The 72,089-nt window shown below is 38.5% G+C and overlaps 2 non-coding genes across 2 annotated transcripts; one reads left to right on the forward strand and one right to left on the reverse strand.

Annotated features, from left to right (window-relative positions):
* Window positions 1–26,453: 26,453 nt before the first annotated feature.
* On the reverse strand, window positions 26,454–26,527 carry Trnan-guu (transfer RNA asparagine (anticodon GUU)). The gene has a single exon. It is a non-coding gene; the product is annotated as a tRNA-Asn (tRNA).
* Window positions 26,528–35,152: 8,625 nt separating this feature from the next.
* On the forward strand, window positions 35,153–35,235 carry Trnal-cag (transfer RNA leucine (anticodon CAG)). Its single transcript has one exon. It is a non-coding gene; the product is annotated as a tRNA-Leu (tRNA).
* Window positions 35,236–72,089: the final 36,854 nt, after the last annotated feature.

Here is a 72,089-nt window from a genome sequence, read left to right on the forward strand (position 1 = left end):
AAAAAAATCGTTTTTGACAAAATAGTGGTCGTTTGAAAAACAAAATGCGGTTCAAAAAGTTTTTTTCTTTCGTTTCCCGATTTTTTTAAAATAGTATAATTTGAAAAATACTATTCTTTAGAAGTTCATGCGATAGAGAGCTGCCTGCAGATTGTATTCATATAAATTCGACATGAATCGGTTCAGTAGCACTTGAGATATCGTGTACGCCAGTTTGAAAAAATTGGTTTCGAAAAAAACGCGTTTGAAGTTGATTGTTATGGCAGTGCCAGGTTAGAAATCGCATCACTAAAATGGCTCGAACTCGGTAAATAATACGATTTTCGATAAGTTCTTTCTAGAATATATTCGTGACGGCCTAAACTACAGAAATATGAAGGAAAAAAAATTGATTTTTCCAAAATTTCTAGACTAGAATACTCCCTTAAATTTCTATTAATGTGATACAGCGCTACAGACAAAGCTACAAAGTTACAAAGTCACAAACATATAAATGGGATAAAACCGTTTAATAAATAAATGCAAATCATAATTATATTACGTTTGCCGAGAGAAAATTCGTTTTTTTTGTGACTCGATTATCCGGAGGATTCGATTATCCGGAGTCAAAAAAAAATTCTGTATATGTCAAACCACGTTAAATTCAAACATTGATACATGCACACATGATACATCAGAGAGAGAGAGAGAGAGAGAGAGAGAAAGAGAGAGAAAGAATCGAATTCATTTTGGGGAAAGTCATTTCAATATGCAATGAAGTTCATTTAAAATAGGAACTGAACGCTCGATTGACTGTTGAGTCATGTTGACGGAGAAACTGCGTGAAGAAGCCAAAACTCATTTCCAATTGAATACGAATGTGAATTTCTGCATAGGGCGCCGACTGTCCTCAGTTGCATATGACTTTGCCGACACACTTTTTCTTACGCGTGCTTCTACTTCTTCTTCGATGCTTAGCTACCATTGCACAATGGTCCAGGAGATGCATTTAAGTGGAAATTAGCATTTAGAGCTCGATAGTTATTCTCTAGACAAAAATGGTCTTCGACAAAGTTATATGTAACAACTATGTTTATCTCTATCTATAAAGATAAGAAAGTTAGATTTTTTATTTCATTGATAATTTTGGTCACCCTATTTTTGATAACATAAAACTAGTGCACTATCATATGTAACAACTTTGTCGAAGACATTTTTTGTCTAAAGAATTAATGTATCCCGCAAAGTTGTTTTTTAACTAAGTTTCATTAGGGTTACCATGAAAAACCGATTATTTCACTCTAAGTTTTATATTGAAAATGCTAATACAAATACAAAAAATAACATACCTTTGAAAATCACATATTATATAGAGTGGAATTTGTTCTTTCAAATTTCGTCATCAAACATTTTTTATGTTTGCCCCAGAAAGAATGGCAAGCAATTGAAGAGAGCATATTTTGGGAAGAAATAATAATAACATTGAGTGAAGTTGACATATTGACAAGTTCTGCATCGCAACATGTTTGTATCAGTATGTCCTAAGAGTCTTTTAAAGACTTTAAGAAAGTTTGTATTTAGAATTTGAAATATAAAAGTTAGAGCAAAAAATAGTTTTTTAAATGGTGACCCCAACGCAAATTATGAAAATAGCGCCTTTTCCATAATTTGCGTTATGCGGTTATGTCGAGAGATAGAAAAAAAACACTTTGTTCTGCAAAGATGTTTTAAATAACTGGAACTACAACATTGTCGAACTATGTTTACCTCTATCTATAGAGATAAGAAAGTTAGATTTTTTATTTCATCGAAAATGTTGGTCACCCTATTTTTGGCCACATGAAAATGAGCACTCTATCATATGTAACAACTTTGTCGAGGACAGTTTTTGGCTAGAGAATAACTGTCGAGCTCTAAATGCTAATTTCCACTTGAATGCATCTCCTGGACCATTGGCTACACAATCGTTCTGGTAGTGGAAATCAGGGTAAAACCAACACCCCCTGATTTTTCCAGTTGAAAGCATTTTTTTTTACAAATTTTCCGATGTCACCCGTACACACCTGTGTACAGGTGTGTACAGGTGACATCGCTTTGCTGTTGAAATAAACAACAAAACAGGCCCGGCCAGCAAACAGGATTTAGTCCGTTTAAAATTTCGGTATTGAAATTTAAGTGTTTTTGTCGGAAAATTTTAGAAAATTTGCTACTTCTGGGAGCCTCATTCATCTTAGAATATTGGTCAGCGTATTTTGTGAGACGGTAGGTGGTTTTGATGTTTATCGATGCTCAAAAATATGTGTCAGTACCTTCAACGCTCATCAGTCCAACTCCCGTGGATGCTCACCCAAGCTGGGACATAAACATAAGTGCTGGCTGAGATTTCTAGACCTAAATCCGAACATTCGTTCCGCAAACCTAAGACTGCATCAGCGGCGAGAGCTGTGGGGTTCATTTGCAGTTGAATTATATTGGGTTGGGGAAAAAGAAATGTCGTATATTGTCAATATATGGCAACACTTAAACATATCTTGTGTTGCTCTTATCGCATCGGGTCATACTATACGGCTATTTAAAGACGACAATCTGTGCTACAAGTGTCGTTTTGACAGTGTTATGATTGTCCTTTTCAGTCTCAAGTTATAGCGCATCAAAGATGGAGTCCACCAAGCAAGAAATTCGCCCTATTTTACGTGATAATGAAGTGATAATGAAGTTGTCAACCAGTTTGCGAACAAAACGGCGCATATTTGACTTAAATTGGATAATTTTAAGTATGTTAAATAAAGCGTCAAATTTCGATCAGAAATGCGACATTTCTTTTTCCCCAACTCAATATATGAATTTGTTTGATTTATTACTATTCAAAATCTGAGCAATCCAATTACTTACTTGACTGATTCATAACAAATTATGCTCTTATTCTTCTATTTGGGAAAATATTTCCAACCGATTGACAATGCATGTATGCAAAAAAAATCATCATCGAATGCCAAAAACCGTACATTGTCGGATTTCAGCTCAATTGGTCATGATTTTGGGGTGTCTCAAGGCACTCAAACTTTTGATTGGTGTCCCGGAAGGTTGATATTCGGTCAAAAATTTTACCAGATCTCGACGTTTCATACAATTTGAAGATATTTGGTACTAACAAAAAAAAAAGTCACAGGAGAGTTAAAAGTCACGCATAGTTGACGTAGGATTCCGTTAGGCTATCTGTTGATTTTGGATATGTTTCAAGAATTACATCGTTCAACTCTTTGATAATGATTTGGTGGCCCTGAAAAGGGCCGTTTTGTTTGGTTGTTGGGTATTGTTTGTTCACTCCACCAGTGTTTACCGAGTGATAATGACAGTGATGATGACAGAAAGATGGTAAACATTCGTTGGATGGTGCGTATCAGATAGAAGATGCCAAAGTGGAATGAGATATGATGAAAATCGAGATGCCTCTTGTGTTATGTATGGATGATATAGAGAAAAATAATATAAGATAATTATCGATACCAAACACAATTATAATTTATCACACCAGTTAAAACATGTTACTTTAACATAGAGAAAACATATTTGAAATGGAAAAGGTAATTTTATTTTATAATTTTTACTTTCTGAGTGTTCATTTAATCTTTTATTCAACCCAATGCGAATTTTAATTGGACTAACAACTCTTAATACTATATGTAGAGCATATGGGAAATCACTTTTTCGAATATTTCTTCACTTTTCCAATTTTTTCGCCGTATGAACGTATGGTGAAAATGAACACAACAAAACAGACAGCTTAAACGGAACGGTCCCTTCTCGAGCTGGAACACACTTTGTTTTTATTTATGAAAATTGAAATAAATCGTTTCATAATTCAAGTCATTTGTAACACAACTGCTACCATATACAATTTTACACTTACACTTATGCTAAATTTTTCACAAAACATAATCGGTCATTGATATGAAGTTTCACGAAGCAACCAACATTAAAGTTTCAAATTTAAATTTTATTTGCTAGAATTAATCATATCACTCACCTGACTTGCAATATAAAAATGCCCCCGACTTGCATATATTTACGATGCCAATTTCCCCGGGCACCTTGGTTTTGATGTCTCTGTTAGGGAACACATTTCGATGGGAACAAAAGCTCCCCCTTCTTTCATGTATTTGCAATGTCGATTTCCCCCTCGCAGCTTGGTTTTGATGTCTCTGTTAGGGAACCGCTGCATATGTCGTCAATCTCGACCAATCAGAAATGGATATTTCCGTTAGGATAGGGGCTGAGATTTTTCAATTGTTCGATAGTTAGTTTCATGACATATATTATTTTCATCAATATAAAAAATTGTTATCGAGTACCGAAATCGATTGACGCAAAAATTTCATCAATCCATCATGAAATGACTGAGCAATAAGCGTTTGAAATTGGACAATTTTCACGATGTACTTGATTTTTGATTTTCAATTTGTACCCCAATATGTTCCCGAAAGACGTAATCCTACGTCAAAAAAATTCTAAACCCCGCTTTCATTTACTTCCCTCTCGGGAGGTTTTCGAGGATCAAAGAATCAAAACTTTGAGCGCTAATTTATCCGTTTAGTTCAAAAGACGATTTCAACAAGTTACATAATCAAAATTTTTATTTATTTGTTTATTTCATCAAACCAGCGTAGACTAAATATGCTGCCCAAATATTACAGTGAAAAAAAACATGTTAGGGTTTCTCAGGGGCCTAATCGGTGCGTAAAAATTTAGGTTTCCTAATATTTCTTCTGAGTCCACTCGTTGTGATATGATGTCAATAATGAATAGAATCATGGCAGAGTTCCGACGTTCTTTTAAGCTTTTCATATTGATTAGCATGCAACGTACCTCATATGGAGGGAGATGGTATGAAGACCAGCCTAGTTTACGAAGTGCAAATAATAAAAATTGTTTTTGTACAGATTCAATTCTGTCTTCGTGTGAAGTTATGTAGGGGGACCATACAATACTACAGTATTCGAGAATTGATCTGACGTATGTAATATACAATGTTTTTAATGTGTACGGATCGTGGAAATGGTAACTAAAGCTTTTGATGGAGCTCAACATATCATTTGCTCTATGGATGATTGTATTATAATGATCAACGAAGGTTAGTTTTCAATCTAAGACCACGCCTAAGTCTCTTACTCGTTGACATCTACTGATGGATTGATTTCCCAGCTTAACACCATTGTTCAATGGTGTTCTTCTTCTTGTAAAAGTCATCAAAGTGCATTACTTCATTTTGGAATGTTTGAGAGTCTTCTTCATTCTTTATTTCCATATACAGCTTCATATCATCTGCGTAGATAAGTGCCTTAACACTGTTAAGAAAAACGCAAACGTCATTAACAAATAAAATGAACAAAAGTGGCCCCAAATAAGAACCTTGAGGGATGACGGATGTAACAAATATTGGTTTTGAAATTTTCCCGTTAAACCTTACCATCTGCGTGCGGTCAGTCAAATAGTAATGGTATATCAACACGATCGAAAGCCTTACTCAAGTCAGTGTAGAGAGCTTCAACTTGATTACCATTATCCATTGCATTCGAAGTGAATGTGACAAATTCCAGCAAATTTGTTGTTGTTGATCGTCCTTTGAAAAAAAAACCGTGTTGCTTATTCGTAATTCGTGTCTTTAGTTGTTGAATAAGTTTTTGGTTTATTATGGCTTCAAAGAGTTTTGGAATGCAAGAAATAATTCCTACTCCACGATAATTTCTTACATCGGATCTATTAAAAAACGCTGTAGAAATTTAATTTTTAGAAATTATATCTTCAGCTTTCGCTTATAATCAGATAAGAGTGTATAGATCACGTTGGCCATGCTTCACTGTCAATTTTTCGTAAATTTGGAAAAATGTCGTCGAACGAAAAAGAGCGTCGTGAATTAATCCTGTGCACTCATTTCGAGAATCCGGAGTTGTCACATCGGGACATCGGTAAGATGCTGGGAATCGTCCAATCCACGGTCAGCAGAGTACTAAAACGATACTTCGAGAACCTAACCATCGACCGGAAGGGGAAGAACGGCAAAAATGGATGCTCCGTTAGTGAAAAAGATCACAAGCGCGTAGTTAAGCAGTTTAGACGTGATCCGAGAAGTTCGGACCGGAATGTCGCCAATAAGCTGAATTTGTCAAGTTCATTCGTCCAACGGACCAAGCAGCGGGAGGGCCTGCGTACATACAAGGTTCAGAAGGCTCCTAACCGCGACGAAAGGCAAAACATGGTGGGGAAGACGCGAGCCCGGAAGCTGTACACCGAAATGCTGACGAAGCCGCATTGCCTGGTAATGGACGACGAAACCTACGTCAAAGCGGACTTTCGTCAGCTGCCGGGCCTGTTGTTCTTCTCCACAGAGGACAAATTCAGCGTTCCGGAGGAGATTCGATTCGCAAGCAGAAACTATCCAAGTTTGCCAAAAAGTACATAGTGTGGCAAGCGATCTGCTCTTGCGGAAAGCGGAGCGCCCCCTTCGTGATGACCGGCACGGTAAACGGGCAGGTTTACCTTAAGGAGTGCCTACAGAAGCGCTTACTACCACTATTGAAGCAGCACGAGGGCCCGACCATCTTCTGACCGGATCTCGCTTCGTGCCACTATTCAAAGGACGTGTTGGAGTGGTACGAAGCCAACGGGGTCACCTTCATGCCAAAGGAAATGAACCCGCCCAAAGCGCCGGAGCTTCGCCCAATAGAGAAATATTGGGCGATTATGAAGCAGGCCCTCCGGAAGAACCCAAAAGTTGTCAAATCGGAGGCGGACTTCAAGAAAAAATGGATTTCTGTTCAAAAAAAAACTACAACCTGACGTTGTACAGAACCTTATGGACGGGGTAAAGAGGTAGGTACGAGCTTGGGCTCAAAGTATGAATAAAAAGAAAATGCCAAAAGTTGTTTAATAGTTTTTATTTTACTGTCTAAAATTTTCAAAAGGATCGGTCTACTGGGCGAATTTCTACAGCGTTTTTTCTGTGATGCAATTTGATGTGACACACCCTTTAGGTACAAGAAAAGAGTTTTTCCATATTTTTGGGAACCTTTCTGATTCCAATGACTTATTGAAAAGCCATAAAAGTGGATAAGTTAATTCAGATGCCAATTTTTTTATAAAAATCGGTGGAATTCCGTCAGGACCTGGCCCTTTTGAGACATCAAGCTTATTTAATGCGTCAAAAATTTCAATGTAAGTTAGTTTTCTGGCTCCAACATCACATGGAAATTCTGAAAGAAATGCAAATAAGTCACGATCTCGGTCCTCCTCAGCTGTTTCAATAATAAATTCTTGAAAAAATGTTGCAAATTGTTTCTGGGTCATTCCCCACGGTATCGTCAAGGTGCATGCGTGATGGAAAACCATTGCTTTTTAATTTTGTTTTTATGTAATTAAAGAAACTTTTCGGGTAAGACTTTATGTCCGACTCTGTTTTTAAGTTGTAATCTTCAAAAGCGATTCTAACAGTTGAGTTGAGCTGTTCGCAAATGTTCAGATATTTTTCGAGATTAGCGTCAGATTTGTATTTCTTATAAATTTTATGTGCCTTCTGTTTTTTATTTTTTAGATTCTTTATGTTTTGATTAAACCAAATCGGATACTTTGTGTTTATATTTCTCCTTTTTCGTCTAGTTGGTATCTCCTCCTCTATAATTTCATTGATCATCGTGTAAAAAGTCGTCACTGCTACTTCAATGTTTTCCACACTTCTAAATAAATCCTGCCAATTGATATAGTTAAGCTTACACCTAATTGATCGGTAATTTACTTCAGTGTAATCAGAGACTTCCTCGAATTCATAATCAAATGGTTTTTGGGTGTTATCTATAAATATAGAATATTCGATAGCTGTGTAGAAGGCTTCATTTTTCCAAAGTGGAGTTAATGATTCAGTCACACAAAAATCTTCGGTCATATTTGTCAACAAGAAATCCAAAAAGCATTTCTGTCGATTATTAGCATTATTTATTTGATTCAACCCAAGACCGGCTATTTTATCAAAAATAAATTGCAGAGTCTTATTATCACCAACAACTGGAAACAAGATAAATTCATTGTTAAAAATCAGTGATAAAGTCCGCTATTCGTTGATTGAAATCTGCGTATGTATGGATTTTTGATTCTGGTGCAAAGGAAGATAAAATATTTTCAGCAACTTCAAAGAATTTCTCATAACAACTAATTCGAGCACGATCAGGGGAGAAGTAAACAGATGCAAATATATGTATCTCTCCCGCAATAAGTGCTTTGACCCACACTTACTCAAACTCGTCGAATTCTGTTGTTGGAATGTGTTCTGAATTTATTAATGAATTAATAGCAATAAGGACGCCGCCTCCCGATTTTTTATGGATTTGTCATCTCACGGTCATCTCTGAAGACATTAAAACGATTTCCGAATACTTCCTCGCTTCTAACACTGTCATCCCAACTTGTCTCTGTGGCCATCATTATCGAGAAAAAAAAAATGGGTGGGTTATATCTTAGACATAACCGCAAGGTTGACGTGGGACTATCTTAGTTTAGTTAGTTAGGGACTATCTTAGTTAGTTAGTTAGTTTAGTAATCAATTATTTGTATTGAATAAATTTTTGATTGAATAAAATAATTCCCGAATTGAATTTAATTCAATATATTTGCTTTGTGAGTAAAAATATTGAACAAATGCCTTGTAAGGTCAATTCATACATTGTGACAGATTATGTTCTTCATTACGAGTACATCAAATTACTGCCCTTTTACGTTTTGTATGATGCCTAATAATTATAAAATATGTCAACGGAAGAGTTATCAAACGATTATTGTATTTTACATTTCCCTCTGAAGTTTGTATCTCTCGTGTGTACGCACTTCTCGAATACTGAATTTACTTGATTTGATGAACTTCAGGCACTCATTTTCTATTTTGACATGTACTTCGAGCGCATATTGTTTAATCAATAGGCATTCTCGCAGCAAATGGTTATCAACATTTTGCCTAATCTTCCAATGATATGCCTAGAAATTCAGATAGCAGAAGACATGCAGGCATATCCTTCAATGCAATCTTGAATAGCTGAGCCAAAACGTTGTGTAATCCGTGTTAGGAAAACACTTTCCGGAAAGCAAAAAAAAACATGCGGGTGCAAATATATCATATTCATATACTATATTCCAGTCTGCACAAAGGCAAGCGAGTACAAAAGTATTCGCAATTTGCATTTATTTGCAAAGCCGACACCTTGGTTTTGAAGTCTGTGCTGGGGAAACACATCTCAGTCGGAACAAAAATACCTCCAACTTGCATGTGTTTGCAGTGCCGATTTCCCCCAGGCACCTTGCTTTTGAAATCTCTGTTAGGGAACACATTTCGGTGGGAACAAAAAATCCCCCTACTTTCAGGTATTTGCAATGCCGATTTCTCCAATGCTGCTTTGTTTTGAAGTCTATGTTAGGGAACACATCTCGGTGAGAACGAAAATCCCCCTACTTTCATGTATTTGCAATGCCGATTACTTCAAGGCTGCGTGGTTATGAAGTCTGTGTTGGGGAAACCGTAAATCGGACCAATCAAAACGAGGCAGTTAGGGCGTTTAGATAACGCTTAAAATTTCACAGTTATTCAACTATTTATCTAATGAAAAATAACATTTTATTAATTGCGATGGATGCGTAGAAATATTTCCTATCAATTGATGCAAGCATCTTGCCGATCCAGTAAAAAATGTTAGAGAAATAAGCATTCGAAATCTTTCATTTTTTCCTGCATGTTCTGTGTTTAGGTTTCCATTTTACCCCCCATATATTCCGGTTAGACGTAGTCCCACGTCAAAATTCAGAATATTAATTTGGATTTCTTTCATTTTAAGTGGACTTTTCATACGGTTGTAATTTTGACAGTATTTTATTCGCAGCTTCTTCGAAGTTGTATCCATCCCGGGGAGAGGAAATTTGAATTTTTTCGCCGGATTCATATGAAACTCTTCATCACCTCGTCCGAAGGGAGTTCCCCATTTTTGCAGCTCTCATACAAAATGTGTTTTTTTCTCGTCGTTCTGCTTGCTTTTTTATGGTTCACCGTTATCTCAAATTTCTCTCGAAGTCCCGTTCACTTATGGGATCTGGAGGAGTGGACATCTGAATCGGCTGGAGGTGATTCGTTTTCCTTCTCCCATACAAGACGGATCAAACAGTGGAAATCATACCGTTTTCCCGTTGCGGGATACGTTTTTTTTTCTGGCACTCCTTCGAGGGTGGGTTTTTCGTCGAAATCAATGATACAAATCAAATCACTTGCATATATCTTTTCCGAGGAATGGATTGGGGGAGGGACTTTTTTATTGCGTCGTCAGTTTAAATTGGAGGAAAGGGTTCTTTTTATACTTCGGTGTTAAAAAGGGACCAAGAAGTTTACTAGTGGTGAGGCGAATTTGTATCCGAGGCAATAAAACGCTGCGGGTAGTTTCAATTTATTCCGGGGGATTTGAGTGGAACACTAAAGCGGAACTCCAACGGTTGTCGACGATGTCGTTGGACACTGTGGCAAGCGCGAGGACCACAGAAACAGAAAACAATACATAATTATTTCAACGTTGGATACTTAAAAAATAAAACTATTTTGTCACCGCTTTCAACGACTCGCAAGTAGTATAATGACAAAACATGGCCTAATATCCCCTCCAACTAACATTTGTCCGCCTTTCTAATTGTTCAGGTCATTTACTCCGACGCCGCTCGCTGCGTCGTAAACCGCCTGGACCGCGAAGCGGGTTTCGTTTCGCGCAGTAGACGATGATAGATGATTTGCAGATTGAAGGTAGTTATTCTTGTTAATTGTCTATGGTCAACGTCTGTTCCGTACGGCATCTTGACGAGTGGTTCTGAGCATGTGCCTGTGCGAATCTCGTTCACGACATGTGACACGCACAGACCGCCGCCACATCACGACACCGGTGAAATTCTCCGCTATGATTAATCGTGAATTCTTTGTCTGCCGAGTATAACCTGCAAACGTGTACTCCTAACCAAGTGCCATGGGCAGACGCGGTACACTGATCGTGAATACGGTGGAATTGTGCAACATTGTCTTATCTACTGTTTTCAACGCCCGCCGGTATCTCTCGATCCGTCGCATGCCCCTCTCCGTTCGTAGCAGACAACATTTGGAAGTCGACAATCCGATTCGTAGAGGTGAGACATAGGGACGATGGTGCACAGATGAGTCCCACCACTCCTTTGGTGGCTCCAATAACAACAGCACTGCGACACAAAGAATGACAGCCGCCGCAAAACACACGAGCTCGAGATAAATTTCGATTGTTTTCAAATTAAAATTTAATGTCAGCTTAGAATGTGCACCTGTGGCTTCGGATTATTTCTACGGGGGCAATACGACCGCGGGGATGGGATATATCGTGAGTGATGAGACGGATATGTTCAAGGATTGGGTGGACGTTTCCTTAACAAAGTACAAAGTTTCTCATGTACTGTTTATCCCGAACAACTGAAAACTTTTGATACAAAAAGCCATTGTCACAATGATCAACCTGTTCAAGAGACGATTTTTCTCAACTACTTGCATCCGCACCATCCACACACATCCCAGCTATATTTACACCACTGGAGTTCTAATTTCAGGGGGACCAAACAAACAAAACATCTGCAGCCACATGTTTGATGCCGCTCCGTAAACATCAACAACAGCACAACTTCACATCTCTGCTGTCCTCTCGGCGATGACGACGTTGAAATAGTATACTTTGACGGCGAGCCAAAATTACGCCACCTATCGAGAATGTACCATACCATGGGAACAACCATGGGACCGAGAAGAGTGACGGCCAGATGTGGTCCGCTGATGATGATTCGCTGCTTCCCCCGAAATCAAACCTATCCAGAGACAAAGAACTCGAATTATGCGCGCCACGGGCGATTGAGTTTGCTCCACTTGTTCCGAATGTAAACATTGGGCCTGATCGAGGAGGGGTTTCAGCGCGTCCGATGGGTATTCCCCGGGCGCCGCGATCGAACCGATCGTGATGATGAAAGTGAGCGTGATAATTTAGTAACATGAGCGAAATTAGAATAAATAAGCAACGTCAGATATATATCCGGATACACTGATGATGATGATGATGATGAGTGGATGTGCCAAAGCGGGTCGCAATATTCGGGTGTCCATTATGAACACAACCAGATTTTTATATCTCGGTTGTAACATGGATCGTAGAGTTCCCGTATAAGAACTACTTCTAGCGCCCCGTGATGCATTTAGAAACTTTTAGATTGAAAATCATCAGTGCGACCATTTACCTTGTTATTACCTCTCATCTGTACCGAAAGGGCTAAATATCTTTTTCATCCGTACCTTTTCTTCCAAAAATCTGTACCGTCGAAAATATTTCTAGCAGAGAAAAATCTGTTTTATTAACATGAAAAAATGCTCATTTATTTTCTACAAAATACAAGTCGGACTCGATTATCCGGAGCATTGATTTTTGACGTAGGACTACGTCTAACCGGAAGATCTTCTTCTTCTTCTTCAATGGCACTAACGTTCCTAGAGGAACTTCGCCGTCTCAACGTAGTATTACTTGCGTCATTTTTTATTAGTACTAAGTTGAGATTTCTATGCCAAATAACACGCCTTGCAATGCATTCTGAGTGGCAAGCTCTAGAATACGCGTGATCACAGTGCAAGTCGGAGGAAATTTCTTTGACGAAAAATTCCCCCGACCAGAACGGGAATCGAACCCGAACACCCGGCATGTTAGTTATGACGCTAACCACTCGGCCACAGGAGCACAAACATAACCGGAAGATATAGGGGGTGAAATGGAAATCTAGGCACTGAACAAGTAGGAAAAAATGCAAGATTTGGAACGCTTATAATTCGAGCATTTCTCAATAGATCGCAAAGGTTTTTGCATCAATTGATAGGAAATATATCTACGCATCTATCATAACGAATAACATTTCATTTTTCTTGAGATAAATAATTGAATAATTGTGAAATATCAAGCATTGTCAAAATGCACTATGTGCCCATTTTTGATTGATCCATTTTGTGCTCCTCAAATCGTACCGGCCAAAACGGGCAACCAGAGCAGCAGCGAAATAGAATGAAGCACGATTGGAAAGGAAAAAGAAAAAATGAACGAAACATTGGTCGCAGTCTCACACATGCGTAATTCTCTACCAGCCAGTCAGCTTAAAAATCCCCGCTCCGCTGCCATAACGATCATTCTCATTCAAGCCGTACACCACATCGTTTCGCATCACAACACATCAACAAACCAACCCAAGCAGCCATGTCTGGACATGGTAAAGGAGGAAAATGAAGGGAAAGGCAAAATCCCGCTCGAACTGTGTTGATCTGGAGTTCCCCGCAAGGGTAGCTAGGCCGAGCGCGTTAGTACCAGTGCACCAGTCCACCTAGCCGGCGTTATATAGTTTCGGCCGCCGAAGTGATCGAGTTAGCTGGCAAAGCTGCTCGCGACGATAAGAAAACCCGCATTCGGAACAGAACACATTCGGTTCGGTGGACATCAAGACAACAGGCAGTTGCAGCGAGTGGCGAGTGGCGAACGCAATCGCAAAACGGCATCAGGTAGCAGAAGAAAAATGTTTGTTCTTTATACAAACTGCTTCGGTGGCCTATCCAGAACAAGGCGGCATCGAGGGCGCTCGAAATGGTTTTTTTCAAAACCACGAGTACTAAGTTTTCTAAATTGGAACCATTCAATAAAACAATGCGCTTTTCGGGGCCATTAAACCTTCCAAAAAAGAGTTTAGGAAATACAGTTCAATGCTTTCTAAAACATTATCCAAAATAATAATAAAACATAAATTGATTTTTTCATAATTTGTTTGCCAGGATCTGATGAGTATGTGAATTTGGCAGTTGTTCTGAGCTTATTAACTATCAATAAGCTCAGGGACTTTCCTGATTATTCAATTTTCACCAATTCTTAAATTGTTTCCAGGTTGAAAGTACAGTAATTTACAATTAGTTCGACATTTAGCTAATTGGACGGACATGTAATGCGACTTATTTAGTTGAACATTTTTGTAAACATAGAGATCCAAATTATGACCCCACATTGAAAATCGACACTGTACCACTGTCATCGCAAATGTTCAATTACAGGTTAAAATCGCCTCCAATGCGACACTGAGTGGTGGTAATGCGACGTGCCATTGAATGTAATTTACTGTACAACATGTCACAAAGCTGGATGGGAAGAAATTTTCCAACTGTGAAAGCTGTGGCGAGTGGCAACAAATCGCTAAACAGGAAGGTTTAGCCGAACAAGATGGGAATATCGAGTGATAACAAAACAATAAACTCTTTACATTGAAGATAATTTTGTGATCCTGAAAAGGACCCTTTTTAGCCTGCATGTGAATCCAACGAGCGAACGAATCGTAATGAATGTATTTTTTTGCCATCGCTCCCTTTTAACGCTCATTCATTCGTCTCGTTGGACTCGCCCCTCTGGCTGAGTCTGCCGATTTGTCTCTATCCTGTGAGTGTGTTCCGCTAGAGTATAAAACACGCGGACCCCAAAAAAATATCTTATTTTCTTTCAAACCGTAAACCCGTGTGGTTGTACGGCATCGGCATCATGGACGCAATAAAGGAGGACAAGTTAAGGGAAAGGCAAAGTCTCACTCGAACCGTGCAGGTCTCCAGTTCCCTGTTGGTCGCATTCACTGATTGCTCCGCAAGGGTAACTAGGCCGAACGGATTGGTGCCGGAGCACCAGTATACCTAACAGCGATTATAGAGTTTCGGCCGTCGGAGTGCTCGAGTTGGCTTGCAAAGCTGCTCACGACAATCAGAAAACCCGCATCAAGAACAGAGCAGCTTCGGTTCGGCGCTCATCAAGGCAACAATTAGTTTCAGTGAGTGGCAAAGTGTTTCTCCTGCACGTCGCATTAAATGTAATTTACTGAACAACATGTCACAAGCTGGATGGGAAGAAATTTTCCAACTGTGAAAGCTGTGGCGAGTGGCAAACGCAATAGCTAAACAGGAAGGTTTAACCGAACAAGATGGGAATATCGAGTGATAACAAAAACACAACACCAAAGGTTCTTTTCAGAACCATCAACATATTCATAAAGAGTAAACAGTGAACTAATCCATTTTTCAGGTAGATAGGTAGATATTCACGTAGGAGATGAAAATGAAACAATATATTTAAAATATATATTTAACAAAAGCTGTCCCCTTTGTATAGTCCTACGTCACTCCGGTTATGTCCCCGACATTACCCACCCGTCTTTTTTTTCACTCCGAATAATCGAATCCTCCGGATAATCTAGTCATAAAAACAAACAATTTTCTGTCGGTAAACGTATTATAATTATGATTTGCTCTTATTTTTTAAACGGTTTTATCTAGGTTGACCCGTTTATATGTTTGTGACTTTGTAACTTTGTAACTTTGTATGTAGCGCTGTACCACATTAATAGAAATTTAACCCCTTTCCTGTTGACCGTTTGATCTGAAATTCGGAACACATCTTTATCTCTGGTGTCATTATAAAACTGCGTATTCCATGGTCTTGAAAATCTAAGATGGCGGATTACATATGTTCTCAAAACCCCATCAATAGGGGAATCGAATGAAAGGGCTTGATCAGTAGAACACAGTTATTTATGAAAAAAGTAAATCCAAGATGGCGGCCGCTACAAAATGGCGGATTATACATTTTCTCAGAACCGCTTCAAAATGGGTATCAAATGAAAGGGTTTGACTAGTTTTTTTTTTCATACATACATTTATTGAATCTTCCATAATGTGGAAATAACAATATTTGGTTATACATTTAGTTCTAACATAATAAAGTATTACGTTTGTTGTCAATTCTTACAGTTAAAATTTCACATGTGTGCTGGAGCACAACACTAACGTTTGACTACGTTCAAATAATTAAGGTTTTTTTCTTCAGACGTGTTACCATTGGTTGACCGAGTCGCCTTGCTAGTGGATTTGGATGATTCTTCACCTTTTCCGCATATTTCCTCCTCGTTTTATGAAGTTCTTCTTTAACCGTCGCCATCCCTAAGTCTCGATGTATAACACTATTGCGGATGTACCAAGGGGCGCCAGTGATTTGTCTTAGCAGTTTATTTTGTACTCTTTCGATGATTTCGATATTACTGGCTGAAGCTGTTTGCCATAGTTGACAGCCGTAATGCCAAATAGGTTTCAGCATGGATTTGTATAGAAGTAGTTTGAACTCTAGTTTTAATTTCGACTTCCTCCCGATTAGCCAATGTATTTGTTTTGCTCGCATCTTCAATTGCGTTTTCTTCGCATCTATGTGTTTCTTCCAGGTTAGACGACGATCTAGATGTACACCAAGATATTTAATTTCATTCGATTGAGGTACTGCAGATCTATTGAACTTGATTTGTGGGCATGTGTTCTTATTAAGCGTGAACGTAACGTGGACACATTTTGTTTCATTTACTTTAATTCTCCATTTTTGAAGCCACTTTTCCACGACCGTTATGTGTTCCTGGAGATCCCGTGAAGCAATCGTTCTGTTTTTGTGACTGCTGAGAATAGCTGTGCCATCTGCGAATGTTGTAGTCATTAAGTTACGCGCGGTCGGGAGATCAGCTGTGTAGATAAGATAGAGAACTGGTCCAAGAACACTGCCCTGAGGAACGCCAGCATAAATTTCTTGCTCTGGTGATAGAGTTTGGTTATACCGAACATGAAACTTTCTTCCCAGTAGATAAGAACGCATAATTTCATATACTTGTGGTAGCATATTTTTAATTTTATAGAGCAGTCCTTCGTGCCAGACTTTATCGAAAGCTTGAGCTACATCAAGAAAAAGCGCTGAGCAGTATCCGCGGCCTTCATATACTTTACGAATTTCTTCTATCAATCGGTGCACTTGTTCAATAGTGCCATGTTTTGCTCGGAATCCGAATTGATGATTCGGGATTAATCTTTCAATCTCGGGCGCTGATTTTATCAGGATAATTTTTTCGAACACTTTTGAGAAGATTGGAAGGATGCTGATAGGTCTATAAGATTCCACTTTCTGTGCGACTTTCCCTGGCTTAGGAATCATAATGATGGTCGAAATTTTCCATGCTTGTGGGAAATATCCTTTATGGGTCATTGCGTTGAAAATTCTCGTGAGATGTTTAATTGCTAGGTCAGGTAGTTCCTTGATCATATATCCGTTGATGTGGTCGATACCGGGTGACTTTTTCACATTGATATGATTATTGATAACATGTCTCACCAGCCGATGTTTGATTTTCATTTTGTTTTGGTTTATAGCACCAGAAAATTCGAGCGTTTCTTGATTAGGTCCGGATGGATTCGGAGTGAAAACTTTTTGAAGATGGTTTGCAAAAGTTGCAGCTTTTTCATCGTCACTTCTGGCCCAATTACCAGAGGGCATTCTAAACGGCGGGACCTGTAACTGAGGTCGTTTTAGATTCTTAGTTGCCTTCCATAGTGAGTAATTATTATTTTGATTTGGCGATAATTCAGTTAAGTAATTATGGAATTTTGGATTAGTAGAATACAGTTATTTATGAAAAATGTAAATCCAGGATGGCGGACGCTACAAAATGGTACATTTTTTCAGAACCCGATCAATATGTATATCAAATGAAAGGGATGGACTAGTAGAATACAGTTATTTAGGAAAAATTCAAATCCAGAATGACCGCCACCACAAAATAACGCCATATATTTTTTTTCAAAACCTCTTCAATATGGGTATTAAAAGGAAGTTCTCGACCAGTAGAACATAGCAGATCAAAAAAGTCATAGGAGTGTTGTGTCCGAGACACGACCGCAAAGTTGACGTAGGAATCCGTTAGGCTATCTGTTGATTTTGGATATGTTTGAAGAATTACATCGTTCAACTCTTTGATAATGATTTGGTGGCCTTGAAAAGGGCCGTTTTGTTTGGTTGTTGGGTATTGTTTGTTCACTCCACCAGTGTTTACCGAGTAATAATGACAGTGATGATGACAGAAAGATGGTAAACATTCGTTGGACGGTGCGTATCAGATAGAAGATGCTGAAGTGGAATGAGATATGATGAAAATCGAGATGCCTCGTGTGTTATGTATGGATTATATAGAGAAAAATTATATAAGATAATTATCAATACCAAACACAATTATAAATTATCACACCAGTTGAAACATGTTACTTTAACATAGAGAAAACATATTTGAAATGGAAAAGATAATTTTCTTTTATAATTTTTACTTTCTGAGTGTTCATTTAATCTTTTATTCAACCCAATGCGAATTTTAATTGGACTAACAACTCTTAATACTATTTGTAGAGCATATGGGAAATCACTTTTTCGAATATTTCTTCACTTATCCAATTTTTTCGCCGTTTGAACGTATGGTGAAAATGAACACAACAAAACAGACAGCTTCAACGGAACGGTCCGTTCTCGAGCTGGAACACACTTTGTTTTTATTTATGAAAATTGAAATAAATTGTTTCATAATTCAAGTCATTTTTAACACAACTGCTACTATATACAATTTGACACTTACACTTGTGCTAAATTTTTCACAAAACATAATCGGTCATTGATATGAAATTTCACGAAGCAACCAACATTAAAGTTCAAAATTTGAATTTTATTTGCTAGAATTAATCATATCACTCGCCTGACTTGCAATATAAAAATGCCCCCGACTTGCATATATTTACAATGCCAATTTCCCCAGGGCACCTTGGTTTTGATGTTTCTGTTAGGGAACACATTTCGATGGGAACAAAAGCTCCCCCTTCTTTCATGTATTTGCAATGTCGATTTCCCCCTCGCAGCTTGGTTTTGATGTCTCTGTTAGGGAACCGCTGCATGTGTCGTCAATTTCGACCAATCAGAAATGGGTATTTCCGTTAGGATAGGGGTTGAGATTTTTCAATTGTTCGATAGTTAGTTTCATGACATATATTATTTTCATCAATATAAAAAATTGTTATCGAGTGCCGAAATCGATTGACGCAAAAATTTCATCAATCCATCGTGAAATGACTGAGCAATAAGCGTTTAAAATTGGACAATTTTCACGAAGTACTTGATTTTTGATTTTCAATTTGTACCCCAATATTTCCCGAAAGACGTAATCCTACGTCAAAAATTCAATTCCAAGATGGCCACAGTCCCCAAACAACTGATTAATATTTAAAGGGTTTCATTCAGCTTGACCTGTTTGTATGTATATTTGAACGTTTGTAGGGTTGTCCCACATTGATAGAAAATTGAACCCGTTCCTATTGACTGATTGATCTGAAATTTGAATGGCACCTTTAATTCTACTGTCATTATAAAACTGCGTATTCCATGATCTTGAAAAATTCAATTTGGCCGCCGCTAAAAAATGGCTGAATGACTTGGAGAACACACTACACTATGAACAACATAAATTCGAAAAGTCGCCGCCATAAAGATGTTCGACTATGTACTTTTTGCAATTCCCTCAATATCGGTATCAAATGAAATGATTTGACTAATAGAATACAGTACATCATGAAAATATTCCGAAGAAAATTAGGTAAGAAATGAACGTTGGATTTCCATTATCCACAGCTAGTTGTTTCATCAAATACCCAACGATTTTATTTTAGTCTCATCATTAGATCATCATTAGATCAATGAAAAAACGGATGTGATAACTACTAACTGCTATTTGCCAAATTATTTTCTAGCTCTTAGTACATTAAACCGTTTAACTTAAAAAGTTTGTTTTACTTATATTATTTTCTAGTTTTTAGTAAATTATCTGTATCATTAGTATACTTCTCTACATTGAAACTATTCAAAAAAAAATATTTTTTTTTATTCAAAATATATATTTTTATTAAGGCTCATATGGCGTCAACCTGACGGGGCCGGGAGTTCAATATTTCGACAATGTTTGCCTTATAACTATGTTAGTAATATGTAACCGATTACTCGCGGTTGGCTCGAGGTTAGTATTACAAGTGTTTTTTTGGGGGACTTCTCGGTTTCGGTTCGGGAGTAAATGAACGCGTGTATACTGTCCGATAGTCTATTGTACACTAAATTATAAAATAATATTTACAGCTTATGTGGTTCACAATTGTGTGGAGATCTGAGTGTCTATTGTTAATTCCATTGAAGGGTGTGTGTATGTGTGGACAATCGTTTATCTGATTCGTGATAATGATCGGGTGACCAGAGTGTTTCGCCACAGTACTCCCCCCTTAGGTTTATCAATACCTCTGAAGAATAATCACGCGGCGGCCAGATCGGGTTCGGTATGTCGGTGGTTCGGTGTTATCCGGTATCTTCGGTTGTTTCGATGGCTGTTCGTCGGCTTCGATGAAGGCTGCTTTCAGTCGATCTATGGAGATTGGTGATTTCTTTCCATTAATGTCTACGATGAATACTTTCTTCTTCCGACGAAGTACTCGGAACGGTCCGTTGTATGGTGGCACCAGAGGAGGTTTAACGGCGCCAATTTTCACAAAAACGTGGCTGCAGGTGCTCAGTTCTTTTTGCAGGAATGGAGATGCATTGGAATGGTTGCTTGTTGGAGTTGGGCGAAGTTTCGCCATCTGCTTTTTTAATTCAATGACGAAATCTGGTGTGGTGTTTTTGTTGGATGTTTCAGAGAAGAATTCTCCGGGTAAACGTAAGGTTTGTCCGTATGTTGTCTCTGCTACTGATGCTTGTAGGTCCTCCTTGATGGCGGTTCTCATTCCGAGGAGCACAATAGGCAACGCTTCAGTCCACTTTGGATTATTGTGACACATGATCGCGGCCTTAAGTTGTCGGTGACACCGTTCAATTTGCCCGTTGGCTTGGGGATGATACGGTGTTGTCTTCAGGTGGATGATACCCAGGTTTCTGACTAGCTCATGGAACAACTCAGACTCGAATTGTCTTCCAAGGTCAGTGGTGACGTTTGTCGGAACTCCAAACCGCGCAATCCATCCGTTGATAAAAGCTCGCGCTACGGTGACTGCTGTCATGTTTGGAATCGGAATCACTTCAGGCCAACGCGTGAACTTGTCGATCATTGTCAGACAATACGCATGTCCGTCGGATGGTGGTAATGGTCCGATCAGATCAATGTGGACGTGAGAAAACCTTTCATCTGGTGTTGCGATTTGGACGATAGGCGTTTTATTGTGCCGATGAATTTTCGATTTCTGGCAAGCGATGCAGTGAGTGACAAAACTTTTGCAATCGCGCCGCACTGAGGGCCAGACGTAGCGATCCGTCACGAGACGAGTGGTCGCACGAACGCCAGGATGAGATGTGCTGTGCAGCTTCTGGACAATTTGCTTCCGAAAATTCATAGGTACGAACGGTCGAATAGCAGAAGTAGAAATGTCACAATACATCGGGATTTTTGATAACGGAGATTGAAGTGCTTTCAGTATCAGCTTAGTATTCGTGGGTGGATTGGTGAGGTGTGCGTTGAATTCGGGATCGTCTCTCTGCTGCTTTGCCATCAGTTCGAAGTCGATGGGTTCGTCAATGTTCGTGATGGTTTCGATACGACTCAGCATGTCAGCGACTTTGTTTGCTTCACCGGGTATATGCCGAATGTCAGTGGTGTACTCACTGATAAAGCTATGATACCGCTGTTGTAAAGGACTGGCTCGTTCGGGGCGCTGTTGGAAAGCTGTGACTAGAGGCTTGTGATCCGTGTAGTTGCAGAAATCACGAGCGGTAAGAGTGTCTTTGATATACTTCACCGCTTCGTACATCGCATACAGCTCCCGATCGTAGGTACTGGACTTTTGTTTGCTGTTGATCAGCTTTCGAGAGAAGTATGCCAGTGGTTGATTACCTTTCTCGGTGATTTGGTGTAAGACTGCTCCAATTGTGGGGCCCGATGCGTCCACTTCTAGAGTCAAATTGGCATCAGCACACGGATGAGCAAGAAGAGCAACGTTCGCTAGATCCTGCTTACACTGCTCGAAGGCGACGATCGCTGTTTCATCCCACTTCAACGGAGTTTGATCATTTCGGACGTTGCACTTCATCATTGCATGGAGAATTTGCTGGTTTGTAGCTGCATGCGGAATGAACCGACGGTAAAAATTAATGGTACCCAGAAATCGTTTCAGCTGCTTCGTAACTGCTGGTCGCGGGAACTGCAAAATAGCCTCCACTTTGCTCGGTGTGGGTTTAATACCATTTTGGGTAATGAGGTGGCCAAGGAATACAACCTCAGGTTGGCCGATTTGGCACTTGCTGGGATTGATGGTGAGTCCATTTTCTTTCAGCCGCTCAAAGACCAGGCGAAGATGCTTTTTGTGTTGTTCGATGTCGTCGGATGCGATGCAAAGATCATCGACATAGGGGAAAACAAAATCAAAGTCTCCTAAAATATCGTGAAGATGTCTTTGCAACGTTTGCCCTGCGTTTCGGAGTCCGAATGTCATGAATTTGAACTCGAACAGTCCAAATGGAGTAGTAATAGCGGTTTTAGCGATGTCTTCCTGTGCAACGGGAATTTGGTGGTAAGCACGTTGCAGATCGATGCAAGAAAAAACCTTCTTGTTGTAGAGGATATTGGAAAAATCCTGGATGTGCGGTATAGGGTACCGATCAGGAATAGTAATCGCGTTTAGGTTCCTGTAATCCCCGCAAGGACGCCATTTCCCATTAGTCTTCTTGACCATATGGAGTGGGCTAGCCCAAGCGCTGTTGGATGGCTGACAAATACCCTGTTCCATCAAAAATTTGAACTCCGCTTTTGCTTCGTTCAGCTTATCGATTGGCAAACGACGTGGTCGGGAAAAACTGGTTGACCTGTCGTAATAATTTGATGAACGGTTTTCGCTTTCGTAGGTCGGTGATTCATATTCAAAATGGTAATGTCTTGATATTCCCTGAGAATGTCGGCAAAAGGTGAGTTCACGTCGAAGGTGGTGATTGTGGGTTCGGTTACGGCAGTGATGTCATTAATTTCCAGTCGAGTCTGATTGTCAATAAGTTTATTTCGTTTGAGATCCACCAGCAGGTCGTAATGTTTTAAAAAATCCGCCCCTATGATCGGCGATTTAACATCAGCGATGGTGAATACCCAAACGAAAGAACGTCGAAGTCCAATGTCGATAGTGAGACGTTTGGTACCGTAGGTCTGAATTGCACTCCCATTGGCAGCGAAGAGTTGATGAAATTTCACAGGGTGGAGAAGTTCGTACGGAGACGGGGGAACAACAGAGATATCGGCACCAGTATCGATGAGGAATTTCTGGCATGTTTGCTGATCATGGACGTGAATTCTTCGAATTTCGATGGCTTGGTTCGTGTTGGCGTATGTTTTATCAGGTCGATTTATTTCAGGTTCGAATATGAGCTCGGACATTAGTTTTTTTCTGAACGTACATAGACGGGCATTTTTCCGTCGTAAAAAATACAAATAACATTTGCGTTATCTCCTTTTTGTTTCTCGCACTTCCGAGCCTGTACTCCGTGGCGATAGTGGAACCAGCATATCCAACGGCGAGCTGCTTTCGGTCGTGACGGCGTTCCATCGCGTTGTCCAGGCGAACGGGATTGATGGCGGCCTGTAGAACGCCCTCGTCGTCGGGAATCCCTCGAGAAAACTTCATCGAAGCGGCGAGTTAGCACTTCGATTCGGTGTTCCAAGCTGGAAATCGTCGTACGTTCAGGAGACTGGATTGTCGAAACTTCGTTGCGGGGCGCTTCCATGATTTTATCAGCGACCTTCGCTTGCTCATCAAGTGTGGCGGTTGACATTGAAGCGATAATTGAACGGACGGTATTAGGCAGGGCACGTAGCCACAAATTCGTGAGCACTGTGTCCGTACAACCTTCGCCACCTAAACGTCTCATTTCGGACAACAGGACACTCGGTTTTTGGTCACCAAGCGTCATTCCCGAGAGTAAGCTGGTCAGACGCTGAGTCTCCAATGGCCGAAAATGTGCAATGACTGCCGCTTTAATTGTATCGTAGCGGTCATTGTTCATGGACATATTGCACTGAGCGATGGCGGAATGGAAAAATTTCGCACGCGGTCCAAGCGCCACTATCACTGCATAGAACTTTTGTTTGTCATGTTTGACCTGGTTGACACTAAACGCGGCTTCCAGGCAAATGAACCACGTATCGACATCGTCCGGGTCGAAATCTGGATAGTTGATCTTAGCGATTACCGCGGGTTCACTATTTTCAGCTTTTACGGTGCTGTTCGAAGTGTGGCTTCACCGTCAGTCATTGTGACTGTTTCACAAAATTGTTTTTCACACGGGGTGAAAATTGACGCGATCGAGTATACGCGATCTCAAAAAACTGTTTCGGATGTGGAACTATTGTTCCGTCGGGGTCACCAATTTTTGGGGGACTTCTCGGTTTCGGTTCGGGAGTAAATGAACGCGTGTATACTGTCCGATAGTCTATTGTACACTAAATTATAAAATAATATTTACAGCTTATGTGGTTCACAATTGTGTGGAGATCTGAGTGTCTATTGTTAATTTCATTGAAGGGTGTGTGTATGTGTGGACAATCGTTTATCTGATTCGTGATAATGATCGGGTGACCAGAGTGTTTCGCCACATTTTCGTAATTGTGATGTTACTGTCTCCAATGCTCTGTACCTGTGCCCGACACGGGATAATTTCTATTGGGATGCAGCTGACCATTAATCAGCAACGCCCCCTAGACTGTACCCCATATCTAGCGTGGTACGTCTTCTCGACTCGAGGAATCCAGGATAGAATGGTCACTAGTAAAAAATTTACGTTATTTCAATTTTTGTTTCTTACCTAACTTCCTTCGAAATAATTCGATGATGTACTGTATTCTATTAGTCAAATTCATTTGATACCAATATTGAGGGGATTCCAAGTCATTCAGTCATTTTTTAGCGACGGCCAAATTGAATTTTTCAAGATCATGGAATACGCAGTTTTATAATGACAGTAGAATTAAAAGTATGTTCCAAATTTCAGATCAATCAGTCAACAGGAACGGGGTCAATTTTTCAATTAATTTGGGACAACCCTACAAACACTCAAACATACATACAAACAGGGTAAGCTGAATGAAACCATTAAAAAGTAATGTTTTATTTGGGAACTGTAGTCATCTTGGATTTGGCTTTTCCATGATCTACTGTGTTCTACCAATCGAGCACTTGCATTTGATACTCATATTGATGGGGCTTTGAAAAAAAATATGGAGCCATTTTATGATGGGGACCATTTTGGATTTGCATTTTTGATTTTGCCTGAATTTTCACCCGGAATTGTTTATCGATATTTCCACTATTTTTGTAGTCGCCGCCATCTTAGATTTGCATTTTTCATAAATAACTGTATTCTACTAATCAAGCCCTTTCATTTGATACCCATATTGATGGGGTTCTGAGAAAATATGTAATCCGCCATTTTGTAGTGGACACCATCTTGAATTTGCATTTTTCATAAATAACTGTGCTCTAGGTCAAGCTGAATGAAACCATTTAAAAAGATTTTTTTTTATTTGGGGTTATTTGTGATGGCGGCCATTTTGGATTTGCATTTTTCATAAATAACTGTGTTTTACTAGTCAATCCCTTTCATTTGATATCCATATTGATGGGGTTCTGAGAAAATATGTAATCCGCCATTTTGTAGCGTCCGCCATTTTGGATTTTCAAGATCATGGAATATAAAGGTGTGTTCCAAATTTCAGATCAATCGGTCAACAGGAAGGGGGTTAAATTTCTATTAATGTGGTACAGCGCTACAGACAAAGTTACAAAGTTACAAAGTCACAAACATACAAATGGGTCCAAGCTGGATAAAACCGTTTACGAGTTTTACGTTTGCCGAGAAAAAAATCGTTTTTTTTTATGATTGGATTATCCGAAGTGAAAAAAAAAATCAATACTCCGGATAATCTAGTCCGACCTGTATAAAGTATAGAAAACAAAAATGTACATCCAAAAATGATGCATTGTTAAGTTTTATTATCGCCTTTATTAATCCAATAAGATTGGTTTCAAAATCTGTTCTCTGTTTATTTGGTCATCTTAGACATTGCGCAACTTTCCTAATTCAACAAAAATCATTCGTCCGATCCTTTGCTTGATTGGTGCATATTGATGATATGTCCGTTTTGCTTCTTGGTGCTTAGAATTTTGCTGCTGATGTCGTCTCCTGTTTGTGGTTATAATGATAGCTGGATTTTGTACATAAGTAAAGGTAGAGAATTATAGATATGTTTTATAGAGACTTTCAACTTTTCCAGTTCATTCGCCTCTAACCTTGAGAAAAGCCCTTGGAAAACTTTACTCTACTCCAGCACTACCACACACGTCCACCCTCTTCTCTTGCCTTGAGAAAGGCACTCGATCCCTCGCCGTCCAGTAACGATGTTGTCCAGTCGGTGTTGTGTGTTGTACACGCAACGAATGATCGTACATAACTTTGTATCGTAGCATTCATAGAGTGAAAGAATAGCGCCCCCGGGTGGACTCGAACCACCAACCTTTCGGTTAACAGCCGAACGCGCTAACCGATTGCGCCACGAAGGCTTGCGTTTTATTTCGGTGATATCTATAACCTCAGACGAGAACAGACAACAGAGAGGTTCCAGACCAGATAGATTTCAATCTCGGATTGAATGATAGGTCAATTCTAAACTCACGACCAAATTTTCATGACGAAAAAAATGTGATTTGATACAAAATATGTAACAATGTTGTACTACAATAATCAAATGTAACTTTAATTTATGGAATACATGATATGAGAAACCTTTGTTATAGGCGTGGGAAAACAATTTTAAACAATTTTCAGAAAGCCTCGTCTCTGCCTATAACGCGACTCACGAGACGAATATCACACTCAGGGAAATAATTAGTGAATAAAACTAGTCGACATCCGTTTTTATAACCTGAATCGTCCGCGAAAAATCGTTTTTTCGTCCTACTAGTCATAGAATTAAGCAAAGAAAAGTAAATTTCATAGAATTTGAAAAACAAATTCCAGTTTGTTTAGCGATTTGTTCACTTCCAAAAAAAGAGCACTCGGAATCTTTCTAGTATCGGGGTATTCGTTCAGCTGGCTTAACTGCGGATTGTCTCTAAGAATGTGGAAGTACAGGTCGGACTCGATTATTTTTGATTCGATTATATACAATTTTGGACTCGATTATATATAGTTTGGAAAATAAATATTGTTTTTATATTTCAAATATGGCTTATTTTCTGTGATCATGGTAGACATACAAGTGTGCTTTGTGCTGTGATTGTTGAAAAAAAAATTTACGTGTGAAATACTGTTGTGTGCAGCGAAAGAATATTTCGATCGTGTGCCCGTTGTGTATTTTTTATCAGCTAAGTAGAGGAACAGCTGGCACATCAGCTGATTCTTGTTTATTTCAATTTTTCTCGTTCGCCCCAGCGTGCTATTTTTCTCATATAGCAGCTGTGGCGGTATTGTTTTTATTTCTCTTTTCTGTATGGTGTTTGTTGTGTTGTATTACACAACACTTAAAGCGTCCCGCTTTAATCTGTATTGGAATTGGCAATGGAATGTTCTCTGTGTAAATTGGGGATTGTAATAAGCGATTTGCCGGTTTGCTGTATCGGGAAGTGTAGCGGTGTGTTCCACTACCGCTGTACTTCTCTTACTAAAGCAACGGCAAAGCTTATCACGGAGAATGTAAATGTATTGTTCAAATGCAATGATTGTCTATCGGACCAGGGTTGTGGTGAGCAGAGCGATGTTATTTCGGATGTGCGTAAGATAGAAAAAGAGGTGATGAAATTATCTTCACTCTCTGACTCGCTTACGGGCATGCGAGATCAGATCGCTGCTCAGATAGACAGCGCGTTAAAGTGCGGTATGGAAGAATTGAGACAAGATGTAAATGGGTCTCTTGAAAAATTGATTTGTGAGAAATTGGAATCTATGACTAGTTCTATTTTAACAATTAACGCGCAAAATAATTTAGCTGCAAAGAATGACTTGCTCATTGAACCTGGTACAGTTCATTCTGAATCGCACCAAAATATTCCGAAACGTAAGAAACGAAAATTTCAAAATAATGATGATGATAATGTACATCAAAATAAAATTAGTTTTGCGGATGTTGTTAAAAGTGCGAACACTTCTAACAACAATAAGATAATGGGTTATAGTAATAGTACTAGTATCATGCAAAGTAATCGTAAGACTCATCCGGTTATTGTAATCAAGCCTAAAGAGTCCAAACAAGCTTGCGAAGATACTCGGAAGCATTTGAAGACAAAATTAGATCCAAGAACACACAAAATTAGTAATTTCAGAAATGGAAGAAATGGCTCCATCATTGTTGAGTGTGCAACTGGAGCTAATATAGATAATGTGAAAGATGACATCGAAAGCAATTTGGGTGAGAAGTATAGTGCTGTTGTTCCCATATCGGTGCCCAGATTAAAAATCGTGGGCATGAGCGATCAGCATTCCTCCGATGTTTTCATTGATTACCTCCGAAGTGAGAATGAAGGCATCGAAATAAAAGATGTAAAGGTTTTAAATGTGTACGAAAATCCACGCTTCACCTACAATAAGTTTACTGCTGTAATTGAAGTAGATGTTGACACATATAACTGTTTATTGAACGCGAAAAAAGTAAATGTGGGGTTCGATCGGTGCTCCGTAGTTCCTGCGATTAATGTATTAAGATGCTTCAAATGTGGAGAATTTGGACACAAGAGCACGGATTGCAAACAAAATTTTGAAACCTGCTCAAGGTGTAGTCAGAAACACAAGACATCTGAATGCAAGTCAACTGTGTTGAAATGTGTTAATTGTTTGAAAATGAATACAGAACGGAAATTGAATTTGGACGTCAATCATGCCGCATTTAGCTCTGAATGTTTAGTATATCAGAGACTTTTTGATTTGAAAAAAAGCAGCTTGCATTTCAATAAATAGCAACCAGGTTCCAGAAGAATTGTGAACCAATATTATATTTTGTATTTGAATATTGCGGGACTGTCAACAAACTACGTAGCGTTACGTCAGATTGTTGAGGAAAAGCGTCCATTTCTAGTCCTTTTGTCTGAAACACACATTGTTGAAATAGAATCATTTGATCAGTATAGTATTCCGGGATATAATGTTGCTGCGTGTTTATCACATTCTAGGCACACTGGCGGTGTTGCTATTTATGTCAGAGAATCCGTTCAATTCAATCTTCGCCTCAACGAAGTGTTTGATGGTAACTGGTTCTTGGGCATTACAGTTGAACATGGCATGAAGATGGGTAATTTTGGTGTTTTGTATCATAGTCCCAGCTCAAGCGACTTGCGTTTTGTTGAAATTTTAGAAAACTGGCTTGAAATGTTCCTTGACTCTAGCAAATTGAATATATTAGCTGGTGATTTCAATATTAATTGGCGTGATGACTACAATTCGAACCATTTGAAGCGTGTATCCGATTTCTTCAATTTGAAACAAACAGTACATGAATTTACTCGCATTTCCAGGCACAGTAAAACTTTAATTGATCATGTTTATTCCAATTTTGATACTATTTACACAGTCACGGATACCAACTTGAAAATAACCGATCATGAGACTTTAATTATCAATATTGTAGATAATCTCGTGGTAAATGAAGATGTTGTGAAATTAAAGTGCTGGAGGAAATATTCGAAGCATGCTGTTTCGAATCTCGTAGTGAGAAACCTGGATTTTCCATTCGAGGTCGGTAATTTAGATGAATCATCAGCTGTTCTAACTAATACCTTGAAAGAGTGTACAAATCGGCTTGTTACGCAAAAATTTGTTCCTATGAAAAACTCGAACAGCTGGTACAATTTGGATCTTTTACGCCTTAAACGTGAGAGAGACAGATGGTACAAGAAATTTTGTAGAACAAATGATGGAAATCATTGGAATATGTACACAAACGCGCGCAATATATATTCACAGTCGATTAAGAAAACTCGTTGTGAATATATTCAGAGGAAGATTGATCTGCATCAAAGCAACAGCAAGGAGTTATGGAAAATTTTGAAATCTTTATTAAAACCTAGTAATAACAAACCGCGTTCCATAACTTTTAATGGCACACTTGAACAGTCTGAACAGGCTATAACATCCAAGTTTAACGATTATTTTGTCAATAGTGTTTCATTGATCAATCAGTCCATTGAATTGGTTGATGAACCTGATGAAATAAAACAGCCGGTTAACAGTAGTTGTAGATTTGAAAGTTTTCACCCAATTACATTAAATGAACTTAGAACTATTTGCTTTTCTTTAGGAAAAACGGCTGGAGTGGATAATGTCAATGCTAGAGTTATTCAAGATTGCTTTCATGTCATCGATCACATCTTGCTGGACCTTATTAATAAATCTTTGCTAACTGGGCATGTGCCTAAGGTGTGGAAGGAATCTTTAATAGTTCCAATTCAAAAGGTTGCTGGAACGATTAAAGCCGAAGAGTTTCGTCCCATCAATATGTTGCACACGCTAGAGAAAATATTAGAAGTAGTCGTTAAAGGCCAGCTGCTGGAATATTTAAATTGCAATGCTTTGCTAATACCAGAACAATCGGGATATCGGGAAGGTCATTCCTGTGAAACCGCATTGAACTTGGTATTAGCAAAATGGAAAGAGAAACTAGAGTGCAAAGAGAATATCATTGCTGTTTTTTTGGATCTAAAACGCGCTTTCGAAACAATTTCTAGGCCCTTGTTGTTGAACACGATTAAGCGCTTTGGATTTACGAGTACTGCATATAAATGGTTCGAAAGCTATTTAAATGACAGAACTCAACGGACTATTTTTAATGATACAATTTCGAATCCCCTAGGGAATAATCTTGGAGTACCTCAGGGAAGTGTATTAGGGCCCCTTTTATTTATTATGTATATCAATGACATGGGAAGAGTTTTACGATTTTGTGATATCAATCTTTTTGCAGATGATACTGTGTTATTCATTGCAGCTAATGATTTAGATCAGGTCGTTTTACATTTGAATGGAGATTTACATTCTTTAAGTAGATGGTTGAAGTATAAGCAATTGAAATTGAACATAAGTAAAACTAAATATATGGTAATCTCGCGAAATCGTTTAAATGAAAACGTCTCCATCGTTATTGATAATGAGACTATTGATCGAGTTCGGGACATTAAATATCTTGGCGTGATTATTGATGACAAACTCAAGTTCAACACTCACATTGACAATGTCATCAAGAAAATTGCCAAGAAGTATGGAATCTTATGTCGATTGAAAAACGATTTAACTATTTGCAGCAAAATACAGCTATACAAATCAATCATCTCTCCTCATTTAGACTTTTGCTCTTCCATTTTATTTTTAGCCAATGACACACAAATATCGAGATTACAGCGCTTGCAAAACAAAATAATGCGGTTGATACTAAAATGTAACAGATTCACTTCCTCATCTTTAATGTTGGACGCTCTGCAATGGTTATCCGTGAAGCAAAGGATTGTTTATTTAACTATGGTGTTCATTTTCAAAGTAGTTAAAGGTTTGCTGCCTCGATATTTGTGTGATCGAGTTGAAAGAGGAATTGACTTTCATAGTTATAACACCAGAAACGCGAATGAAATAAGAACACCTAATTTCTTGTCATGTGCTTCACAAAATTCGTTGTACTTCAAAGGAATAAATGTGTTCAACTCGATGCCAAGACATATTAAATGCGCAACAACACTTACAGAATTTAAGAGGCACTGTATTTCACATGTAAAAGCTGTGTTCTCTTAACAGCTGAACGAGTTTTTGTTTATTTTTATGACGAAGATCTTTACTGACGAAGTTTTATACGAACGGATAATTGAATGTGGACAATTTTTTTGCAATTTGTTTTCAATATTTTCAATGAATCTGACGAAGTTTTTGAACGGATTATATTATGTAGATTATTAAATTTTTTTTTAAATCATCTTTTTTAAATTTGTATTGATCTCTATTATGTCTGTCATGATCTTGGTGATGATGGACTATTTTTATTTTTATTTTGTCGTTCTTATAGTTGTATTAGTTTAAAAAAAAAAAATAAAAGTAGTCTACAAAAGTTTGAGCGTCGCGCGCGAGACACAGATATAAAGTATATTAAATTGAAAGTTTTTTTTAAGTGCCGGTCTAGGAATTTTTCGTAAAGGAAATTTTCTCGATTTCTCTGAATGAGGGTATTCAAAGTCAATCTAAAACAAGGCTGGCGGTTGGACTTGTGCTCTGGTGGACCACTTGGCTGCAAGGGCCTCGTCGGGACCGTATCGGCTCTGTGGCGGACATGACTGAGTATTGGCTTTTTTGGACATTGCAATTTTTGAACTTATATCTGTAAATAAAATCAGTTCGTTTTTCATGTTTGCTAAACTGATTTCAATGTTGAAAAAAAAATAAATTATCTTTTAGATAACTCGTCTTGCTCAAACCTCTGTAGGGGAAGGAGGCGGGACCATCATCATCATCATCAGAAATGCAACCTTTCAACGTTAAGGTGCAGCCTAAGCAACTTGCAGATGATGGAGTGGTGTCTGTCGTAGGATCAAACGAATCCGACCTGCAAGGACCCTTACTAGATACTTTGAACAATTTTTCAACCTGGGCCATTGGGCTAGGGATCGAATTCTCCACGGAGAAAACAGAGATGGTGGTTTTTTCTAGGAAGCATAGACCAGCAAAACCAAAGCTTCAACTTTTGGGTAAACCGATCACTCATGCTATGTCATTCAAGTATCTTGGGGTCTGCTTCGACTCCAAATGTACTTGGGGGCCCATATTAGGTATCTGAGTAAAAAATGTCAACAAAGAATAAACTTTCTCCGTACAATTACCGGCACCTGGTGGGGAGCCCATCGCGAAGATCTTATAATGTTGTATCGAACAACTATTCTCTCAGTGATGGAGTATGGCAGTTTCTGTTTTCAATCAGCTGCCAAAACACACCTCATTAAACTCGAGCGAATTCAGTATCTTTGTCTCCGTTTTGCGTTGGGATGTATGCCCTCAACGCATACCATGAGCCTCGAGGTTTTGGCAGGCGTACTCCCACTAAAAGATCGCTTCAATTTATTATCTCTTCGGTTCCTCATCCGGTGTAAGGTCATGAACCCATTGGTGATCGGAAATTTTGAGCAGCTGATCGAGCTAAATTTTCATTCTGGATTCATGAGCTCATATCATAAATTCGTCTCCATGCAGGTTGATCCTTCTTCGTATACTCCCAACCGTGTTTGTTTTCCTGACTACATCAATTCCTCTGTACATTTTGATCTGTTCATGGAGGAGAAAATCCATGGAATTCCAGATTATCATCAATCGGGGATTGTTCCTACGATCTTCAATGCAAAGTATGGGCGTATCAATTGTGATAATATGTACTTTACTGATGGGTCCTCTATGAATGAGTCCACAGGATTTGGAGTGTTCAACGAATTTTTTAGCACCTCCCACAGTCTTCAGAATCCTTGCTCAGTGTATATTGCTGAATTGGCAGCAATACACTGGGCGCTGGACAACGTCGCCTCACGACCTGTTGAACACTATTACATTGTAACGGATAGTCTTAGCTCTGTCGAAGCTATCCGTTCAGTGAGGCCGGAAAAGCAATCGCCGTACTTCCTTGAGAGAATACGAGAAATTTTGAGTACTTTATCCAGACGCTGTTATCTCATCACCTTTGTCTGGGTCCCTTCACATTGCTCGATTCCGGGTAATGAGAGGACTGACTCATTAGCAAAGGTGGGTGCGATTGAAGGCGACATTTATCAGCGTCAAATCGCCTTCAATGAATTTTATTCTTTAGTCCGTAAAAATACCATCGCTAACTGGCAACGCAGATGGAACGAAGATGAATTGGGCCGGTGGCTTCACTCAATTATCCCTAAGGTTAGCCTCAATCTGTGGTTCAAAAGTCTGGACTTAAGTCGGGACTTTATTCGCACCTTCTCCCGACTCATGTCCAATCACTGTTCGTTAGACGCGCTGCTTTTTCGTTTTAATCTTGCCGACAGCAATCTCTGCGGTTGTGGCCATGGTTACCACGACATCGAACACGTTGTTTGGTCGTGCGAGTTATATCTTGTCGCCAGATCGAATTTAGGAAACCCCCTTCGGGCTCGAGGAAGCAGCTCAAGGTTCCGGTGAGAGATGTGTTTGCTCGGTTAGACCTTGGTTACATGTCCCAAATATATGTTTTCCTTAAAGCTATCGATCTTCGAGTGTGTGTGTGTTCATACATCCTTTTCCCTTCCTTTTTGACCTTCACGAGCTATCGGCTCCTATCCTACTAACATTAGAATAAGTTAAATTGTAAATACATATTAGATGCAAGGATAGTTTTAAGAATTGAGTGTGAAGTGTCAGTGTGAATGAGAATGTGAATGTGAGTGTGAGTGTTAACACATCTCCTTACTTCCCATCCTTTTCCTAATGAAAATGTGTCACCCTTCTAAACTCGAGTCGACCGCGAGTAATCGGTTTCCTATTTTATTAACCATAGAATTAGGGAAACATGTTAATATATGTTAGTAGAAATATAGTCAGGAGTATGGCTCCTTTAAACTTATGTAATTGAGCCTGTAAAAATAAACGGATTGATAAAAAAAAACGTTAAGGTGAAGTTTATGTACAGTGGTGTAAAAATCGTGATTTTTGAAGATTTTGCTTGAATTTAGTTGTTCTACTACTATATCCTGTACTAAATTTTCTAATCTTTCAAATGAAAGCATTAGAATCGTCTTCCGTAGCGTACTTTTTAATGTAGAGCCAGTTTGAGGTCCGAAACAAAAAAAAAGTTCTTTAACTCTGTCATTGTTGAAATTCGAACATATGCGTAGGAGGATTTTTTTCATCAAATATGATCGTTTATCACCTCCTGCGAGAATCTGAATATTTTTTTTTATGCGAGAAAGGTGCCTTCTGACTTAAAGGGGATGAATCAAAAACCATATTCCTCTTTGCAAAATCTGCAATTAAAACAAATAAAAAAATGACTCGATTATATATAGGATTCGATTATATACAGTGAAAAGAAATCAAAAACTGTATATAATCGAGTCAGCGCTGTATACAAAAGTATTTAAAAAGTAAAGTAAATAATTTCAGGAAGAATGAATCATTGTGTAATTTTACTCCAACCTGCAATTGGTTACGCTATTCAATAAAAAACGTCAAGAGTCAGGATGGCCGAGCGGTCTAAGGCGCTACGTTCAGGTCGTAGTCTTCTCTGAAGGCGTGGGTTCGAATCCCACTTCTGACAAGTAAAGATATCTTTTTATTGTGTATCTATTGTTACCTTCTTTTATTAGCCCTTTGCGATCGTTTGTCTGCTCTTAGCCATCACAGTAAGGAATTATACTAAATACTTTCTTCAACGATGTAATACTTTAATTTTTTTCTAAACGAATTTTAATGTCTAATGAACTTTTTCACAAATATATAGGTAGTTTCTATGAATAATAGGTAACGGTACTCGGTATAAACAAAATATTATTAACGTGGAAATATAAAAGGATCTCTTTCAAGAGAAATTAATTCCGACCGCAAAGGGTTAAACTTCATATTGTGCCAGTTCACACAGTTCACGGGAACTTGGGGAACGAGAAAATTTGGATTAAATTGATGACATTGTAAAATTGGCTTATGAATTCATAATTCTGAATTGACAACATTTGCAGACAGTCAAAGACGCCGATGACAAACACGGTCCTTTACGGCTACAATTTATTCAATTATTCCACTTCAAAAATCCTCGCCCAACGCATCGGACATCAGTTACTCGAAGTGAACGGCAGTCACGAAATTTGCTCACTTAGTGCACGATTTAAATATGCAATAATGTTCAGCTTTTCACCGCTATCAAAATACCTTTCAACGTCGAACGTATTGACGCCCTTCGATTCCCTTCCCTCGTTCTGTGTCGCAAGCGATTCGCGATCCTTCCCGCCAAATGCAGCTGTGGAATCTGCTCTTACTTCTCGCAAAGGCAGCAGCAGCAGCAGCAGAGTATTGAAAAATTTATTAGACATTCCGGAATTTAATCTATCTATAAAAATAAATTCCGATAAATTAATGTTTATGGGAGCCTGACGGGACACGCAGTGAACCCAACGAGGCCACCGCGCCGTCACCGCCCGAAGAAAGCTAATATCGGGTGATGTAGTGGTTCGGTTATACAAAACGATGTCCTTATCTCCAGGAGAGCCGCAGCGACCGAACGGAGGCCAAAATGACTGTGAAAAATGTCAGAAATCGCATTTTAAAAGTGTGTTTATACATCGATTGGCGCTGACTTCTGCTTCGATTGCCTCGTGTCGCTCCCGACCATATCGGTAGCCTTGTCTTCTTCCATTTGCCCATCTTCGCCTGTGTAAGGAATCTCAATCCCCATTCGGAACCGACCCAACTGCTATCGGAACGAGCGGCAGCTCAGGATAAGGTATTTTACGAATTCTATAAATTTGCATTTTATTGTTGTTTTTGCTCTCCATCCTCTCCCCGGTCCCCGGAATGCCAGCACCTATGTCAAATCCGATTGCTCCTCCTGAGGCCAATCGAACGCCGGAAATCTATCCAGGCGGAGAAAGAAGTGATTTTATTCGTGTTCTCTCACAGTCCCTCCAATCGGAGACCAACCCCACCGCATGGGGGAAGGATAAAAACAGGAATTCGTTTACCAATAAGTTTGTTTTCCCACGTTTAATGTCCTCACGGAACGATGCCCCCGCTGCTGCCAAGTTGGAGAATTATGGCTCTGCTGAAGTGATTCCGAACAAAGTGATAAATAAATCGGGGACAATTGAAATTATTTCAACGTAATGTATGCGAAGCTGTCTATGTTGAATCGAATCAAAATGTAGATGTTAATTTTTTTGTTTCATTCGATTTTAAATAATAAATTATTGATTTGACGTTTTCTGGGATCTCGGATATCAATATGGAACATATTGGTTTCTGTTCACTTATAACACCAGAAGTATTTGCCCTGCATGTTGTTATTTGGTTTCTCTGTGACGAGGTTTGCTGGCATTAAATATGTTTAACTACAATTGAAACAGTGTTTTTTGACGTGGGACTACGTCTAACCGGAGTATATGGGGGGTAAAATGAAAACCTAAACACAGAACATGCAGGAAAAAATGAAAGATTCCGAATGCTTATAACTAGAAACATTTCTTACTGGATCGGAAAGATGTTTGCCTAAATTGATAGGGAATATTTCTACGCATATATCGCAATCGATAAAATGTTATTTTTCCTTAGATAAACAATTGAATAACTGTAAAATGTTAAGCGTTATCTAAACGCCCTAACTAATTTGTTTTGATTGGCCCGATTTACAGTTTCCCCAACACAGCCAAGCAGCCTTGGGGAAATCGACATTACAAATACATGAAACTATGGGGATTTTTGTTCCTACCGAAATGTGTTCCCTAACACAGACTGCAAAACCAAGCAGTGTGGGAGAAATCGGCATTGCAAATACGTGCAAGTCGGGAGCATTTTGTTCCGACTGAAATGTGTCCCCTAACACAGACGTCAGAATCAAGGTATCTGGGGGAATTCGGGACATCGAAGCTGAGTTTGACAGCCAGTTTATATGAAGCAAAGATAAACAAAACGCAAAGCAAAAAGTGGTGGATTCCAACAAGTAGTTTCACAAAAGTAATGAATTGATTTTGATAATGGTGAGCGTTGAATGAAAGAATAATGTTGTACAGAGCTAATTAGGTTGAAATAGGGTTTTCCAACTTTAAATTCCGAAAGTAAATTGAAATAAAACACACTTAGAATTCGAATTTCGATGAAACTTTTATTTCAAATTAAAGTTTGGTTTATGCCATTATGTGTGAAATACAACATCATTCAAATGTCCACCTAGGGCTTCCTCGCACACCTTGATCCGGAACAGGTAATTTTCGATGACTTTTCGGCACATATGGGGCGGTATCTCGGTCATAACTTCACGAATGTTGTCTTTCAAATGTTCAAGAGTTTGCGGAGAGTTGGCATAGACACGGTCTTTCGCATAACCCCACAAAAAAAAAGTCTAGCGGGTTCAAATCGCATGATCTGGACGGCCTATTGGCATCACCAATACGCGAAATTATACGCGTCCTGCTGAAACCACATGTCATCCGTATCCATATCTTCAATTTGTGGCAAAAAAAATGAGTGGGTTATATCTATGATATAACCGCAAGGTTCACGTGGAACTACCTTAGCTTAGCAATCATTCGTTTGTATTGATTAAATTCTTGATTGAATGAAACAGTTTCCAAATTCAATTGAGTTCAATATATTTGCTCTGTGAGTGAAAAAAAATGAACAAATGCCGTGTAAAGTCAATTCATTTATTGTGATTGATTGTTCTTCGTTACAAGTTAATTTAATGACGGACCTTTTACGTTTGGTATGACGACTAGAACAAAATATATGTGTAAAATATATGTCATTCGCTTCTAGTGGCTGCACGATTTTCCCAGGTTCCTAAGTTTAGAAGATCATGTTAGGACAGACATATTCCACTCTGCACAAAGGCAAGCGAGGACAAAAGTACTCGCAGTTTGCATTTATTTGCAGAGCCGATTTCCCCAGAAACCTCGGTTTTGAAGTCTGTGTTAGGGAAACACATTTCAATCGGAACAAAAATACCCCCGATTTGTATGAATTCGCAATGCCGATTTCCCCACGCTTCATGGATTTGAAGTCTGTGTTAGGGAAACACATTCCAGTCGGAACAAAAATACCCCCGACTTGCATGAATTTGAAATACCGATTTCTCCAGGCACCTTGGATTAGAAATCTCTATTAGGGAACACATTTCGGTGGGAACAAAAGCTCCCCCTACTTTCGTGTGTTCTTTTTCTTCTTTTTGGCTTTAAGAGGGTTTAAACTTTTCAGTTTACTCGCCTCTAGGCTCTTTCGTGTGTTTGCAATGCCGATTTCGCTGCTTGGTTTTAAAGTCTGTGTTAGGGAACATCTTTCGATGAGAACAAAAGTCCCCCTACTTTCATGTATTTGCAATGCCGATTTCCCCAAGGCTGCTTGGTTTTGATGGCTGTGTTAGGGAAACCGTAAATCGGACCAATCAAAACGATGCAGTTAGGGCGTTTAGATAACGCCTAATATTTTACAGTTATTCAATTGTTTATCTAATGAAAAACAACATTTTGTTAGTTGCGATAGATGCGTAGAAATATTCCCTATCAAGTGATGCAAACATCTCTCCTATCCAGTACGAAATGTTCGAGCTATAAACATTCGAAATCTTTCATTTTTTCCTGCATGTTCTGTGTTTAGGTTTTCATTTTACCCTCCATATATTCCGGTTAGACGTAGTCCCACGTCAAAATCGGTTAACATGCGGCCATAGCGCTCACCATTCACAGTTACCGTCTCGCCGTCCTCATTTTCAAAGAAATACGGCCCGATGACTCTACCAGACCATAATGCGCATCAAACAGTGACTTTTGGCGGATGCAATGGCCTCTCAACAATCACGTGTGGATTTTCTGAGCCCCATATACGGAAATTTTGGGTGTTCACATAGCCACCGAGCTCGAAATGTGCCTCATCGCTGAAGAAAATTTGATGCGAAAATTCAGCATTTTGCTGCTGTGGTTCGTTCACCCAATCGACGTATGCCCGACGCATTCCATGGTCACCACGCTCTAATTTTTGTACCAGTTGGACTTTATATGGATGTAGGTGCAAGTCCAAATGTAAAATTCGCCACAATGATGTGTTTGACAAGCCCAATTGCTGAGCACGCCGTGGAATCGAAACATTCGGCTCATCCTACACACTGGCAGCAACAGCTGCAATATGTTCGGCCGAATGCACATTACGATGATGCACAGGTTTCACAATATCCGCTACAGATCCAGTTTATTCGAATTTACGCACTACATTAGCGATTGTGTGCTCTGTAGGCCGTCCATGACGACCAAAATCCGTCCGTAATGCTCGAAAAACATTTGCCGGTTTTTCATCATTTTTATAGTATAATTTAACAAAATTAACACGTTGTGCGATGCTAAAACGATCCATATTGTAAAATGGCAGACATTCAACTAACGATATGACGTTTTGGTTGACAGCTATGTCAAACGGCTGTCAGCGCAGGGCTGTATACTTTCGGAAGCCCGAAATGGAAAACCCTGTATATACACTAGCAACATTAGAAATAACTTTTTATTGCTGTGGAAAACAACGCTTTCTCTGCGGCGGGAAAAATAAACACAGCTTCAGGGACAAAATTATCAATGAAAATCAAATTATCCGTATCAAATGAATATTTTAAGTAAAAGTGTAACGAGTTTTGTACAAGTGGTAAGAAATCGTGAGCGAAAACAGTGTCTAGTAATGATTTTTTTCGCGTTTTTTCAGAAGTCATTATTGGGAGAAAACGCAACATGTAATGTATTTGTAGACCTGGCAGATATTTTTAATTTCGCTGCCGGAGGATGTCGTTTGAACGTCGAGGGTAATTTCATTTACTCGGTGGAAGGAAATGCAACGCATAATATGAAGATTTTAGGTACGGTTGTTTATCAATGGTTCAATCTCCGTCCTGACCCGTTAAAGCTATTCGAGGTATCAGGTTCCATCCGTTTTTGACGAAAGGTTACAATATGCTGAGCTCATATCTCAATTTATAATCAGGAACGACTATACAAATCGAGCGACAGTTAGGTTCAGCATTATGATCATATTTTTCAGTATCACTAACAAAAGCAATCTCGTTATTGTTCAGGCAATTCGTCCAACTTTTGAGGTCCACTTTTTAAAGGTTCTGGTGAAAATATTGAGGAGTTCTTTTAGTAATGATTTCATACGGATCCGGACTACGTAACCTGACCATGCAAAAAACATTTCAAAATAATTTTCATTCAATGTTTGAAAATTTACTACTGCCTTTGAACATGTTCATCTCAATGGAGGCACACTTATTCGGTTCTGTATTGTGTATCAACACAATAAATAAACGGTTCCCAAAGTGAATAACGCTTTACTAAGCTTCACTCTATCACTACGTATTAGTTTTTTTTTATTAACTACAAAACAATTCGAGAAAAAATAGCTCTCAAAGTAGAGTTGAAAAACACACGATTTGTTTACTCTTTCCTCATACATTCATAAAATCCGCTATCAGCATGAAAACAATGTTTTATCAATACAGGAATCATTGAACTATCCATCTATAAGGTCGTGTATACCAGTTGTCAAATAATGTGGAAGTCATAACCAAAACAAAAGAACAAAAACCTACCACTCATTGACAAATTTAGTGTAGGTTCATAGAATTACTATGGAACTCGCTTTCGCGGATAAACCGCATCACGGATCATCTGCTCGCGGATAATGGGGGTTCAACTGTACATGCAAGTCGGGGGTATTTCTGTTCCGATTGAAATGTGTCTACCTAATACAGACTTCTATACTGAGGTGTCTGGGGAAATTGGCTTTGCAAATAAATGCAAATTGCGAGTACTTGTGTACTCGCTTGCCTTTGCCCTTTGTGCAGACTAGAATGTTTCCTTAACACGGTCTTCTAAACATAGGGACCTGGGAAAATCGTGCAGACATACGAATGAACTTTCATGTCTAAAGCCTCTATAGTATAAAAAGTAGAAGTTGAAGTTGTTGATTCATGCAAGCCGGGGGTACCTCTGCACCTGCATGTGTTTTTTGCACTCCGAAAAGTGTTTTCCTAACACGGATTACAAAAGCGGGTACGAACACAACGCTTTGGCTCGATTATTCAAGATTGCATTGGAGGACATGCCTTCATATCTTCTGCTCACTGAATTTATACCCATACCATTTGATGATTAGGTAAAATGTTGATAACCATTTGCTGCGATAACGCCTATTGATTGAACAATATGCGTTCGACATACATGTCAAAATCGAAACTGAGTGCCCGAAGTCCATGAAATCAAGCAAATTCGCGGCTCGAGATATATGTAAACTTAAGAGATGCAAACTTCAGAGAGGGAAATATAAAATAAAATAATCGTTTGATAATTCTTCCGTTCACATATTTTGTCCTAGGCATATCAAATGTCAAAGGACTGTCATTAAATTTACTTGTAACGAAGAACATAATCTGTCACAATGCATGAATTGACCTTACATGCCATTTATTCAATCTCTTTACTCACACACCAAATATATTGAATTCAATTGAATTTGGAAGTTGAGCAATTCTAAATGAAATCGACAAATGACAAAACAGGAGTATTTTTGATTCGAATGAAAGTTTGTATTCCGTTTGGATTGAAGGAAATATGAGTTTTCCATAGCAATTGAGATTTTTCTGACTCAAGCGTAACTTTTGAAAAGGGCGTATCGATTTTAGTAGGAGAAATCTTTGATAATTTATATCTCAAAAACTATGAGTCGTACCGAAATAGTGTCTTAGAAAGAGTTATAGAGTATTGATGTCTAAACATGAAATAAATATTCACTGAGAAAAAAAACAATTAGTACTATTTTTTTTATTTACAAAAAAAACTTTAATTTGAAGTATCCAAAATACATATTTTATAATTTTTTCATATAAAATAGAAGTCATGTAGAAAATCTAAAAAATGGGTTCAAGATGGTAAAACTATTTTTGATGAACTTTGTGGAACATCGAATTTTTATGAATTTACGAAACATCGAATTTTTGTGTGTTAACAATCATTTCTAGCCACAAATTATGATTCCTGATGTGATTTAAAACAAAAAAGCTCATTATAAATCTCCTTCTAAATTTAGCCATTCTCGAGATATTTTTAAAAATATTTTCAATTTATTGTCTTTTTTATAGCAAATACTAGCTGGCCAGGCAAACGTTGTTCTGCCAAATAAACTATTTCTAGTGAATATTTTAGTTGTTGAATAAAACACACTAATGTATTGTAAGTGTGTTTGAATATTTTAACGAACTTTAAAATAAATCGAATGTGACCGATAAAAAAACGAATTAAATGATTTGAACGAAAGGTTATATGATGTTTCTTGGTGTATTTCATTAACGTAACTGACATGTTTGATCTTTTAAAAGTTAAACGTCAACTGGAAAAAGAAATATAAGTTTTTCGTAAAGTAGAAAAAATGAAAAATCAATATTTATTGCTGTCTCCTTGTTAGAAAATACGTGCATGTGATTTTCAACATGGCTTAGTTTATAACAGTTTGGTCTCGTTCATAAATTGGAAAACAGCGATACGCCAGCTAACTTCAATGGAGCTGATTAATCGGCCTGTTTGGAATCGCGTTATTTTATCGTTGTCATTCAATCGAGGAGTATTCACATCGGTAATCTAAGTTTGAAACACAGCCATATTGCTTCCTTTATTCATGGATGTTTTTATTACTCTTCACCGATTTGTAGAACTCAATATTCATATATGCATATGAGTGATCGGATTTTACAATTCGATCGAAATCGACTTTTACACTCTTAAATTCGTTCGCCTTGTCGCGAAACAATGGTCAAAATAAGTCATCCGTATTTGTGGTTCAATTTACTCTCTATCTGATCGTCATAATTCCGGAAATAATTCTAAATTGATGAAATTTGAATGAAAATTATTATTCGATTTCGTTTGGATGCTAAATTTGTTTTGAATGTGTTTGAATGCTAAATGTCGCGTGTTTATTCCACCCGAAAACCCATTACTATTTTTGCTTCATAGAAATGGAACATGGAGACCAATGTTGTTTACGTCGAATTGCGTGGCAAGGTTTTCACATTTGCTCAACTCGATTGGACTTGAGCTTGAACAGAATGCAAAATTGCGCTTTTTCCATTCAACAGAATACAACCAACAATATGTGAGGACGAATACGATCGAACTTCATTTTGTGTTTGAACACACGCGCAATGTCATGACAATGCATTGCGCTTTGGCCTGGCTATAACTAAAGCTGTGTCGGCGTTGCTCAAGATAGTGTCTCGCAAGTGAATGTATTATTCCTCGCACCGCTTTTGTTGATTGTGTAGTAAGAATTGCAGTCGTGCAATCTCTACCTTCGCGTATATGTCGACCATAAATTGTTGGCACAGCTTACGATATCTTGAATTGGCGTTTCTTGACCATGTCAAATCACCATATGATAAACATAAAAATCCTTCGAGCGCGCCCTCTGTTTGTTTCGTCGCATGTTCATAAATATTAAATCAAAATGAGAAATGACGTTCATAATGAATTAAGTATCTGTGACGGGATCTCGTTGGTCTAATGTTTATGCAAGAGATTTTTCGTTAAAGAAACCCTTCTGACTTGCACTGTAGTCGCGCGTATTCTTGAGCTTGCCGCTCCAGAATACATTCCAGGCGTATTGTTCGTCATAGAAATCTCAACTATTTACTAATAAAAATGACGAAAGTAGTACTACGTTGAGAAGGCAAACCTTGAGAACGTTAGTGCCATTGACAAGAACATAGCGAGGGTCGTATGAACGGTGTGTGTCAACGATGAATTCCAGATTATTGTTTTTTCTTAACGGTATAATGTTCATAATAATGTTTTTTTGACGGTATATTGTCATGAAATTTTATAAATTTGCTTATAATTTCCAACAACTTTTCCAAATACATCATTATGGTAAAAATATATGTTTAGGAGTTACGTTGAAAAACATTTGAAGACAGGTGGGTTAACACAAAACGATATTAAAAAATTTTTTTTTTCATCTTAATACAAACTTTTAACATATTATTCGTGTTACACAATTAAAACACGAACAGTAGAATTGAAATCCCAACATCGAATACACCTTGTTGATTCAACCGGACGTTATGGGTACAAATATAATTAACTTGTTTACGTTATACCTATATTATACCTGAAGTCAGGTATCTCTAAGCTACCTCTGTACAGGTATATAAAGTCAGGTACCTTTAAGGTACCTCTATAATGTATATAAAGTAACTCATATTCAAACATCGTTCATCATCGGATCTTTTGGATCACGTAACTGAATATTCGATCTGAGTACTGTGTTACTTTTTGTCATTTTACGATTGTTAGTCGATGATTTGTTTGGCAATTTTTGTATCAATTTTACCGTTTCGCGATTCTCCTCAACGCACCTGTGAAGTTTTGTATGTTCGTTGCGTAAAAGTACGCGGAATTGCGAGAAGAAAGTGTTTAGATTGATCGGTGATTGTGTATCAATATCAAGACAATCATCCCAGACCTCATTGTTTCACACTCAAGCTTCATTCGCATTGAGCTGAACCTTGCACTATCTAGAAGCAAAACCAGCGACTTTAACTTGCATAACTGAAGGCGTATCACGATGGCTAAGCAATGTTCAAAATGTTCTGTTGCTATAAACGGCATCGACTATGTTGTTTGTCGTGGATATTGTGGTGCATTCTTCCACATGAATATATGCTCAGGTGTGACACGTGCACTGCAATCCTATTTTGCGGCAAACAAGAATTTATTTTGGATGTGTGACAAATGTGCTGAACTGTTTGAGAATTCCCATTTACGCTCTATCACGGCTCATGCTGATCAATCCTCACCATTGAATTCGCTCACCACTGCGATAACGGAACTGCGTGCTGAGATTAAACAGATTCATTCGAAACCCAACGCTGATTACTCTCCAGCTGCTAATTGGCCCACAACAACTCAACGAAGGACCAATAAAAGACCTCTTGATGTAAACGTGGTTGTATAAGGTACTGAAAACTGTAATGTTGGTAGGAAGCAGCCGTTAGAAAATGTCGTGTCAGTGCCAGTGTGCAAGAAGGAGGATCAAATGTTCTGGTTATATATTTCGAGAATTCGACCAGACGTAACACCTGAAGCGGTATCGGCTATGGTAAAAGCAAATCTTAACACCGATGACGAACTCTCTGTGTTTAAACTTATCGCGAAAGACAAGGACATAAGCACCCTCTCATTTGTGTCCTTTAAAGTTGGGCTAGACCCATCGTTGAAAACGAAGGCTTTGGATCCAGAAACTTGGCCTGAAGGAGTTTTATTCAGGGAGTTTGAAGACTTCGGATCACAAAAATTTCGCGCTCCGTTAAAACAAAGGAAAGCATCAACGCCACTACGCTCAACTCAAATCTCCTCTCCTGTCAATCCTACTCCAGCGTAAGGATTTCGGAAAAGTCGAATTCTCACATTTTGTTATGCAGTTCTTCATCTGAATCGGTCACTGTTTCGTTCCCGGGGTGCACACACTTTAGTCTTATGGAAGCCCCTAACCACCTCATCTCAGTCGAGACTTTGCAGCCAGCGACCAACAGTCATCCCGGTCCTGAGTTTGAGTATGGTAAAGGGGACTTCCGAACTGTCATCACAGGCAAGTATCCATATTTTTGGAACACTTCTTGTCCAGTACAGTCTATCGTTTCCAGTCACATCTCATTTTGCACACCGACATACAATCAATCGTCACCCGAATCAGTCGTTCCACCACCGCGATGCATGCCTGCCAGCCCCATGGAAGCCCCTAGAGCCCTCACCTCAGTCGAGCCGCACCTGTCAGCGATCATCAGTCATCCCGGTCCTGAGGTTGAGAACGGTGAAGGGGACTTCCAAAATGATATAACAGGCGAGTATCCACATGTTAGGAACAATTGTTGTCCAGTAATGCCTGTCGCTTCTAGCCACTACACACTTCACTCGGAATTTGGTGATACCGAAATGGTCCAAATTAGTGAAAATGCAGCGACTGAAATCACCTCACCCTACATACCGTCAAATAGTCGGTCATTTCCCGTCGTTACGGCACGTGAGCCGTTCTCAGTATATTACCAGAACGTTAGAGGTTTGCGTACAAAAATTGCTCGGCTGCGTATAGTGCTGTCAAGCTGTGACTACGACGTAATCGTGTTCACTGAAACATGGCTTAAGGATGATATCGAAAGCTGTGAAATATCGTCGGATTATGTTCTATTCCGCTGTGATCGCAACGAACTGACCAGCCAGCATTCGCGGGGTGGTGGAGTACTGATAGCCGTCAAAAACTGCATTAAATGCGAAGCTGTTATAATGACTAGTTGTGAAGAGCTCGAACAAATCGCAGTCTGTATAAAATTACAGCATCGTTCACTGTACGTAATCGCTATTTATCTCCCACCAAACTCGAGCACCAATTTATATAGGGCTCATGCAAATGCGGTACGACACGTTGTTGATCACCTTTCGGAGTCTGACATAATCTTGTCAATTGGTGACTTCAATCTTCCAAACATACGATGGCATCATGATGAGGACATCAATGGATACATTCCTTCAAACGATCTAGATGAAACCGAGTTAAACTTTACACAAGCCATGTTTGTGAATGGCTTGAGGCAGATTAATAGATATGTCAACACCAATGAAAGACTTCTGGACCTAGTATTTACCAATCTCCCTGAGTATCTGGACATACTTTTACCATCTTCTCCGTTGCTACCTATTGATAACCACCACACTCCTTTCGTTTTACTACTTGACGAGAATGACACACCAACATTATTTGACGATCAAGAAAAAAGTGTGAAATATGACTATTCGACTTGTGATTTTGGACTATTGAATTCTGTCCTTGCGGATATTGAATGGGAGAATCTAATGAACACGAATACAGTAGACCAGATGCTATCTGTTTTTTACGAATTTCTTTTCGATGTTATCAGTCGTATTGTACCGCAAAAAAGACAAGTATCTGGTTCCATCTTCAACAAACCTTGGTGGACACCCGAGCTTCGCAAACTTCGAAACAATCTCCGTAAAATGCGCAACCGATATTTCCAGACAAAAAATCAAACTGATAGAGCCAGACTTCGCGATTTTGAGTCAGAGTACAAAACTGTTCTTCTTGCAAGTCACGACAACTATTTGAACAAAATTCAGGCCACAGTCAAAAAGGATCCTTCTCGGTTCTGGAATTTCGTCAAGCAGAGGAAAGATACACACAGTATCCCTGCCACGCTGAAGTTTGGTGAAATCACTTCACACTCGAATGTGGAGGCAGCGAATATTTTTGCAACATTCTTCGAAAGCGTATTCAGCAAAGCATCGCCTGTTCAACGACAGAATTGCTATGACCACATCAAGACATTCAACATTAATCTGCCATGTATACCGTTTAATCTGGATGATATTAGGAAAGCTCTCGAAGACCTCGACTCTACTAAAGGACCTGGAACAGATGATCTACCTCCTGTGTTTTGGAAAAACTGTGCCGCTTCGCTTGCGATACCTGTAGCTGCAGTTTTCAATCGCTCCATAGAAGACGGAGTATTCCCACTCGCGTGGAAAATGGCATGTATAGTTCCGATCTTCAAATCCGGAAATTCCAATTGTGTTTCCAATTATCGTGGTGTATCCATTCTCTGCTGTCTCGGTAAAGTGTTTGAGAAGCTGGTTCACGCAGTATTGTATAGAGTGAGTGCACCGATCATCACTGACAGCCAGCACGGATTCATGAAACGGCGTTCAACAACAACAAACCTTATGTGCTATGTGTCAGCAATATCACGTTCTTTTGAATCAAAGCGACAAATGGATTCAGTTTATGTTGACTTCGCGAAAGCATTCGATACAGTACCGCACAATCTCATCATTCAGAAAATGAATCACATTGGTTTTCCCTCATGGATTACCAAATGGATATACTCGTACTTATCGGATCGTAAAGCTTTCGTTATTGTTAATTCCGTGCGCTCTAGAATATTCACCATTCCATCTGGTGTGCCACAAGGAAGTGTTCTCGGCCCGCTTCTGTTTATTATTTATGTTAACGACCTATGTGAGCTACTTTCCACATCCAAGCTTTTATTCGCCGATGATCTCAAAATTTACAGTGAGATTGCATCATCCATTGACTGCATCAAACTTCAAGATGATATTAATTGTTTGCTAATCTGGTGCAATGATAACGGTATGCGTGTGAATAGTAAAAAGTGTAAAGCCATATCCTACAGTTGCTGCAATAATGTCATTCGCCACCAATACCACATGGGGCTGGAGCCCATAGAACGCGCAAACTCGATCTGTGATCTAGGAGTAATGATCGACTCTAAACTGAAGTTCAATGAGCACATAGTAATCACAACCGCTAAAGCATACACTGTGCTCGGTTTCATTCGTCGCCATGCTTCTGGATTTTCTGACGTGTATTGCCTCAAAAAGTTATACTGCGCGCTAGTTCGGAGCATCATGGAATATGCTGCACCGGTTTGGTCCCCATTCCTCGTTACACAAATCGTTGCGTTGGAGCGAATCCAGAGAAGTTTCATGCGGTTTGCTTTGCGACAGCTCCCTTGGAATGATCCGATAAATCTTCCGAGTTATGCTGATCGTTGTAAACTGATTGACTTGGAAACACTATCAGCCAGGCGTACCAAACTACAAAGAATATTTATTTATAATTTAATAACCGGCAATGTGGACTGTCCCGAACTGTTACGTCAAGTTCCGTGGAATATTCCTCCCCGTCGTTTTCGTAATTCATCGTTATTTCTTATACCATTCCATAGAACGAATTATGGTTTCAACAATAGTTTCAATTTGTGTTTACGTTCTTTTAACAATGTTAGTGATGTGTTTGATTTTACTCTGTCCAAGAATGTGTTTAGTACTAGAATAAGAAACTTAGAATAATTTAGATCTTAAGGTTTCAGTCTGTACGACGTTGTCGAAGATGGTGAAATAAAAATAAAAAAAAAATAAATAAAAATCAGTCGAACAAACTTCCTTATAGAGTGAATAACAGTATACCACAATGGACTACAAAATTTTTTTTTTGTGTTGTAGACCGTTTCCGAAAAACGGTAAGAAATTTTCATCTGAAAAACGTTTCTTAACCGTGTCAATGATAGAGAAACTTAAGTCAATGGGATGCAATATCCTTTTAGATACATCTTTAATAATTTGCGGATCATGCCGTTTATCTGTATACTCTTCCAAACCAAAGCAGTGTAATACTGAGGAGCAGATCAGTACAGCAGTAGGAAATACTTTAGAAGAGGTAGCATCAATAGTTTCAGTCGTTTCAGCATCTTTGCAAGATTCCCAAAACAGCAATATACCAGAGTATTCCCGAGCGTACAACATTTAGCTATTCAACAAGGGAATCGCCGGTATTAACGTTTCACCAATAATGACGAGAAGACTTGGACAGGCTAGTTACCCCGAACAAAAATTCAAAAAAATTTCTAAAGGTATTAATAGAAATCTATTTTCCTTTTAACATGAAGAAGACGAAGAGTCGAACTTTAAACAAACGGCAAAAGAGTTTGAGGAGATTATCAATCAGCTCAAAGAGAAATTTGACCACACAGAGATAACAATATCAGAAACAGTTTGAATTTTAACAGTTTTGCCTAAGTCTTGGTCCGTGCAAAAAATGAAAGAAGATTTTGGCGTTATGGCAATTCAAGCCAAAAAAACTGACAAATGAAAAAGGTGTATTGTCGATACCACATAGCAAATATGGATCAAGTTTAAATGAAGATGTTAAAAATCATGTTTCGGAATTTTACAATGACGACGACATCAGTCGATCATTACCTGGAGAAAGAGACAATGTTTCTGTAGCCAAAGATGGGAAGCGTCAACACATCCAAAAAAGGTTATTAATAACATCATTACGGGAAACTTTCAACAGATTTAAGGAACATAATCCAAATTGCAAAATTGGATTTAGCTCTTTTGCATCAATGCGTCCGAAGTATTGCAAATTGCTGAGTAGTTCAGGAAATCATAACGTTTGTGTTTGTACATTCCATGAAATGTAAATTTTATGCTTCATAGTCTCAAAAAATATTCCTTTAACATTGAATGCAAAGAATATATGGAAAAAATACTATGTAACATATCAAATAGATCAAAATACTGTTACCTTCGTGAATGTAAAAAATGCCCACCAATGGACGAGTTTGGAAACTGGTTTCTAGATGAGCTTCAGGAACGCAATTTAATTGAAATCACTTATGCACAATGGATTTCTACTGATCGATGCGACATAGAAACTCTCGTAAAACCGGTGGAAGGATTTGTATCGTATTTTTGCGAAAAAATAGAAAAATTACTTACTCATGATTACATTTAAACCCAAGAAAATGAGGTTGTTGTGATTTGCGATTTTTCAGAAAATTACAGGTACCCAAAAGTATCATTCTTTTGTACCTGTATCCGAGAATGAAGTAACAGCAAAGTTGTACTCTAACGACAATGCAGCAAGTTATCATAATGTGTATAGAAATATAAGAAAATAATAAAAAATTAAATTATATACAACAAAATTGTTAGTTGATAAAAATAAATGTTGATAAAAAATAAATGCTAAAAATTCTAGTATTATTATTAGTATCTCTTAAACTCCGATAAATATAGAATTTATTTGACCATATTGTAGAGAATTATATATTTTTTTCCTTTTAGAAATGTTGTGTTCTGTTGGCGCAACATGTATAACATGTTAAAAGTTTGTATTAAGATAAAAAGTCACAGGAGGGTTGTTTCCGAGACACGACCGCATAGTTGACGTAGGATTCCGTTAGGCTATCTGTTGATTTTGGGTATGTTTGAAGAATTACATCGTTAAACTCTTTGACCCTATAAAGGGCCGTTTTGTTTGGTTGTTGGATATTGTTTGTTCACTCCGCCAGTGTTTACCGAGTGGTGATGACATAAGGATGGTAAACACGCGTTGGATGGTGTATATCAGATATAAGATACCGAAGTGGAACGAGATATGGTGGAAACCGCCCTCTGCGATCCTAGACGAGATGTCTCCTATGTTATGTATGGATGAAATAAAGAAAAAAATGAACACAACAGAACAGAGAGCTTGAACCAAACGACCCGTTCTCGAGCGGGAACACACCTTGGTTTTTATTTATGAAAATTGAAATAAATCGTTTCATATATCAAATCATTTTTAACACAACTGCTACCATATAAAATTTTATACTTACACTTGTGCTAATTTTTTGACGTAGAACTACGTCTTTCATTAAGGGTGCCAAATCAGAAAAAAGGTCACGTTTTTATGAAATAAAGTTAACGTTAATAACTATTTTTGTGGCGAACGTATTTTGGCGATTTACATACTAAACGAATCGGAAATTCCGTAAGATTTGTTTAATATGCTATACATTAGAATCCCCTGGTTTCGAAATGGTTAAAATTCATGAAAACTTTAAGCGTTTCCACTTTCCCATACATTTGTTCTGTCCATTTGTGTGCTATCCCGAACAGAGCTGTCAATAACGAGCAACTTATCGACGACCAACGGAGGGGAAATCGTAGGATTTAAAGTCTCCGTGAAAAAAGGAAAAGTAGAAGAATGAAGGAGAATACTTGCTTAGCGTATAAACAGTGGATCTCGCTGAGGCAAACTTTCATTCGGCATCGAACTGTTGAGCAATCCAGTTCACTTTGCTTTCGCTGCGCTTCGATCTAAGATTGGATCCCACCAGTGGTAATCCAACTTGGATATCGTCGTTTCGTTTCTCTGTTCGTTTTTTGCGTTATTCGTATCGTGTATTTTTCTTTCCGCGTCAAAAATTGGCTTCGCGTAGTGTGTGATGTGGCAAGCGAGGCAAGCGTCATCTAATGCTGCACGCGATGTTGGTGCAATGAAAAGCGCTCGCACTGAACCGAGCCTTCGCGAGTGTGACACAGCATTACAGAATAATATCCGAAGGTATAAACAAGCGACTTATATAAAATAACAGCGTAGTTCTACGTCACCAATGCGGTCGTATCTCGGACACAACCTCCTATATTTTTTCACAATACACGATCGGTCATTGATATGAAATTTCACGAAGCAACCAACATTAACGTTCCAAATTTAAATTTATTTGCTAGAATTAATCGTATCACTCACCTTACTTGCAATATAAAAATGCCCCCGACTTGCATATACTTGTAATGTCGATTTCCCCCGGGCACCTTGGTTTTGATGTCTCTGTTAGGGAATGCATTTCGGTAGGAACATAAACTCCCCCTACTTCCATGTATTTGCAATGCCGATTTCCCCCGAGCACATTGGTTATGATATCTCTGTTAGCGAACACATTTCGGTGGGAACAGAAGCACCCCCTACTTTCATCTATTTACAGTGTCGATTTCCCCCAGGCAGGTTGGTTTTGATGTCTCTGTTAGGGAATACATTTCGGTGGGAGCAACAGCTCCTCCTACTTTCATGTATTTGTGATGTGGATTTCCCCCAGGCAGCCTGGTTTTGATGTCTCTGTTAGGGAACCGCCGCGTGTGTCGTCAATTTCGACCAATCAGAAGTGGGTATTTCCGTTAGGATAGGGGCTGAGATTTTTCAGTTGTTCGATGGTTAGTTTCATGACATTCATTATTTTATTCAATTCAAAATGTTGTGGAGTGCCGAAATCGATTGACGCAAAAATATCATCAATCCATCATGAAATGACTGAGCAAGGAGCGTTTGAAATTGGACAATTTTCACGATGTGCTCGATTTTCGATTTTCAATTTGTACCCCAATATGTTCCCGAAAGACGTAATCCTACGTCAAAAAAACATTTTTTAATATCGCTACGTTTTATATTAACCCACATGTGTTCAAATGGTTTTCCTAAACATATATTTTTACCATGATGATGTATTTGGAAAAGTTGTTGGAAATTATAAGGAAATTCATAAAATTTCATGAACATGACGGTATAACACGACAAACATATTAAAAGGGAATATCTACTATAAAAAAGACAATAAATTAGAAATATGTCTCAAAATATCTCGAGAATGGCTGCATTTAGAAGGAGATTTATAATGAGCTTTTTTGTTTTAAATCACATCAGGAATCATAATTTGTGCTAAAAATGATTGTTAACATACAAAAATTCGAAGTTTCGAAAATTCATAAAAATTCGATGTTCCACAAAGCTCGTCAAAAATGGTTTTACCATCTTGGACCCATTTTTTAAATTTTCTACATGACTTCTATTTTTTATGAAAAAAATTTTAAAAAAATTTAAAAATGATGTATTTTGGATATTGCAAATTAAAGTTTTTTTTTGTAAATAAAAAAAAGAGTACTAATTTTTTTTCTCAGTGTATATTTTTTTCATGTTTAGACATCAATACGCTATAACTATTTCTAAGACACTATTTCGGTACGACTCATAGTTTTTGAGATATAAATTATCAAAGATTTCTCCTACTAAAATCGATACTTGCGACAAAAAAATCTCAATTGCTGTGGAAAACTCATATTTCCCTCAACCCAAACGGAATACAAACTTTCATTCGAATCAAAAATACTAATGTTTTATCATTTGTCGATTTCATTTGGAATTGCTCAATTGAAACAGTGTTTTTTTTAAATTTTAAGAATATTTGAGTAATTAGATGATTATGTACCATTTGTGACATTACCTTTTTCATTTATCTTTTTTTCACTATTTTATTTGTGGGTAAAACCAGGGGATAGTAACTTCAAGCAAAAAAGTGGGACCGATTCGAGATTGCTTTTATGTGAACTTTTTTTACACTCTAAAAATTGCTCCGACTTGCACTGACAACTGAATGATATTGTCAATTTGTGCGAAATGCCTCAAAACAGCTGGGAATAAATATTGTTTATATACAGTAAGTTACATTTAATGCGACGTTTATATTATAGACAGACCTGTAATGTGACACGTTTAATTGGACATTTTTGTAAACAACGAGTTCGGGGCCCAAATTATGGCGCCACATTAAAGTTGCCACCAGACGTAGACACTGTACCACTCACATCTCCAATGTTCAATTACAGGCCAAAATCGCCTCCAAAGCGACACTGAGTGGTACCTCGGCATGTCGTATTAAATTTAAATAACTGTATTATATTGTTATTTATGTTCGCATCATAAGCAACGCACACATTTATTTTCCACTTGCAACAGTATTCACGATGATTGGATGGATGAATACACGACTTATACATGCATCTAGTACGACTATTGTCATGCGTATATACGATTTACTACAGACAATCAAAAAACGAATGGCGAAAAACGTTCTTGATAATTATAATAATTGTTATAGATTTTTGTAAATACATGTATGTTTGGAATATTAAGTTAAAAATTATTTTTAAGTCCGAATATTTCCGGTTTCAATAAAAGTGAAAGTTAAAGTTGCTTTTTTTATTTTTAACTTTTAAGAACGAAAGATTATCTGTTTGCCGGTCTTTTGCGTTCTGATAAACATAGTGACAAAAATAAATTAGTTCAAGTTCGTCATTCAATTGCACTTAACTCAAAACTGTAAACATGAGATTATGAACTTGGCAAACCAAGCTGCCAAGTATGCCAACCCAGCAAACATTAAATCATATATAGAGCATCGAATATCTGATATTTTGGGTGGTATATGATGCGCCCAAATAGCATATACAGTAAGTTACATCTAATCCTCGAGGCACTACTCAGTGTCGCATTAGAGGTGATTGGCCTGTAATTGGACATTCATGATGATAGTGGTACAATGTCGACATCTGGTGGCGACTTTCAATCTGGGGCCATACTTTGGGTACCAAACTCGATGTTTACAAAATATCCAATTAGAGATGAAAATGTCCAATTATTTGTGTCCCACTACTGTACATGCAAGGTTATTAGGCAATACCTAATAACATAATAAGTCTGTTGTCATACGAATATACGATTCATCACTGCCATAAAAAATTGGCGGAAAATATTAAAGTAAAATGTTCGGCCTGGGGAATCACCATTTTTGTATGTATATAGACCCTTTATAAACATTTATGTTTGTACAAAAAGGAATTAATCAATTGACTTTTAGGGATATAAATGTTTGATATGAGTGGTGTCGACGGTTGTAAAATTGCTCCGATGGGATTTGAACTCCGGTTGTTTGGATTATCAAGCCACAGCTATCTCGTATGGCTATCTGAAATATGATTTTAGGGCAATTAAAGATCTTACATATGATACGAAAGAGTTGCAATCGGATACGTCATTACTGTTTGTTTATTGTGCTTTAGTGGAAATATCGCAAAATTTATATAGAAATGGTTAAATAAAGTTCAGTACTACATGTTTCGAGTAATCAAATAAAAAAAAAATCATTCATATTTTAACAATTTAAAACTGCCTTCGGGCCTGCCCAGCAAACATTAAATCGTAAAAAATTCGAGGTGTTGTATTCGAGACACGACCGCTTAGAACGTAGGACTACGTAATCTTTTTTCTTTTGAAATTTGATGGTTTATCATTTCGAATATTATTTTGCGAATACGTCGAAATTTCATAAATAACTCTTTAGTAAAAAGTTCCGGGGACCCTGAAAAGGCTTAATGGCTAGCTTAGTTTTGTCATTTCGAGAAGCAGCGATCATTTTTTGCCTTTGCGAGAACAATACACTAATTGGTCATATGTCGCAATTTGTTTCTTTATATCAATGCACGCATTGCACTGAATATTAACCGTGCATCGCCATCAAAGACGAATGCACTGTCTGAGTTTGAAGTGTATATAACTCAAAAGAAAACGAAGAAGTGCATCGTCATTCAACAAGCATTTAACAGACACGCGTCTAACAGATGCGCACAGTTGCAGTGCTAAAAATGAAACATTGCGAGAATGACCGTTTATGTAAAATCGTTTCTCGACTCTCGGTCAAAACCGTCAACAAAGTTTCTCTAAGTTTCTATGTTTCGCGCAACGAAAACAAGCAACACACAAAAAACCAAACCTCGATGTTTAGAAGCGACCTATAATCATTTGCACTCTTCTCTTTTTTCGCCTTCTTTGCCATGACTCGGATGGTTATGTTAATTGCAATGCCAGATGCACTTCAAGTGAAATATTCGCTAGCGAAACATTAAACACAAAACGAACAGAATAAGCGACCTTTGTTGTTTCGGGCACAAGTTAGCATCAAACCACCAGCCACAACATCCAATTCTGGATAAATTCATCAACGCACCCAGTACCAACGAATCAATGCCAGCCAAAACATTTGCCATCAGTTCCAGAGATACCTGCCGGTACCGAGGAAGACAAAAACAAAACATCACCAGCGAGCGACAAAACGCGCCACTTGCGTTTCTTCGAAACCATCTGGCGCATTCCAATTCACCATATAAAAGGGGAGCAGCAGCAGTCCATAGAGTTAGTTACAATTAGAACTTGTGTAGTAGCAATTAGAACTTGTGTAGGATTAGTGAAGTGTAGAAAGTATAAATAATTTTTTTTTTAATGTTTATATAGTAATAAAATCGTAATTCACAGAAAGATTCTGAGAATTTTCCTCAGAGGAGATGCAATACTTATACGCTAGCGACAGCTTACTTATTATGCAAGGATGGAGTTTACTTCGCAAGTTTTCTTTTTCCGCTATCCCCCTTCGTTGTTTCTGTTCTAGCGGCTGCATAATATACCCCTTATTGACAGCTCTGTACGGGAAAGCACACAAATAGATAGAACAAATGTATGGAAAAATGGGAATGCTTCCAATTTTCATCAGTTTAAACCATATACAGACTATGGGATTGTTATGTATAGCATATCAAACAAAAAAATCTAAGAAAATTTCCAATTCGATTGGTATGCAAATCGTTTAAATCCGTTCGTAGAAAAAATTGTTATTAACGTTAACTTTATTTCATAAAAACGTGACCTGTTTTCTGATTTGGCACCCTTAATGTAAGACGTAGTCCTACGTCAAAAATATAAAATTGGAGGCGATATACATACATTTAGGACACATTACTTGTATGATGTGTATAGCTGGAATATGCATATGAATTTGTATATGAGGTATATGATGTAATATAAACGATAATTATACGATTTAAGTTTTTCTAGGATGTATGTATATCGTCTCCACGTTTGCATGTATGGGCTAGCGGCGCATCATATACATACCATTTATATTATTCATACTTGTATGTTTGTGAATATAATCCTCAAAATAAAATCATTACACTAAACCTTCGTTTCAAACTACTTTTACAGAAACCAAATCACGCAATAAACATCAAGAATTGCTGGGAATCTCTTATCAATATTTGTTCAAATTTAAAAAGGTGCTGAACTCCAGTTTTGTTAACATCTTTTATGCATTCAATTAATCGTACGATAAATCATATATAAACATAAACAATCCCACCTTTCATCTTTCATTAAACACCTCGTAGTAGAAATCTGTCAGTATGCATACACTCTCCTACGAAACATAGTGGAAAAAAATATATTCGTCGATGTAAACAAGCGGTGAAAAAGAAGACACTTTTCGACGAGTGATTTGTATGAAGTTCCACTGCCGTGGTAAAACAAAGATCGATCATGTCAAGCTGTCATAAAAAATAAATTCGCTCATAGTAAAAACCGATTTCCCATTTCACCGCTTGACAATAAGCAATATTGTATCGCAACCCCCCGAAAATATCCACGAAATAAACGAAGACAATTGCTGTCGGGCAGCGTAATAAGTTCTCAAATTTATGCGTCTAGTAATAAATTGAGATCTCAGGAAGATTGCATCCCTCGTTCGGGGTCTGCGCCTCAGAGCTCAGAGAAAAATAAAACAGATTCAACAACACACAGAACCCACTCCGTCTCACTCAATTCTCGCAACGATCCATTGGAGGCCTATTAAAGTTTCTACTTGATAATTGCGTATAAAATTGATTAGCGCATTAACCACAACTGTGCTAAACGCGAGCGCGGGCAATTTGCCTATTTTCCGGTTAATAGTTGACCCGCGGAGCGGCGCCGCCTCGAAAGCCGACAGATTTTAATGGCCACGCCACGAGCGATGCTCGACGGAATAATTTCAGACGTATGACGGCTTTCAGCTCGGCGAGGAAACAACGATTAATAATTGGCCGTATCAAATTACCGGCACCTTTACGGGTTCGGGACTGTTATGGGACCGTTGTGGCACCCGAACGGTGCTGGGCAATAATAGCTGCAGCGATCCAGACGATTGCACTGCCATTCGAAGCAGATCCGGTGCTACGGTGCACTGAGGACATCTACCGAGAAATTTTAATCACTTAATCACAATCGGTGAGCTGTGGCGAATATCCAAGACGGCGGCGGCGTCGGTTGGAGTCGCTAATAGTCGGAAAACTGTAACAATTTGCGCAACATTGTCAACGCCTACTTAATCTAGTCGTATGAGTATGATCGTATGGTGTTCGGTGGTGATTATATAAACGTAAATGAGTCTCCATTTGGTGCAATTAGGGAATCGCTTCCTACCCAGATTCCTATATTTTCGAGCGGTTATAAGCACAGTGTCGACCGAGTGACGAAAAGTACTACAAAAGTGTCGGAATTTTACCCCGCCTTGCCACCCGCAGACAGCACTGCCCTAAGCTTTTGCTATAATCACAATAAAACTACACGAATTGAGCGAATCGCTATCACAGCAGCCTTTTTTTCCTCATTGAACTGTCAAAACACAACACTTGTTTCTGGTTTTTTTAGACCAAGGATTCGTTTTTGTTATCGTTCCTATTATCTCTAACGTATAATGTACTTTCGTATTAATTATTTTATTTATTTTCAGGTTAATCTCGCATTGCCTTCCACCGCTCCACCGACAGCAGGCATTCACATTAATATTATTATATACTACACATACTTTTAACATGAATATATATTTAGATGTACATTATAAAACTAAGTGAATAACCGATAAGTTGATGATTGTATTTCAAGTTGCAATTGTATTTAAGTGTAAATTGCTTTTTCTAGAAATAAAATACATATTTTTTATCAACGGTATTTCTTTCATTACATTTTATTTTCATTTCCTTGAAAAGAAACAGAGCCATAATAAGGGTCGAGCAGTTTTGCGTGTGGTCGACGCGGTGCCAGATTGGCCCAATGTTGGCTCATAATTGGTTGTCAAATACGAAGAGTAGGTCGACAAAATCATTGCAAAATGGCACGATATCGGTACCGTTGTCGACACCATTTGTTGGGACCAATTTTGCACAACAAAGTAGACTGGGTAAGCACGCAAGGAAAATAGTTGGTTTATATAATTAATACACATGACACCTGCAACAGAAAACTTATACCACTAGGATCAATGTCTTATAGTAATTTTAATTTAGACAATTATTGAAGCAGAATATACAAAAAAATTGCAAACAATCATTACTGAAAACTTGGCACCGTTACAAATATATTTAAATGTTTTCTTACTCAACAGAAATGATCCAACTCCACTATCTCACTACACTTCTTCTTCTGCTTTGTTTTGAAGAGGCTTTAAACTTTCCAGTTCATTCGCCTCTAAGCTGTCACTACACGTGATGTAATGTCGTGAAAATAAATCAATGGATGCCGTTCCTAAGCACATGAATCTATCGAACTGTCCTGAGCTCCGAACGAAACCTATTCGCGATGCCAGTGATAAACAGTTGTCAGTTGTGCAAAATAATTCCTTCGCTCATTTCTCCACGCCTAACTATAAATCACTCAATCTGCGTGTATTTTATTTTCACTGCTACTGTTTTCCTTGTCAGCATTCAAGTGCACATGAATCTACCTTCCCGCTCACCAATAACTTGTGTTAATATGGTATTTTGTGTTGGCTTAGATCGTTTCATACTAGAAACAAAAAAATATATAGGAGGTTGTGTCCAAGACACGACTGTATTGTTCACGTAGAACTACGCTGTAGTTTCATTCAAGTCGCTTGTTTATAACTGCGGATATTATTTTATAATACTGCGAAAATTTTGAAATAATCATTCTACCAGTTTGGTCGCTCTGAAATGTTTTTTTTATTGTAAAATCATTTTACGATAATTGTTTGATGATTCATTTTTGTGCTCGCAGAACAATACATGCTCGAGGTAAGTGCAACTGCCATTCTTAGTGGAGAAAGTTTCGCTACTGGCAAGCGAAACCAAATCACATACAAACTTTCAGAACGACATTTATTTTCTTGGTGCCTAAATAAACGAAATAAACTCTATCTGTTAATCTCAACAACCTCGAAAAGAGTAGCACTGCTTCATTATAATCAAGATCAGCGTAAATGCAATTTTAGTTGAAGGCAGTTAAATAATTTCTTAACTTAATATAATTTAATGAATAACTTGGTATTCTCCAAAAAATCACCATAGCGTCAGTTCAATGCATTGATGACAGAAAACAAACAATGTTAGCTGCTGGGAAAAAGCCTGAATATTTGTCTCAGCAGAGATTCATTACCAATACCCTAGCGTAAATATTTCCCTCCCGCTATCTCCCCTCCTTGTTTATATTTATCATTACGACTGCATAATTTGCAACACCAAACAATCGTCAATCATAGCATAATAAAAGTAGGCGATTGTTGCATGGTTACAGGGCCAACGCACATGGGAGCAGATACAAATGGGGTTTCAGCGTAGCTAAGATGCACTATTTTTAGGCACGGGTTATGAAGCAAGCACGTATGCATACGAATATCCATATATAGATTGCTTGAAGCAACTAAATATACACACACTTATTTCCGATTTGCGCTCTTCTCAACAGAAGCCTTTTCTGTTAATATTGCCAGTCTAGATTGCCTTAGCTGTCATCCTCTGTGGAGAGAGTTTTCCTACCGCAACGCGAAACCAAATCACTGACTAAATTCCAGAACATTTATTTTCTTGGTGGGCTGATTCCCCACACAATTGTGTAGCTCAGAACCTTAATGCAATGGCGACAGTTTGATGCAATGATTGTAATGCCGGAGAAATCGAACGATAATGAAAGTTTGCCTTCCTTCCTTGCTTGAGACTCCAAACATCTTCAGTTCATTCGTCTCTAATCTTCAAAGAGGCCCTTGGAAAACTTTACTCTATCCATAATATTACTCCTCCACCGCATTTCCTTGAGAAAGGAATTCGATCCCTCGCTGTCCAGCTCGTCCAGCAACGATGTTGTTCAGTCGATTTACTCCCGAAGAATGAAAGTTTGCCTTCTTTTCTTTCTTTCTTTGTTTTTAAGAGGCTTTAAACTTTGCAGTTCATTCGCCTCTACTAGTTTGCCTCAGCGAGATCCACTGTTTATACTCTAGGCAAATATTCCCCTTCGTTCTTCTTCTTTCCCTTTGTTCACGGAGACTTTATATCTTGCGATTTCTCCTTCGTTGCTCGCCGATAAGTTGCTCGTTATTGACAGCTTTGTTCGGGAAAGCACACAAATGGACAGAACAAATGTATGAGGAAATGGGAATGCTTCCAATTTTCATCAATTTAAACCATATACAGACTATGGAATTGTAATGTACAGCATATCAAACAAATCTTAGGGAATTTCCAATTAGTTTGGTAGGTAAATCGCCAAAATCCGTTCGCGGCAAAAATAGTTATTAACGTTAACTTTATTTCATAAAAACGTGACCTGTTTTCTGATTTGGCACCCTTAATGAAATACGTAGTTCTACGTCAAAATATCATTGCAATAGTGCACAGGAAACAACTCGATTTCAACTATCCACCTATATTTTACTGCCGCGATCGAGACTCAATGATTGCTATTGAGCTTGAGCTTGGGTAGACTGTACAATTCGTAGTTGCTCTCCGTGATTGACCTGAACCAACCAAATTGCACAAAGAACACACAGAATGACGCTTGGGACTAGCGAATCATTCTCGTTGTGCAATTTTCGGTGATTCGAGGCTTTGAATGGTCAATAACGACGCCGGCCACGTCCTTACAGTCACCAAGGGAAAGGAAGGAATGTTAGTATGTTATGTTAGTCTGGCCCGAAGGCCAGAAGGGTCGCCTCTATAGCGTGGTTCCCTAGCGTTTATCATGGAATGGATAGTTGTTAGTGGGAATGGTTAAAAAAAATCAGGATTCACTGCGGTAAGTGATGTGATTTTAAAATCTTTAGTTTGATTTTTTAAATATTTAAATTTTTTAACTTTTAATTTTCATTTTTTGAATTTTTTAGATTTTAAAGTTTTTAAATTTTTAAATTTCAGAATTTTTAAATATTTTTTTATTTTGAAATTTTGAAATTTTCAGATTTGATTATTTTGATTCTAAGATTTTTAGAATTTTATTTATTTTATTTTTGTTTTTTTTTTAATTTTTAGTATTTGAATTCAACACATTAGACCCCGGCTTTCTCCCGCCGCGTCCTCCATTCAATACCCATCAAGAGCGGCCGCACAACATCAGTGTCGGTCCCAGCTCGCAAAGATATTTATTGTATAAATTTGTATAAATAACTCAGCAATTCGACTAAAAGTAGTCACATTTTGTAAAACATTCGAAAACAAACCGTAAATATTTTCCTTCTACTATTCTACAGCGGATGAATAACCTCTAATCTGAGTTTATAAACTCAATCTAGTGCCTGGAATGGAAAAACCAGGTACCAAAAAACTAATATAAATATATAAATGCTTTCAACTAACTAACTCACTCCAAATGAAAATTGAAATTAGAGGATCGTTCCACCTTTTAGGTAGCTACAGTTTCAGTAGTGTATGTATCATTAACGATCAGCCAAATTGTAAAAATTCAAAAAAATTAATTAAAACATTGGAAATAAACATTAAAATTGGATATTTTGTTTTAATTGAAAAATTCGGAATATTTCAAAAGAGGAAGGATCGGACCGTCGTCGGGTATGGACGTGTTTTTTTTCTCGCTCCGCGCTTGTTTGTTTTTTTTTTGCCTCGTCCGACCTGTTTAATCGTGTTTCGGCTAAACCCGTTGTACGGTATAATTAGTGAACGTGAATTGTCAATTGGCCAGAGATTCGAAAATCGGTGAAAATCGTGAAATTTGAAAAGGCTGGAAGATTTTTTTCATTTGTTTTTTCTCTGCTAGCGGTGTTCATGTTCATGAAGTAAAATATGTGCGCGTCTACTGGCGGGTTAATCTAGTTTCGTATCTTTGTTTTAATGATGTGGCTCAGAGCATGTTGCGAAATTAGGATGGTGATCTAAAGAAGAATGCTTTAGCAGAAATTAAAATGTCGAATTTCTTCATGTAAAGTGCTAACGGCAGGAAAGTTCCGCGTCATCTTCGTTCGCGTACTTATGTACTGTTATTCTCCTCTCTATCTTGCGTAATTCAATGTGTATATGTGTGTCATAATGATGCTCTCTAAAGTGTACGCAACACTTGCTCAACATGAGCACATATGACGAACAGCAGTGATATTCAGCCCTATTCTGTATTCCGACGGATTTCCATTTCGTTCGAAACCGTTATTTCGTTCGAGTTTTAATTTCGCATTTCCTATTTCGAACGTTTCGCCCATCCAATGTTCCAAGAGAAACAAATCGAACGAAATGCACAAACAACTCGAACGGAATACAGAATGGAGTTTTATCAAATCGTTCGAAATATTTCGAATCGATCGAAATACAGAATAGGGGTGATTATCACTAAGATGAGGAGCCCTGCGGTCCCCTCAACACGATTCAAATTATCCAGCTAAGTTTAACTGTTTAACTGATTTATATCTTCTAACAAAGTGATAGTAGTAGTATACGTCATCATAGCATTCCTGGGACAATTTGTTCCTCTTCTCTTTTTTTTTCTATGTATTTGTGGTTGTGAGAGGCAGGGAGTTTTGGTTAGGGATCGTTTTTTCCGCTCACTCACTATTTGCTCACTGTTTCCATCACAACGCCGCTCTCTAAAATAAAGTTCATGAGTCAAGAAAAGATATGTAGAGATGCTCATAAGAAAAGTTTTTGTGTAACTTGACAGCAAAGATTTTAACGACCCCAAATGTATAAAGTGGCTTGTTATACCTTGTTTTTTCACCTGGTGAGTTTTCCGGTGTTCGTTCGTGATTATATTATGAAATAAGGTGTAGAGCCAATTGGCATGTGCATTTGTAGAGTAAATTTAGATTACATCGCTTTAGTTTTGTTTTAGTAAAGAGTGTCTGTTGCTGTTAGTGGAATTAACGGTGATTTCTGTAGTGAGCGTAGCATGTTACACCAATGCGAAAATAGCGTGAAGATAAAATAACATATGTTCAGTGAACGTGTTAGTATGTTTGGAAGAGAGAGAGAAGTTAGAATAATTTATAAGCTAAAAGATTAACCACAACCAAGGTGTTGCAGGGTCAGCTGCATGAATTGTGCGATTACATCATGAATTATTGGCGATCGTAGGAAAAAGTTTCAAAAAGTTGTGAGAAAAAATGTTGTAGATTAAGTTTCTCAGGTTAAGAATATATCGTCGATTAGAGAAATATTAAAAAGGTTTTTAGCGACCTTCTCAGGTTACCAAAAATAACCGCGATATAATAAAAATATATAGATCGAGAGTTTTTAAAGAAGTTTATTTCTGACCTTCTCAGGTCAGGAAAAATATCTATGTAAATCTCATTTCGCCGAATAGTTGAGAGTTAAAGTTTTTAGAATCACATCACTTACCGCAGTGAATCCTGATTTTTCTTAACCATTCCCACTAACAACTATCCCTTCCATGATAAACGCTAGGGAACCACGCTATAGAGGCGACCCTTCTGGCCTTCGGGCTGCGAATATCATACTAACATTCCTTCCCTTCCCCTGGTGACTGTAAGGACGTGGCCGGCGTCGTTATTGACCATTTAAAGCTCGAATCACCGAAAATTGCACAACGAGAATGATTTGCTAGTCCCAAGCGTCCTTCTGTGTGTTCTTTGTGCAATTTGGTTGGTTCAGTTCAATCACGGAGAGCAACTACGAATTGTACAGTCTACCCAAGCTCAAGCTCAAGCTCAAGCTCAAATGAAAATTGAAATTAGAGTCTTCTGACTCAAATTATGAAATTTAAAATCTCTAACATAATTAACCCTGGGCCTGACCATGAACGCCACCCAACGGCGAAAACAAGACGAAGTGTATTTAACCTTGCATACAAATCATCTCGTCCCCACCACGAAATGGCGCTCAAAGATCCGATGCACCTCTGTACGAAAATGCGGCCGAATCGTATGCAATTGCGAGAAGTAGACGGATACACAGAATTGCAGCGGTACGGCTGCCAATGCAAATCAAATGAAACCAGTATGATGTATGGGTGAGTGAGAAGAGATCCTTGCTGGAAAAGAGAAGAGAGAACTTGAGAAAAACAGCTCCACTTAGCTCAACAAAACAAACACCCCCTTTACACATACACACAATGAGGAACGTCACCGCACATAACAGCGTGTGACTTTTAAGAGCAGAGAGTCCGTGGTACGCGAGAATCAAAGAGACTTGCACCTCATATCGCTTCCAAACTTTCATATGAAATACTGTTTAAGAGAATGCAAAGAAAAAAGAACTTAGCCCGCGATGTGGCCATCGCATAACGCCTGCAGATTCTCCCTCGGTGATACATTCACTGCGTCACATGAACACACACACTTCGTAACGGGTGTTAAATAACATAATGTATTTTCTTCAAAAAAAATGTCAGTGAATGTTTGAGTAAGGGTCGTGGTCTGTTGTTCGACGCAACTTTGTCGCGATGCTCTCACAAGAACGTTGTACGGTTCTACGAAACGCATTTCCAGCAAGGAAAAAAGTTCACGGTGGCACATTTTAAAGAAGAAAATGTACCTGTCAGTACGGTATATCGTATCCTGGGTTCCCTGAACGTAGAGCGGAAGGTCGGAAGTGGTCGTCCGGCGACGATAATGACGAAGCAGAGGAAGACATCGTTAAAGAAGCTGTTTGACAACAAGGACGCAACCAGCCTGCGTGACGCTGGTCGGAAATATGGCTGCTCCCACGTATTGATCCATCGGACCCTCAAGATGGAAGGAATCGTCTGCAGGAAGAAGACGAGGTCGCCGGAGTACACGGAGGAGCAGATTGAGACGGTTAAATCACAGTGTCGGTGGATGACCAAAAAATACCGCGGGACGTCTTTCGTTCTGGACGACGAAAGCTATTTTCCGCTGTCCGAAACGCATATTCCAGGAAATGATAATTACTACTCCAGCGACAAGTCATCCACACCGCCAGAAGTGAAATACAAGTTCAAGCACAAGTTTGAAAAAAAGGTTATTTGTACATCGCCATTTCCGACCGGGGCATTTCAAAGCCTTGGTTTAAGCCGAGCGGTCTGGCTATCAACCAACAAATCTATCGAGAAGAGTGCCTCGATAAAATCCTGCTGCCGTTCCTGAACGAGCATCACGCGGATGGGAAGTACGTCTTCTGGCCGGACAAGGCGTCTTCACATTACGCCAAGAAGACGCTGGCGTATCTTGAGGAAAAAAAGATACCGTTCGTGCCGAAAGATCGTAACCCAACAAACTTGCCCCAGTGCCGCCTAATAGAGGATTTCTTTAGCTCACTCAGTGCCCTAGTGTATAAAAACAATTGGAGGGCCAAGGACGCGAAGCAACTAACTACAAGAATCCGGAATTGTATCCGGAAAATGGACGTAAGTGCCGTAAACGTTCTTGTGAGAGCATCGCGACAAAGTTGCGTCGAACAGCAGACCACGGCCCTTACAAAAACATTCACTGACATTTTTTTGAAGAAAATACATTATGTTATCAATAAAAAATACTGAAATCGATGGAAAAAAAATAAAATTTTATTTTATATGTGATTGAAAAAATTCTCATTTTTTTATAACACCCGTTATTAAAATGAAGGAATAAACACGCGATAACAAAATCCAGTCCGTATTATAATTAATAGTGAATAAACGCTCACAACTTTTCCTTCAGAAATATGAACGTCACTTGCAAAAAACACACAATGTTTTCAATGTTTTTTTTATTTTGGGAAGATCACTTTTTTCGTCGATTTTTGAATTGCACACCAGCTGACGCGGAGCGAAGAAAAATTTTGTCTAAACCCGACGACAGTCCGATCTTCTCTCCAAAGGGGCTCAATGATTGCTATTTGAGTGAAAAACGAATGATTTTACAGAGATACTCGCTGGCGCAAGCAAAAGTTTCCAATTTGATTCTATCACTATCTGAGGTCATCCCGAGAGGCAAAAGAGAGAATGCAAAATTTTCTGAGAATAGATGAGCGGAATCGAGACAGTATTTTTTCGTTTAACTCGAGAATAAACTTTGCGAAGATGTTAGATGAATGATTTTTGTCTCAAATAAAGTGAGGCATAAACGGAGAATAGAAGAGTGATTTTTATCTGTGGATGAGTGTTGTTGAACGAATTTCGGTGCGATTTTGCCCATACCTGCCTGTGGGGAGGAGTAATGTTTTGAAAACCGAAAAAAAATTATCGCCTTGTTACAGCTCATGGACCAAAATATTATTCAAATGGTCTAGACCAAAAAAATGAAGTGGAAGGTAAAACGTAATGTCAGAATTGCCGTTCGGACGTATCCCGTAAGTTTGAATTTATTTACATAGATGGTATCCAAACAACACTAAACATTGACTACAGTTTCACCGGCACGGTTGATTGTCGTTATGAACCAGCACAAAAAAACAAAGCTGTAATGTAATGTAACCATACCAACGTAAGTATTAACATAAACAAATCCAAACTTTTTGTCTGGCCATTCCTCATACGTCTTTTCTAAATAGTATAAATTACGAGCCACCTGTTAACTTGGTCTAGACCAACTTCAATCAAAAGCTTATGCGTGAGCTTCTTGGATGCCAAGGAGAGTTCTATGACATGGTTAAGTGAATCAACATTAGGGATGCTATGTTTTGGGTGGCCGAGGCATGGGACGAGGTACAGACTGCTTCCATTGTCAAGTCATGTAGAATGCTGATTCAGTTTTTTTGAAAGCCGTTAAGTAACCCAAGAGATATTATCAAAAATCATATTTTGGGATTTAGATGATAACAAAAACCGAGAAGGCAGCAGATCTCTACGTTTCATGCAATTTGAAGACATTTGGTATCAATTAGTTTTTCAAAACTCCGATTCCATGCACTTGGGTGATTTTACGATGGGTTATAATAAAGTTGCCTTCTAAATGGCAACAAGTTTGAGAACAAAACGGCGCATATTTGACTTAAATTGGATAATTTTACGTATGTTAAATAAAGCGTCAAATCTCGATCAGAAAACGACATTTCTTTTTTCCCAACCCTATATATTGTTAATGTTAATTACTTTATTTGTTACAAGCATTTCCGTATCCTATCCAATACGCAAAATATCGAAGAGTTTTTAACATATGAGTCATTTTGCATTAGTACAATAAAGCCTGTCCACGTTAAATTTCGGACACCAAGATGATGCTAGTAAAACAAAAATTCACGTAATACAACAAACCGATTGTTTATTTCAGTAAACTAGACTTATATCCAAAACAAGGGAAGCTTACTTCGATGTTAATTACGTTGTCTGTAAAATTCACAAACTTTCTTGGGAACATCTGCCATTAGGTTCCGTACAGTATCCTCAGATATGCTGGCGGCGGCGCTTTTCCATCTCCTTTTGAAATCATTAATGCTATTCGCTTTCTTCTTAGTTTCGAATAGTTTTCGCTTAATAAGAGCCCAGTACTGTTCCACTGGGCAAAGTTATGGACAGTTCGGTGGATTTGCTGTTTTTGGCACATATTTGTCCTCATGTGCATTATACCATTCCAGGGTGGATTTTGCATGGTGACAAGATGCCAAATCTGGCAAAAACAGTGCTGGAGAGTCGTGGCTTGTTATAAATGGTAGCAACCGCTTCTGGAGACATTCCTTCTCGTAGACATATTTGTTGGTAGTGCCGGTAGAGACGAAAGATTTGGATTTTCGGCCACAACTGCAAATGGCCTGCCAAACCAAGTACTTTTTGGGGAATTTAGACTGCTTCTTGGTCCGGAAACACTCGGCTACGGCATTCCTTCGCATTGCAGTATAAAAAGCGAGACCCGGAAGCTGTTTGAAGTCTTCGAGAACATAAGTTTCATCGTTTCATGACAATTTTTGCAAAAACTGGGTGTTAGCACCTTAGCACGGCTTTTTGCAGTGAAATTTCGCTTATCATCACGATTGGGCACCTTTTTCACTTTGTACGCCTTAAATCCTTGCCTCCGCTTCACTTTTTGTACATATGATTTTGATTTTCCAACCTTTCGAGCCACATTTCTAACTGAAAGGCTGGGATGTTTCTCAACAATGGCAACCACCTTTCGGTCCATCTGTCGGGAGCATACTTTCCGATTTGTTCCGCTTCCAAACTTCCGATCCACAGTGAAGCGCTGGTCAAACGATTTGCACACACTAAACACGGTACTCTTTGGCAGTTTTAGCTTTTTGGCGAGATCGCGTACCGACAGTGTTGGTTTTTGCTGCCGTTCGCGCAAAATGTGTTTGCGTACTTCCTCTTGATTCGACGTCATTTTACCAAACTGAAGAAGAATGTAAACATGTTGGACATCGAAATAAAAAAGAGGGTTTCAGCTGTCATGTAAGTCAAATATTTAATTGATTAGTGAAATATTTCATAAACTACACTGAAAAAAAAGTGTCCGGAATTTAACGTGGACAGGCTTTAATGAAAAAGTGTCCGGATTCAGAAGCATCACTGTAGGCCTTCTCTTTCCACACAAATTTTTGAACGTTCATAGAGATGTCCGAAGGCGCGTTTGCACTGCTCAGCCGGTATGGAGTTCATAATACGCGTCACATTCCGTTGAATGTCTGGAGCATCGTCAAAACGGTCCCCTTTCATAGCGTTCTTTAGCTTGGGAAACAAGAAAAAGTCTGCCGGGGCGAGATCCGGAGAATAGAGGGGATGGGTGATGGCATTCACCTTTCGTTTGGCTAGAAACTGCGCTACCAAAATCGCGGTGTGCGTGAGCGCATTGTCAAGAAACAAAAACCATTCTCCAGATCGGTACTGGTCGGGCCGCATGCGCCGTATCCGTGTCAATAATCGTTCGAGGACACTTTTGTAGAAGACCGCATTCACTGTTTGCCCTGGAGGCACAAAATTTGATGGTGGCTCTCTGCTCCATATTTAAAATTGTGACGCGACAAAAAATCACTACGTTACTCTTATCAGCCAAAACTAGCTACTGAATCGAGATAGCGGTTTACGATAGAAACGGTAGCTGGCCAGATGTTGGCGGAATGTAGTTCGCGCGTTGAAGCAGAGATAGCAACACTTCCTGATTTTTACGCGCGGTGGTCCCGAAACTTTTTGAATGCACTGTGCTGCCGTTCTACGCATAGTTGTCCCATGTTCCAAAAACAGTGAACTGAGAAAAACGCATTCAAAGTTTTCTAGCATATTTGTCCAACAGAAGTTTTAAGCATTTCGGTTTAACAATACACTAGGTTTTCTATAAGCAGAGAAATATTGTTAAATCAAATGTGAAAAGATCCCCTCATTTGACTCAATCAATCTTGGTTATGGGCTCAAAAAATCATGGTGGAACAGTTATGCCTAGAATATCAACATGGGACAATTGAACTTGATGTTGTTTTTTGAAAGGCTTTTGAAAAACTATTATTTTTTTTGTGTTTTTCCAATAGATAAGGCATAAAAACATCGTTTTATGAAAAAGGGAGTGATCTGCAGAATATAAATCTCATTGTTATTGGGCATTCGCTAACAAGGTGTACACATGTTCTGTTAAACTTTTTTTTATTTGTTTGAGAATTAGTTCGTTCTTCCAAACCAGAAATGAGTGCATTAGCCCTACTGAGAGCGTGACAAAAAAATACTTGTACTTGAACCGATTTGTTTGATATGGATCTACAAAAAATACACGTTGGGACAGTTATGAATAGAATATCAACATGGGACAATTGATGTTATTTTTTGACGTAGGACTACGTCTTTCATTTCTATACCGGGGTGTAAAATCAAAGTTTCGAAAACAAAAGCGTTACGTCGGAAACCGAGATTTTGAGCGTTAATAGCTCCTAAACAACCGAACGAAATGATGTAATAAACATTTCAATCGAAAGATAAAATGTCTACGCGTTATATACTTGTTACTTTTTCATCCAAAAACTTCTTTCAGTAGCCTTAAAATTGCTTTCAAAATAGGCTATTGAAATCACCTATCGGTATATAAGCGAGCGCCGCTCGGAAATCCACTCAGTTCTAATTGAACAGCGATTGGAGCATGTTGTCGCTGTTGTGGTGAAGCTAACTTCGTTTATCATGAAAGCGCTGATGAACGGTGTCACCAAGAGTCTGTTTGTGCACCTTAGGCCAGAAGAGAATCCATCAGGAGGAGAGTGATGCCATCATTCGCCT

Source organism: Toxorhynchites rutilus, chromosome 1 (assembly GCF_029784135.1).
Source record: "Toxorhynchites rutilus septentrionalis strain SRP chromosome 1, ASM2978413v1, whole genome shotgun sequence".
NCBI classification, from domain to species: Eukaryota; Metazoa; Arthropoda; class Insecta; order Diptera; family Culicidae; genus Toxorhynchites; species Toxorhynchites rutilus.